General features: G+C 46.7%; 2 protein-coding genes and 1 long non-coding RNA gene across 7 annotated transcripts; all 3 read right to left on the reverse strand.

Annotated features, from left to right (window-relative positions):
* Positions 1-9,198: 9,198 nt before the first annotated feature.
* LOC136524400 (BTB/POZ and MATH domain-containing protein 2-like) lies at positions 9,199-10,197 on the reverse strand. Its single transcript, XM_066517796.1, has one exon. It carries the CDS (start codon positions 10,195-10,197, stop codon positions 9,199-9,201), a length of 999 nt encoding a protein of 332 aa, XP_066373893.1.
* Positions 10,198-11,440: 1,243 nt separating this feature from the next.
* LOC136521932 (uncharacterized) lies at positions 11,441-14,331 on the reverse strand. Of its 5 annotated transcripts, none has more exons than XR_010775715.1 (4): positions 13,709-14,331; positions 13,138-13,636; positions 12,371-12,556; positions 11,441-11,865 (listed from the first exon to the last, which is right to left on the reverse strand). It is a non-coding gene; the product is annotated as an uncharacterized lncRNA (long non-coding RNA). The 5 variants fall into 5 exon arrangements; XR_010775716.1 differs by having other exon boundaries at positions 12,371-12,653; XR_010775718.1 differs by having other exon boundaries at positions 12,371-12,487; positions 12,609-13,636.
* A 32,483-nt stretch (positions 14,332-46,814) lies between these two features.
* On the reverse strand, positions 46,815-58,274 carry LOC136521622 (GDSL esterase/lipase At1g28600-like). Its single transcript, XM_066515374.1, has 5 exons — positions 57,906-58,274; positions 57,577-57,798; positions 48,470-48,618; positions 48,110-48,386; positions 46,815-47,340 (listed from the first exon to the last, which is right to left on the reverse strand). Exons 1-5 carry the CDS (start codon positions 58,177-58,179, stop codon positions 47,030-47,032), a joined length of 1,233 nt encoding a protein of 410 aa, XP_066371471.1. The 5' UTR covers positions 58,180-58,274; the 3' UTR covers positions 46,815-47,029.
* Positions 58,275-66,381: the final 8,107 nt, after the last annotated feature.

The following is a 66,381-nucleotide window of genomic DNA, read 5'->3' on the forward strand; positions in this document are numbered from 1 at the left end:
ACCGCCACCTTGATCGACTTCTCTGATAGGACATCACATCCAACCAACATGTCCAACCACTCCCGCGACGTCAGCCAAACGACGGCATGATACAGCGGAGTGGCCGACCAGACAGGAGTCACATCGACGCCATGCTGTCCGGGATAGGATGGGGCAGGGGTTACCGGCCGCTGTGCTCGGCACTATGCCCACGGCTGACACCTGTGTTGCACTGTGCTGCCTAGACCCTGCTCAAGGACAGCGCGGCATGGAAAGTTAAGTCCGGGTCCCTATAGCCTCGGAATCAACGTAGAAGACCAACTGCACCCTCTGAGCCTCGGCTATCCGCTTCTGGGCTCCTGTAGCCTCAGGACTCATACCCACCGAGCCCCCCATAATGGTTTGACCTCAACACCGACTGGGCCTTAGCTCTCTACGTTGTCAGCACTCTAGGACCGGCATGTCATCTGCAGTACGCGCTATGCCCTGCGTCAAGCTGCAGGAGCCCCCACGTCATGCATAGGACCAAGCTCCTATAGCCTCAGAATCAGCGCACCCACGCCGTCGCATCTACCTAGCCTCGGCTCTCTACACCGGTCAAACATACAGTGACCAGCACGCCTCCAATAGAAGAAGGCGCGCATGCCACCACAGGAGCTCCCACATCGCACAGGATCAGGCGTGACTGGCGCGTCGCTCCAGTGCACCGAGGATAAGGCCGCTCCATCGACCATGCCGCCATAGTGACGAGCTGTAGGGCTTGGACATACCACCTCTGCTCACAACATGCCACGTAGCATATACATGTACCGCCCCTGTGCTTCCCTTCGACTATAAAAGGGAGTGACCAGGGCCGCTTCTAAAGAGGAGACACACACATGCAAGCAACGCACAACGCTCTATAACACACACGCTTCCTCACTGCAAGAGATCAACATCTCAAGCAACCCACGCCACTCCACGCAGAGACCTAGGACTAGCTCCCTCTCTCGCTCGGCTTGTAAGCCCCTACTACAAGCACCTCAGTGCAAGGAATGCAAGATCACTCTCTTAGACTGGACGTAGGGCACCTATTGCCTGAACCAGTATAAACCTTATGTCTCTTTGCATCACCATCCTGGATTAGGGGCACATAGTACACTTTCACTAGTCGGTTGAGGACCCGCTGGACCAAAACACCGACAGTATACCTGGGTTCTTTTATCCGAAAAGAACTTAGATATAGGTTCTTGGCATGTTCTCTAGTAGTCTGCTGTTGTCAGATGTAGTTGTATAGTGGTGGTTGATAGTAAATGTTGTTTGTTCACGAGTTGTATAGTGTTGGTATATTCTTCCGAATATGCTCGTTCTTGAGTACTGCTCCTTCACGCTTGAGTCCTCTTTCATTGAATTCTGTCTTTTCACTATTTCCTTTGTTAGGTTTGTTCCATTGGTGCTCCCGGTCCATGTGCACCGCTTCTTTGGCCTATAAATATCCTCCTTGTGTGCTGTTTTGATTCATCGAACATTTTGTTGCGTGGTCTAAAATCTCCGTAGTCATGATTATGGTAGTTTGTGAAGTAGAGCAGCCTCCTGGTGTATTTTGCAGTTCTTGTGTATCTTGTTCGTAGCTAGAGGAAGTCTTGTGATAGGGATTAGAGGTAGGCTAATCCCATAGTAGCATTGTACTTGGAAGTACGTGGCGGTAGTCGGAGGGAGTCTTGTGATGTGGGATACGTTCCTTCATCTAGCAGTTCTGGGTTGATCCTCATCGTCTGCCCTGAGACTGTCCAGTGCAGATCAACACCATATCTAACATAACATCGGACTTGGGTAGACAGATGCCTGCCGGCCTTCTCTGCTCCATGTTGTCCCACCGTGCTGCTAATTTCCGCCTTGGATACACTGCGTCCGTCCTTTGAAGAAAACAGTGTAGCCGAGTGCGGTTTGTTCTACCGAGTAGCAATTTGGAACACATAGTCGTTCCAGAGCCTAGCTATGTCTGGGTTCCTCTTTGCTACCTTGCTTGTCGTAGTACCGAGTTCGTTGGGTCTTGTAAGATGTGTAATCTTCTATTTTTGGAACCATTTATAATTGAAAGAATCTTGTCTTCTAAGTTGTCATTCTTTATTCTCCTGATGTCCCAGTTGTTGATGAGATTCCCGAGTTCTTTCTGTAAGGACCGGGTTGTTGTGTTCCTTGTGAGGTAACCCTTCTTTGCTTCATTGTTGATGAGTTATTTTTGTAGTAATATGATAACTCCGCCGTGGTGCTGGATGGATAAGTCTAAAATCTGCCCGTTGAACTGTACCATTGTGTGGATTTGTGTTGTCCGTCATTTTAGCTGTGTCAGTAAATGGACCATTGCGTCCTCATGCCGTGTTAAAACGGGCCTGGTGGGCCGCATTTTTACTGGTGTAAGATCTATTTAAGGGTGTTTCCTCTTCTTTTTCTTTACTGCTCTGATTTTCCCTTGAAACCCTAGTCTTCAAACTTCTGCCGCTGCCATTGTTGCCGTCATCTGAGTGCCGCCGTCCAAATAATCATTGCCTCCTAGTTCCTTATTGCTCCCGCTAGTATATGGGTAGGAAGAAATTAGGGAGCAAGTCCCTAGCGGCCTTTGTAGACGAGGAGGCATCACTTTCCGTGATTGAGAATCAAGAGTTTATGGCCATGAGGGTTGCTTAGAAGATTTGGTCGGCTCCAACAACGACTGAAGATCAGCTTCACGAGCTTGTTAGCGATGGTCTGATTTAGAGCAAGGATATTGCTGATTGGAGAGCTCTATGCGAGCATCGGGTCCCTACTCTAGGTCCTAGTGAGATTATTCTTTTTGTCTCCTTTATCCGTGTCGGACTCTGCCTTCCTGCTTCTGCTTTTCTTCACCGATTTCTTAGCTATTTTGGGATTAGCCTTAACCATCTTGCTCCCAATGTTGTCCTTCATCTTTCTATTTTCATTCATCTTTGTGAAACTTTCCTTGGAATTCCTCCTTCGCTTTCTCTCTTTCGTTACTTCTTTCGTCTGAAGCCACAACCCCGCCGCGATGACACCAATGTTCTCGGTGGCTGTGGGATTTAGTTTCGCCAGGGTCTTAAGAGCAAATTCTTTGACTATGACCTGGTTGATTCTGTGAGGGATTGGCATGCCGACTGGTTTTATGCCACCAATTTGATTCCTCCTCTTTCCGTTCATTCTGGATCTAGTCCCTTGGTTAATGACCGATGGGAAAAGAATCCTATGACAACGGCTGAAGTCTAGGCGATCAAGCCGTTTCTTGAGAGGATTTGTACTCTAAAACAGCAAGGCTTGACTGGCTTCGGGATTATTTCTAGTTTTCTTCGTCGCCAAGTTCAACCTCTGAAGGAGCGAGAAAATTATGGCTTTGAGTACTCTGGGGCGGAGGACCCTTCTCGTATGGTCCCTGCCCTTGAGTTGACTGATGAGGAGGTGCTCGAGCGTCTTTAGAAGATGCTGAAAGGAGTAAGCGTCGTCCCGCTTGCTGTCCTTGAGTACAGTGCTAACAACCCGCCCCCTGCTGTGAGTTGTTCTTTTCTTATGCGGGTACTTTTGTGTGTCTTTTGTTGTATCCACTTTTTGCTTAATCTTCCTTGTCTTGTTGTTTTACTCTTTTATAGGAATTGGGGCGTAATTTCACTGATCCAATTCCCCTTGATGATTTCCCTACAAATATGGAGGCTGGGGGTAGTCTTGTTGGGGCATCCTTGACCAGTAAGTTTCAGACCACCACAATATTTCCTGGCATTTCTTCCGCAAACCTTGATGTATACGTAGAGTATGTTCCTCATCTAGTTCCTCGAGCTCCTCATACTTTCAGAAAGAGGGGGCGAGCGGATAGTTCCTCTTTTGCTCTTGCTGCCAAGAAGTCTCGCCAGTCGAGTACTCGTCCAGGTACTCCAGTTGTAGCTAGCATGCTCCTAGGTGAGCAAATTAATACGCTCTGTCCTTTTGTTGTTTGTTTTTATCTTTGGCCGAGTACTTTTGTCCTTTTTCAGCTGGTGCTATGGTGGTCTTGGTCGAGAGTGAGGAGGAAGAGGATGACGATGCCGCCCTTGTTACTCGTCAGTGAGTTGTTTTCTTGTTTTCTTGTTGTTGAAACCCTCTCTTTGTTTTGACTTTGGTCTTGTTCTCTTATAGTAAGCGGTCATCAGGTTTGAGTTCTTCTAGGGCTCCAATACCTGCCGTGCCACTCTTGTCACAGGGTGGTGGTGATGTCTTTGCCGCTATAGTTCCCCCTCTTAGGTCCTCTGTTGGTTTTCTGAAGAAGAGGGTAGCTGAGTGAGTGATTCCTTGTGATGCTTCTTTGCTTATGTTTTCTTTTTCCTGACTCATATTCTTATCGTTTAGTTTTCTTATCATCTTGTAGACCCTCGCCATCTTTTATTCCTCAGTCGCCCTCTTGTCAGCCCTCTGGTGCGCCCCCGCATACTGAGTCAAAGGACTCGGAAAGTATGGTCGGTGAGGTGGCTGTGAGGGAGACGGGGCCCCCTAGTGATCATGCTGCTTTGGATCTGCTAACTCCGGGGGTGACCGTGGCCATGGGAGTGGATCCATCTGAGGAGGTAGTCGAGGCTTCCCAGGATATGGCCCTGGTTTTGCCTTCTTTGCCTGCGTCGGCTTCTCCTTCTACCTCTCTTGGTACCGGTGCTCCGCATTTGGATGATGATGTGTTGCATCAATTTGATGCTACTCATCGGTTGTCAGAGCTGACCGCCGCCTGGGGAAACTTGTCGACCTTTGCGACTTCTTTTGGGGAAAAGCTCCAGGTAAGTTTTTCTGAAGTTCTTCCTTTGGATGTTCGTCTTTCTTCTATCCTTATGTCTTGTTTTTTTTCTCTCTCTCTCTCTCTCTCTTTTTGCTCAGTCTTTTTCTCATGATCATACCGACTTCTTTTTCTTGTCTGAAACCAAGAAAAGTTGTCTTCTGAGGTGAGTACCCTAAAGGCAGAGCTTGACCTCTATCGGACCGAGTTGGAGACCGAGCGTCAGACGCATCAGAATGAGGAGAAAGCTCTCCGTGCCCGGGTGGTTGAGGCAGAAAAGCATAGGGATGCAGCTGCCCAGGAGGCCTTGAAAAATGTGGAGGCCATGAAGAAAGAGTGCCATGGTATTGCGAGTTCTTTTTTGTTTCCTTTTGTATTCAAATTTGCCTTTTGCTGACTTGTTTTTTGTTGACTGGTCTAGCTCTCCGAGTTGAAAAGCAGAAGCTCTCAGAGGGTATCGAGGAGATGAAGACACTTGTTTGTACTAACCACAATAAGGCTGAGGAGGTAATTACTCAAGCTGAAGAAGAACTCGCGCTTGCTAAGTTGATTAGGCATGGAGCTAATAGGGATCTTGTGCAGGCCCAAAAAACTGTCGAAGTCTTGACTAGCAAGTTGGCGACGGCTACTGAGAACTGGAATGCTTTGTGGAAATCCTTTCGGTCAGTAGCCGGTCTTCTCCGAACTTCAGTGGATGATGGTCAATCTTGGGCTCAGTTTATTCCCCAAGTGCCGACCCATTTCTAGGAGTTCGTGAAGAGGTGCGCCCAACTATGTACCAGAAATGTTCTTGCCCAGGTCTGGGTTCTTTCTCCAAAGTTTCCTTTGTCCAAGGTTGCTGATGAAGCTGAGAGTCAAGAATATCTGGATGCTATTGAGAAGGTGGAGCCTGAGGTTGAAGATTTAGCTAGGAGGATCGTTGATAATCTTAACATTGATATTTCTTCTCCTGATGACAATGCTTGATGTAATTGTCCTTTGTGTTCCAGCTTCTGTAATAGAACACTAAACTTCTTTTTGAATGAAGATTCTATATTTTTTGTTGATGTATTCTTTGCCTGTATTTCTTCGTCTTGTAAACAACCCGGTTTAGGTAGATCGTTGTCTTGACAAACTTTCTTGATCTGTCGAGTGCTTTTCTGGCTTTTGTTTGTGTCATGTAAACAACTCGGTATATGTAGATCGTTGTTTTGACAGACTTTCTGTTCTTGCTAGTACTGAAAAGACTTAGGACTGGCGATCTCAAGTATCTTTAGCTTCTTCTTTTTGGCTTAACTCGGGAGTGGTCAGCATCTGGTCCTTTCCCTGGTTGCAAAAACATCCTAGGATCGACAAGCCCCCGAGCACTTCATGGTTGAGTTCTAGAAGCCTTGTCTTGTTCCTTCAGGTCCTGCCGAGTAGGTAGTGTAGCCCTCGAGCCTCTTGCTTTTTGGAACAAGGAGCTGGAGGGTCTTGTCTTGAAATCGCTCTGATTTATGCCCAGGCTTAGTTTCAGTCGTTTTACTTTTTGGTTCGGGTGTTAGCTTATTAGCTACCCTTATCGGCGGGCTCAAGCACATTTTTAGCTCTTTTGCTCTTGGCCGGTATGCTCAGGCGTGTTTTCAGTCATTTTGCTTTTTGTCTCGGGTGTTAGCTTATTAGCTACCCTCATCGGCGGGCTCAAGCATATTTTCAGCTCTTTTGCTCTCGGCCGGTATGCTCAGGCGTATTTTTAGCCATTTTGCTTTTTGTTTTGGGTGTTAGCTTATTAGCTGTAGCACCTGGTTTTAAAGACAAAACCAGATACACATTATATGTGAGCCCAGGAAGTCAAATCTCACATATAGCCACAAATCAGGGTAATATCAAGAGACAATACTTATTACATAACATGTTAGTAAAAGAAAAGTACCCTCAAAGTATAGACAACGGAAAGTCGACTCTGATCTTCTGGTGAGACTCTAAATCCACAGGGACGACTGACTGGTTGACCACAAGCCAAACTCCTCCAAACCAGCAATCTGGTACCCATCCGGGATTTTTATCCAAGTATAGAAAAGTAAAACAAGTGTAAGTACATGTCATACTTAACAATTATATCATGGGGTTCATGAGGCTCAAAAGGCTGACACTGGTTTACTGCGATTAGCTTTAATAGGTCACCTTTTTAAGCAATTGAGTGGCAAAGAATTTATCATTCCCATAAACACATGATCAGGTAAACATGATTAATGTATAGCATAAATAGTTGATTATTAGTACCATTATCCATTAGTGATCATCTCTATTCCATAAGGGTCCAAGGCCGCTCGTGACCGAGAGCACGGCTGTTATAACAGTTTTACACTCTTCAGAGATTGTACACGTTCACTATGAGTCGTGATTTACCCTTTCGCCCGAGGTGATCAGCCTCTTGACCCACTACCAAGGAAGGTTAGCAGGGTTCACTATGAAGCCTTTTAAAAGATTCGTCTAACAGGTTAGGGCCGCTAGGCGTATGTGGCCCATCTCTAGGAGTGGCACACGTGGGCATCGCATCACGGTACACACTTCCCAGCAGCAAAGGAAACATACCCTACGCCTGAAAGGTAACCACTAACAAGCTAGAAAAGATCCTCATACTGAGCTAAAGCGAGAGCCATATGGCCCTCATAGCTGTACTGTAAGTCCCGGATGATCGCTTATAGATAAGTCCTTAGGGAGAGGAATCTGAAGCATATAAACACTCCACCCCCCTATTTCCATGTTACTAAAAACTCATGTTTTAATGTTTATTGCATATACCATTAGTCAAGTTACAAGATCATGGTTTAGTTAAGCACTAGCAAAAACTACCCAATGCAATATCCCAAAGGTATCAAGGTACAAGTTATCAAATATCTAGGATATCCTATTTGGCAACAAGGTAGACACATGCAATATAAATTAAGTGTTTAAATGTGAATAGGTAACAAGGATAGTCCCATGATATACTTGCCTTACACACCGATCCTTCGGTAAGCTTTAATCCTTAATGTCCTTCTTCTTCTTCTGGATCACCACGTGTATCTCACCGACTGGACAATCGTAGAACACCACACAAACATCCATAGCATACAATTGCATCTATATTAGAACAGTACACCAATCATAGAAAAATAAGTGAAAGAGATTGAATTACGATTCTACGCATCGATACGAACACACAGTCGCGAGAAACACGCTAATCGAAGCTACGGTTGAAAAGTTACAACTACCGAGAGATTCGCTTAATACGTGGAAAAGAAAACTATAGGCTTCATTTATGTTAACCATATGAATTCATATATATATAAGATATTTTATAAATAATGTAGATTAAATTAAGTCAATTCTTAGATTTGATTTATAAAGCAAAAGTAAAACAATTCATATTTCATTCATAAAATCCAGTTGCATAATCATTAATCAAGATATGATTTAAACTATGATTTTTATGAAATAATAACATAGTAAACATTATTACTAATGCGTAGATCTTGTCGCTATGAATCTAATGCAACTTGAACGGACTATTTCGGAGTTAGAATGAATAAGTTATGATTTAAACAAGTTTTACTTTAGTTAAATAATAGATTAAATCTACTCATGAATTTCAAGTGTTGAAAACATGTCTAACAGTTGTATAAACATGTAGATAACATAAATACGATCCTAACGCATGTTGAATGGGTCAAATCGGACTTAAAACGCAAAAGTTACGCATGAAATAAGATTCAGTGGCATTTCTGTAAATATTTGAACTCATTTTTGAATTAAAATAATTAAAATCTGAATTTAAACAAATTTTGGACTGCGCACACTAATTCTAGAAACTATAGGGTCTAAAGTGAATAAAAACAGGACTAATTTGTATTTATTTTGAACTAAACCGGACTGCGGGTTGATTCTAGAAAAACAGGAGGGCCTTTAACACCCTCTTCTTATTCCTACTCGTTTGTAATCTCACAGCAAACTTCGAGCACCTGGGCTCAGGAATAAATTCTCCGACCGGCTGAAACTGGACATAGGGCACGTTGCCTGAACCAGTATAAATCTTGTGTTATTGAGTGCTAGGCCACATTCGATCACAACACACGATAAAACTATAAATATTTACTTCACACCGACACGTAATACTATGCAGTCTTTCCTTATGGAGTGCAGGTTCATTTTATAAACTATGGAGGACTTTCGTGCAAATCAGTGGAGGCTACGCTTCCGCAGACAAGGACTTGGTGCAGGCACGGAAATCTACCGTGAGTTAAGACAGGAAAGGCGTTTTTCGGGAAAAAAAAACGGCTCAAATAGTTGCAGTAACGGAGGCACTTTCGGCAAAAACGCCTCCAATAGTCACATGTAATTAAGGCGTTTTTTAATTTTGCCTTTAAAAATATGCTTTCAGAGGCCTTTTGAGATAAATGCTTTTATGCAACTAGAAATTAAGGCACTTCGAAAAAAATGCCTTTAGCAAAACGCTATTAAGAGACATGTTGTAGTGCCGTGAGATGGTTGTAGCCGTCCGTCGCCATGACGGCCTCAAGGTTTGCCGCGATGAGCTCGACGCACTTAGCCTTGAGACGGTAACAGCCGTGCTGCTCCGCCAAGGCCAGAGTCGTCGCCACCGTGTCGACGCTGACGCCATCGTGGAGCCTGTCCTCGCAAGCCAGCTTGACCCTGTCGATCCCGTACCTGTCCGCCGCCGCAAGAAGGTGCTGCGCTGTGGCCACCCCGCCGTCGTCCTCCGGTTCCGGCGCCGAGTCGGTGTAGATGAAGTGGAGCATGGCTCCGAGGATCGCGGCATCCATGTCCTTGATCTCGACGCGCTGCGATCGCTTCTCCTTCATGTGGCCGAAGAACTCGGCCATGAAGACCGGGGACCTTGAGGCCAGTATGGCCTTGTGCGCCGCGAAGGACTCTCCGGCCGTGACGAGCGTCACGTCGGATCCCGTCCCCTTGTGCAGGAGCTCGCCGAGGTGGTGGTGCAAGCCGGAGGATGGGACTAGATCATCTGCTGGGTGTGGGCAATGAGTGGTTGCATTTTTGTCGAGTTCTCTGAGCACCGCGAGGGTGCACTCCACGACGAATGCATCGTCCTTGAGATAACCTGATGTTTGCAAAAGATCTCTTCTCATGAGGGCACCTCCATAATGAGAATCTCCTGAACGCTTGAAGTGATGTGACACGGAATACCCTTGAGATGGCTTCAGCTTCCCGCTTGGATCTATCAACCGATAGCCCGTCGCCTTCACATTACTAATGTCCCGGGGCATCTCACCACGGAAGTAGAGATTAAGTGTAATGCAATTGCCAAGGAACTCGAAATACTTTTTTGGAAGCACATGAACCTCCCACTTATAGCCGCCGGCGTTACATACCCTCGATCTGAGAACCTCGCCGTCGGACATGGAATATGTCAAAGAAAATCCTTGGATCTTGATCTGCTTCGACGAGCGAACAACCTCGGTAAGAGTTTCCATGGTTTGGAGGCGAGCTGGGATTTGGGAGTGTGAGAGCGGTGGAGGCGAGAGTCGTTTCGCTTCTGTGTTGACTGTTGAGAGAATGAAAAATGTAGTGAAGTTTTTCGGCTTCTCGTCTTAATGTATTACTTCTTCTCTTTTTTGGACCCGCCTCTCCTGCCAACATTGCTTGTGGTAGGCGCCGCCTTCGATCCATTCCCAGCAGCAGCGTCCATCCAATGACCTCCGCCATTGTCCTTCCTCGCTCGATACTGCCCATCGCCGATATACTACTACTACTAGGAACAGGAATTACCTTGAGGGCCTGAAACCACAAGGAAAATAGCTAAATTGCCAAGAAGGCTTAGTGGTGGCCAACCGTCAAGCACAACCCGTCAAGGGTAGAGGATAAGAAAAAATAGTTTCCTTGGTAGTTCTAGCGGTCAAGGATGGTCTACTTAATTGGAGGCAAGCCCTCAAGGATAATTGGGTGTGGACAAGGAAATTACTTCTGATGGTACAAGCACCAGGGATTTCATATTCTTGAGGGCCGACCGAGTTAATACTTAGGGCCTGTTTAGTTCTTAAAATTTTTTACGCAGTACCCATTACATCGAATCTTGCGGCACATGCATGAAGTACTAAATGTAGACGAAAAAAAAAACTAATTGCACAGTTGGGTGAGAAATCGCGAGACGAAACTTTCGAACCTAATTAATCCATAATTAGACATTAATTGCTAAATATAATCGAAAGTGCTACAGTAATCAGAACCAAAAAATTTCGCATCTAAATACGCCCTTACTAGCACGGTAGGCGCACTTACGCTGCGCCCGCCGTATTGTTGCGTGCAACGCAGGTACTGTAAGTGAGCAGTTGTTTGTCAGTAAAATCATTAGCCTGCGGTTGTTTGCTACATGCCAGAAGCTTAGTATCTTAACAGTGAGCACGGCAGGTTTGATCCCATGTAACTAAAGATACCGAGGTACCGTTTAGTTCCACTTTATTTTGCAAAAATTTTCAAGATTCCCTGTCACATCGAATCTTTAGACGCATGCATAAAGCATTAAATATAAATAAAAAATAAAACTAATTACACAGTTTAAATAAAATTCACGAGACGAATCTTTTAAGCCTAATTAGACTATGATTGGACACTAATTGTCAAATAACAACGAAAGTGCTACAGTACTATTTCCTAAAAAAATTCGTCAACTAAACAAGGCCTAATCCTTCATAGTTAGAATATATTGAGCCATGAAAATATGCATAAAGATCTATAAAATGTGGTGAAGCTGAACATAGCATAATATAGCGTGGAATAGTCGACATCACTATATAAGGTATACAAATAAAAATGAATATCTCATCTTGGTGAGGATTACAAATATGGGCAAAGGGAGCTTTGCTGCTAAATATCTATTTCTTTCACTGTTTCGCGTAGTCCCAAAATCTTGAAATGGTATATAAAAAGGGGAAACACAAGTTGAGCTGTAATATCAAAGAAACGCATGAATAATGATCATATAACCTTGTGAGTCAAGTCTCAAGACTCAAGTTGAGCTGTAATATCAAAGAACCGCATGAATAATGATATGAGATCATCAATTCTCGCGTCTCTCACCAAAGCAGCTAAGTTTTCATCTTGAAGAAATTAAATGATTTTGTGTCTGCATCCCAAAGGCACACCTGAAATACAATAGGTAGTTATTAATTTAGATCTTGTCCAAGCATGGTCAGAGAGGGAGTGAACATGCAAACAACAGCATCCTTAATTGTTCAGAAAACAGGGGCTAAACATAACTGTATGAAAAACAGGAGAAACAATGCATGTCTCTTGTCTGTGTTGCTCCATTATTATAGGAGTATAATTGTTGCAGGTTCAGCAACCACGTGAGGCATGCATCTATAATGCCAGGATACAGGAGGCTCCTGATCACCACTCTCCATGGCTGTAAATATTCACATTCACAGCTTCAACCTCACAATTCTATTGAGTATGACATGAGGAATTCATCTGCTAAAAACAGTGTTGCTGCACGGACACATACTGAAATTTCAGAATTGCCAATATGCATCCTTGTTAGGGTGCATCACTGTTTACATCCAGGACGAAGCTAGGAAAAAATTTAGGAGGGGCTAAACAACGGTAATTAGCAAGAAAAGAGGTTCAGCAAATCTCAGCCCCTCATACCTGTACATCTACAGCTGAAATTTCAGACGGCGGCTCTACGGAGCTTCGCTTGCTCTCGAGCGGTAGGGGGGGCTGGAGCCCCCCTAGCCCCACCGCTGGCTCCGTGTCTGTTTACATCTTAAGGTTGCAGAATAATCTTGTCATATGTAAGGTAGACCTCAAGTGGTAAAAGAATCTTATCATCATCTGTAAGCAGAAACAAATACGAAGGCTCTTAGAATTTACCACGTAATGATACCTGTTGTAGTTGGCAAAAAGGTAGGGACTTGATGGTACCACGTAACTGATTATGCATAAGACCGCATCCAGTGACAAAAATGTATGCATACAGCATCAGTACCAGATTAACCAAAATGCTGACATATTTATATGGTAGTACATAATAAGAGAGATATGTGGAAAGGGAACTCAAACTAAAACTAAAAGAAAAGAAGAAATGGCTAAAATAGGAGAAAAGGAAGGCAAAATTGGTGACGACTATTTAGGAGTGGTTAGGTATTCAGTATAAAAAATGTCGTAAAGCACATAATTTCTGAGCATGATAGATAAACATGATTCTGCTGCCTAGCTAATAAAGACATGATTTCACTGGGACTATATACATGTGCAGACAACAAAAAAATGGAATAGGTAAACTGGTTGTTAAGTAAAAAAATAGGCTTGGTAAGATATGTATTATGTGAGCCTCAAAAGATGGCATGATCAGAATCTACAGCACATTGATAGAATCGAAGCTGCACTTTGAAGCCTTTATGTAAATCACACACCTCTATTAGCAAATGCCAATACGCAATATGTGCCTCAAACTGAAGCAATAACCAGAACACTCCAACTGTCGGTATATGTATGAGGAATGAGGAATTGCAGGCCTGGTAACATCCAGAAGTGTATCAAGTACATCAAGGGGTAACACTAACAAATGACATTTCTTTGCGTGAAATGTGTTAGGCTAGAGCAAGGAAAACGGACAACAAAATTTACCTGTAGCATTGAGCGGAGGTTGAGCAAATTAGTAATTCATTGTTTCCTGCAGGCTGTATAGCGATGAGCATGAATATTGGGAATAAATGAGGAGGCAATAGGAGAAGCAACCTGGGACAAAATCACCGCTAAGCACCTCGCTGTTGTGCACCACCCGACCTCGTTCTGCAGGTCACTGCATCCACACTACACGGCAGCGTGCTTCTGCTGGCGATGTCTTCGCCGAGGTACCAGACGGCGGCCCCTACTTCTGAGCTTGCCACTGAGCCCGCCACGACTTGATTCCTGCTTGAGACGGTGAGGTCGAATCGGATCAATTCCATGTAGAGAGGCAAAGAGAGAGAAGGTTGGACTCACAATTCGTGGCCGACACCAACTGATCTGCTGCATGCGAGGTCATGTGCAGCAGATGGTGCTCCCGCCTCGGCTCCCCTGGCGTTGTTCATGAAGCTGGGGGTGGAGGACAGGGTCAAGGCCGATGGCGGCAGGTCGGAGGTGGAGGCCGAGGCCGCGACGGCGGGGGCGGAGGGCGAAGCCTCGGGGTTCCGCGTGCATCCGCCGGCAAGGCTGACCGCCGCACCTGCGCGCTGCCCGCCGGGACAGATGAAGATCCCGCCTCGGCTCCCCTAGCGTTGCTCTTGAAGCTGGGGCGGAAGCGGCTCTGGGCGGAGGACTGGTTCAAGGCCGAGGGCGTCAGGTCGGAGGTGGAGGCGAAGGCCGCGACGGCGGGCGAGCGAGGCCTCGGGGATTCCGCGTGCAGCCGCCGGCAAGGCTGGCCGCCGCACCTGCGCGCCGAACGCCAGGGAAGATGAAGAGGCAACCAAGCGCCCGGCGCGCGCAGCTGCCATCAGGGCTGAACGCGGCATCCGCGTGCGGTGCCGACGGGGAGACGAAGTTTCGCCAGTCGCCATTAGCGGAGGCAGCGAGGCGCGGTGACGTGGATTTTTTTTTTATTTACCTTGCCGTGGAGAAGGTAGGGAGCAGAGACGGGGTAATGAAAGAGAGTAGTCATACCTACCCAGCAGTCCTTCGGAGACGTGAGGCTGTTGGTTCGGTCGTTTTTCGGTCATAATAGTATTTTTTTTACATTAAATTAATTAATAGTAATAATCTATGATCATATATAATTATAGTTAATGAACTTTTTTTTATGTCTCTCATCTGGGTATGAACCTGTACGTGGAACTGTGAGCATAACCGTTTACGTAAACAGTGTTAGAGGCTCTCTCCGGCCTTCAATTTTCTTGTGGTTGAGAGAGTACTTATTTCTTTGGTGGGTGTGGACCATCAAGGTAATAGTATTTTCCTTGACAACAACACCGTCAAGTCAATTATTATTTCGTTGACTTTATATAACACTCAAGGTAATGGTCTTCTCCTTGGCAGCGGCAACATCAAGTTAATTGTCTTCCTTGACGGTAGATGGTAGTAACGCTCAAGGTAATTGATGTTTTCTTTGGCCGCCATTCCCACGAAGTTAAATGTTGTTTCCTTAGCGGTATAGCCCTTACGGTAATTGTTGTTTGCCTTGGCTATCATCCCCGCCAAGTTAATGCAACCAAGCACATGTAGTTTTCAATAACATATTTGCATATATAATCGGATGGAAACTACAATTATATTTGCATATACAACACAAACAGAAAACGATCTCAAAGACCAAACTGAAATCACATAGGTGGCGTTTGGATAATGGGATAGACAAGGTGGGATAGGGAAACGGAGGGTGGTGTAAATAATTTCCCATGTTTGGTTGGTGGGATGGGGAAATGAACTGGGTTGAGGAAAGGAAAATGTGGCACTCATTTCCCACCGTTTCTATCCCACCGAGAGGGGTGGGTTATGCGCGGGTTACGGCGTTGGCGACGAATCGGTCGGAGCCGTGGCCGCCAACTCGCGCGTCGCCACCGCGCGCCGGCCCCTAGGGGCCAGACTGAAGCTGGATTCACGCCTATCGCGGTGCCCGTTGCTCACCTCGCGCGGCTGCGCCCCCGGACCTGCACAGTTGCCGCTCGCGAAAAGCAGCTGCTTCACTCACGCGGCTGTCGTAACCGCTGCTGGCCTTGCACCTGAGCCACCGCCACCGCCTGAGCTCCTCACCTCGCTCCCGACGCGGAGCCACCCTCACTTCACGCTCAGGTCCCAGGAGTAGCCGTCAACTCGCGGCGGCGGGCACTCGATTTGCTTCTGTCGGGTAGAGAGATCAGCGACGTGGATGGGGATGGCCGGCGGCGTGCAAGTAGCGCCGAATTCGAGTCCTCTCAGCCCAGATCCGGTGTCACCCCGCCGCGGATGAGTGCGGGATTGTGGGAGCGGAGGCGCCTGCTAGTTGCTGGATTCTCCGAGCAGATGCGTGTCGTGCTTTCGCTTGGCGGCTTCCAGCGCCTACACGAGTACTAGTTCCGTCCGGTCCAGCAGGTCACGAGTAAGGAGGAAGATAGGCAAGAGAAATATGCTCGGTTTTTTTAATAATTGACCTATCCCAAACCAAGTATCCAAACTCCCGTATGGGATAAAACATCTATAACCCTAACCTAAACCTACCCCATCATAACCCATCTCATTTCCTCAACCCAAACCCACTAGCTATCCAAACGCCACCATAGGTCAATTGGTGACCAGATGACGACAAAGATCAGAGATAGCAGTGACACAACACGAAAGCAAGAACATCGGAAAACACGGCTGAAACAGAGATAACGCAGCGAGAACGCAAACTCCAGCAGCAAAATTAGCCTGGCCGGTTTGAAAACCGATCTAGCTGTTTTTTTTTGAGAAACCTGGCTTGGTCAGGTGAGGAAACCTAGCTTGGTCTCTTTCTAGATGAAGCCGGTTTGTCTAACCGGCCTAGCCAATTTTTTTGAACAGCAGCCCGAGCCTAAGATCATCGTCATCACCGCTTTCAGCCAGCTATGATCACCATCATCATCTTCTGAGTTAGCATTGTTGTGTGGGGTGACCTTTTTACCAAGAAGGCAAACAAGAATTCACGTAAGGCTAGCGAACACCTGAAGGAGACTGGCGCAAAAAAGGCAAGGCTGGCTTCTACCGAAGAGGCGGGTTCTGCTCACTCGGTCCCTAGTCCCATGGTGTCTCCTGACGTTTCGAGCGCTCAGCTGTAGGGTAAGTCTAGATTTTATGCGGAGTACATTCGCTTGAGCGATGATTTGGTCCGTGGGCAACTCTTCGACCATGAGGTGCTGCAGCTAAGTTCTCACCCTAAGGATTATGGCGAAATGCGAGTTTATTCAGGGTTGAGCTCTTTTGGACAAATGAATTCTGTATAGGAGGAGACTTACTAGAGTGCTCGTTCTTTAGGGGCCACATCTCCTGGGTCATTGCCCGCGTGGATTACCACACGATTGGCTTCTTGCCAAACCCGGGTGCAGTCAGCTTCGCTGATGTGTGCGCCGGTTCATTCTCAGCTCTAGAGTTGGAGAGGGACCTTTTGAAAGTTTGTAATTCATCCCTTCTAGATGGTGGAACTTTCATGCTGCTAGTGTGAGTGGTTTATGTATTTATCTGCATTAGCTTTTGCTGTTTGGTTTCCACCCTTTGGTAGTTTCGTGTGACATTTTCGACTTTCGTAGACCATGCTCCTGGCTCGAGGGCTTCATCATCATGGGCATGCTTTTTGCCAGGGCTAGGAGAGAGATCTTGCAGCCAAGGACGTAAAGATCCAAGCCCTCGAGAAGGAGCTAGAGGCGGCTAAGAAATTGGCCGAAGAGAATGCATCCGCCCTCAAGACTGCGGAGGAGCAAGTTGAAAAGATGCGCCAGGACTTCGAAGGGTGCCAGAAGAGGAAACTCAAAGAGTGGAGCAAGCTTGTCGCTAGCGGCCAGAGGGCGGTGAACATGTACAAGGATCTCATTGAGAGCGTGGGCTTAGAGTCAGAGGCTCCCCAAGATGCTCCTGTTGTTGATTTCATGGAGTGGCTGGCGAATGAGCTGGCCACCATGAGCGACTACAAGACCATCGAGTCGGAGTATGCCTCTTTTGTTTCGCTTCATGCCTTCACTCAAGCCTTGGAGGAGTGCGGGTGCGATCATCTCGAAAAACTTGAGATCAAGGACCTGCAGACTTACTAGAACGCTCCTAGTCGCTCTCATGAGGCAGGACAAAGGTTCTTCAAAGGGTTTTGGCATCCTAGAGGACATGATCTTGCTCTCTTTAAGGCTACCATGAGCCGTGGCAAGGTGACTTATTTCCTTTTTGCTTTGTTTGTTGTTCTGTAATGGGTTGCGAAAGGATGCTCATGTGCCTCTGAAACCTACCTTGCAGTCTATCGAGGAGTGTGCGACTATCAAGGACAAGGGGCAAGAGTACATCGCCAAGCGAAATGCCTGTGAGGGTGTAGCTGGTAGCGGCTTAGGTGAAGCGGCTGCACCATCGACCCCTATCACCTAGACCCGGTCGATGATGGCACTAGCACCCCTACCGAAGACGCTGCTAAGGATAGGGTAGAAAACTAGGATTTGTTTGTAGTTTTTGAGACATTGCATTTGTGTGGATGTTGGTTGTAAGACGGCTTAAACTCTTGTGGTTTTGGTGCATAGGTTCCAGACGCGAAGCCTACACAACCTATGGATATCTATCCGCTTATGATTAATTGCAATGGCTTTCATGTTGGAGGCGCGTCCTGGTCTTGCCACCAGGAGAAATTTCCAAGATCTAGTATGACTGGATTTTTGAGGTCACGCTTCCGACGCTTTCTTAGGAAAGAAGATTTCTTTGTAGGTTCTTATATTCGTAATTTAATGCGTCTATTTTGGAAGATCGAAAAACTCACCATGAACAGTCTAAGCGTGATCGCGGGCAGTCCTCGGCCTCCAACCTGAAAGATCCCAAGGGGGAGCTGGCCGAAGAGATGAGCATAGATTTGGAGAACCACTGATATAGTTTTTATCTTCATCCCAGAAGGGACAGAGTGTAGTTTTGTGTGTGAAGATGATGTATGATGCTTGCGTTCTCGCTTAGCGAGCTATTTGTGTACAGTTGATCATGTATATAGTGTGCTCGTTTTGCCATGTGCGCGCTCTTCATTGATCGGTTGTTTTTTAGAGTACTCTATTATTTTCTTATGTTTTGATTATGCCGCCCCCGGACCCTATGGAGGTGGTATTGCTCTGGCCTTTTGCTTGGGTGATAAAACAGGCATTCTCCAAGATGGTAGGGTGAAAGAAATGCCAAAGCACGAGCGTCTGATGCATCTTCTCTGCTAGCCCCTCATCATAATGTTTAGGCGAGATGGCACTTTCCCCATAACCTTTTTGGGTGGAAGATACATGAATGCGCGACCGTTTGAGGCAGCTTCTTTGCTAGCCCTTTGGCATATCATTTAGGCGAAAAGAGATGCCATCCCTGAAGGGTCGAGATGGCGACTAGAGGGGGGGTGAATAGTCTTTTCTAAAACTTAAACACGTCAGCTAACCGATACAAATGCGGAATTAAAACTATCGGTCTAGCCAAGACTATACCCCACTATATATGTTCACTAGCACCTTGCAAAGATAATAATTATGCAACAAAGGTGCCGGGCTAGTTAGAGATCTCCTAAATAATTCTAGGAGCACGGTTACACAAACCTATGCCACTAGTTCTTTAAGCAACAAGGGAGCTCCTACACATGCTAGTAAGCAAAAGCACAAAGCCAACTAAGCTCACTAGCAATGCTCAATAACAAGGCAACCAATGCCAAATTAGAGAGCGCAAATACTTAGCTACACAAACTAAGTAATGTGACTAACAAGGTTACATAAACCAAATTAGCCACGCAAGGGAGCTACTTCTATGCTACACAAGCAAGAAGGTAATTAGCAAGCTACACAAGCTATCTAATTACAAGAGCAACTACACAAGCTTAATATGTATAAAAGTAATTGCAAGCTTGTGTAATGGGGATGCAAACCAACGGGAAGAACAAGGTTGACACGATGATTTTTCTCCCAAGGTTCACGTGTTTGCCAACACGCTAGTCCCCGTTGTGTCGACCGCTCACTTGGTGGTTCGGCGGCTAATTAGCATCACCCGCTAAGCCCGCACGTCGGGCGCCGCAATAACCTACCCCTTGAGTGAGGGTAGCTCAATGACACACTTTACTAGAGTTGCTCTTTGCGGCTCCCGCGGGGCGAGCACAATGCCCCTCACAAGCACTTCTCCAAAGCGCCGCACAAGCTTCTTGCGCGCTTCGACGGAGACCACCACCAAGCCATCTAGGAGGTGGCAACCTCCAAGAGTAACAAGCACCACCGGCTTGCAACTCGATCACCTAGTGCCACTCGATGCAACCTCACGATGCAATCGCACTAGAATCGCTCACTCACACAATCGGATAATCGCTATCAAGTATGTGTGAGATGGAGGGCTCCTAAGCACTCTCAAGCATGGACACAAAGTCCCCTAAGGTGCTCAGCACCAGCCATGCCCGAAGGCCACTTCTATTTATAGCCCCAAGGGCTAAACTAGCCGTTACCCCTTCACTGGGCAATGGTCGGGCCGACCGGACGCTCCGGTCGTGTTGACCGGACGCTGGACCTCAGCGTCTGGTCGCCCGTAGACGGTCACGTGTCCCGGTTCCAACGGTCACTTGACTTGACCGGATGCAGCAGCTTTCAACTGACCGGACGCTGAACCCCCAGCGTCCGATCATTTCCAGTAAGGTACCGACCTCGACCGGACACGTCCGGTCACACTTGATCGGACGCAGCCAGCGTCCGGTCACACTCCAGCTTCTGCGTCATCGTACGTCAACCTGACCGGACGCAGCCTACCAGCGTCCGGTGCATTCAGATCCAGCGTTCGATCAGTTGACCGATGCCAGCATCTTCGCAATCAACTCGTTTTCACTTCTAACTTCTTCACCCTTGCTCCAATGTGCTAACCACCAAGAATTTGCATCCGGCGCAATAGAAAATAGGCATTCCATTTTCCCAAAAGCGCCGAATCCCGCCTCGCAAGCTCGGCGAGAGGGAGAGAGGGACCCAAACCCATCTCACCCCTGCAAACACCACCTCCTTTATAAATGTGCCAACACCACCAAATGTACACCACCATGTGTATGTGTGTTAGCTTTTCACAATCATTTCCCAAAGGATGTTAGCCACTCAACTTGCCACGCCACTCGATCCTAGCGACAATGCAAAGTTAGATCACTCGAGTGGCACTAGATGACCGATATGCAAACAAGTTTGCCCCTCTTGATAGTACGGCCATCTATCCTAAACTCGGTCATAAACTTCTCTACACACCTATGACCAGTGAAATGAAATGCCCTAGGTTATACCTTTGCCTTGCGCATTCCATTTCATCTCCTTCAATGTTGATGCAACACATGCACCAACATGATCAACAATGATATGATCCACTTCATATCATCATATGATCATATTGGTTCATCGATCTTGACTTCACTTGCTCTTCACAGTTGCCATCGTCCATCGGCGCCAAGTCTTGCTCAAGCTTCACCGCCACACGGTCCATCACTCCAAAGCCTTCGACTTGCCCTTCACGCTTGCAACCGGTCCATCAAGCCAAGTCTTGTCTTGATCTTCTCCACCTTGATCACATGACTCAATGTCATGTCTCATGTGCATTTAAGCTCCTTCATCATCACATGTGTGAGCTTTGCAACATTTCCAAGCCATCTTCACCTTCATGGCATATGTTGCTCACACACATGTACCTGTGGACTAATCACCTGTGTATCTCACATAAACACAATTAGTCCACCTAAGTTGTCACTCAATTACCAAAACCAAACAAGGACCTTTCAATCCCCCCCAACCTTTTGGGCAAGGGGATACATGAAGGCATGAATTCTTGAGATGGCTTCTTTGCTAGCCCCTCAGCATGTCATTTAGTTGAGAAGAGAAATGACATCCCCCAACCTTTAGGGCAAGGGGATAGGTAGTCCATTTGATTTGAGGGTAGGTGTATTGGCAGATATGTACAATCGATATCTTTCCTTCTACTTCTTGGTTCACGATATCTAGTTTGTTTGGTTATTTCGCCAGAATGAATCAGCACTATTGTTGGGCGAATTAGCTAAATTGGAGTGCGGTGTTGTGATGTCGTGCTTCCTAGCGTAGAGCTACAGCAAGAATCTCATCTCGTGTAGGTACATGGCCTTGCTTTGTGGTTTTGCCGTATGGGGGATGTTATGTTTTTTCTTGCAACATCCCTCCATGCATGCTTGTCATTGTGCCATGGCCACATCCTGTTGCCTCATCTTTTAGCTCCGTGCTAGGCGAATACATGGCGCATGCTCCTTTTGGACAGTATGCGCCCTTATCTTTACGTGCTTTCTCACAACATTTGACTCTCGCTACTGGTGGCCTTATGCTTGTACAACCTTCTATCCCACACATTTGACTCTTGCTACTTCGCTACTTTGGCTAATGCTGAAAACCCTAACACTCTCTCAAGCCCACTCATTTCTCTCTACTAGAAGAATCCTCATGCGCTCTCTCCTAGTCTTATTGACCAAGGTGGCTAATCCAATGCTTATGCTCTGGACCAATTCTTGATATCATTCCTAGAGAGCCCTGGTGTCTTATTTATAGGGTTCTAGGGGTTCGGAGTTGTTAATGTTGGTTGTTGTGGTCGGTGGCAGCATTCACTGCTGGTTGTTAAGTGTGCTTCCTAACTCTGATTGTCCTTTATGGTACATGCTTGTACGTGCGAATGCACTTCCTGGTAGTACTTCTGCTCTTTATCATGTTTTAGGTGGGTCTTTTTGCCCTTACATTTTTAAACCTCAGTGCCACGCATATTGTGGCTCTTTAAGCCTTTTTCGTTCATCACTGCTCCTTTTTGGCGGTGCGAATCAGTTTTAAGCTTTTTTGCTTTCTCCATTCGTCCACACTCCTTTTTGGTGCGACAAAACGCTGTTATGGCTTATCAGCCTTTCCTTTATGCTCACTCCTTTTTGGTAATGCGAAAGGTTTTTGTAGCCTCTAGGCTAGTTTTTGGGCCGTTGAGCCTTTGCTCGTGACGTTTCGCACGAGTGAAAAGGGATGCAACCTGTTCTGTTGTTCACCATCATCGATATCAATGACCTGCTGAGGTCTAGTTTTGTTTTGACGTGTTACTTTATGGATCTTGTGTTGGGAAAAGTTGAACTTGAATTAAAGGAGGTACAAAGGTTCACCTCATTAAAAAACCTCACACCTTTTTGTGAAGGTTTCCCCTATACGAAAAAGAGTGTAGATCCCATTTTTAATGTTTACAGAATTGCTGAAGAAGAAGGATAAAGATTACAACCCTCTAGGGGCGAAATGACTATGGGTAAAAGCGACGCAAGTTATTCGTGTTCCACGTGTGGCTTGTTTTGACTCCTTCCTCGTTGAGTAGCCTGTAAACTCCTGGCTTAACCATGTTCGCCACCACAAATGGCCTGTACCACTAGGACTATAGCTTGTCCTGCTTGTCAGGGTGGCGAATGAGCACCATGTCACCTGGATTGATGTTTTTTCACAGGATTTTCTTATCTCTCCAAGTCTTCATTTCTTGGTGATATTTGTCGAGGCTTGTTGCTGCATGCAATCTAGCGCTTTTTGCTACCTCGAGCTCCACATATCACCATATTGGGTGGTTGCTGCAATTTGAGTGTGGAAAGATCCTAGCTTGAGCTCCTCTGGCGTGATCGCTTCTTCGCTGTATAGTAGGCGAAAAGGGGTGAACCCCGTTGTCCTGGTGCATGAGATGTTGTGACCCCAGACAAAGGTGATGAATTCCTAGGCCCATTTCCCTTTGGGGAAATCGAACAGTGCCTTTGATATTGCATTGAAAATTAAGCCATTTGCCATTTCGACTACCTAGTTGCTCTCTGGGTGGTTCACCGAGGCAAATGCTAGTTTGATCCCTAGTTCACTACAAAAGTTTTTGAACTCCGTGTAATTGAACTGCTTCCCATTGTCGACTATGATGTAGGACGGGACCCCAAAATGATAAATGATCCTTTGCCACACAAAGCTAATTAGTGTGGCGGAAGTGCTTTCGCCAATGCCTTGGCCTCAATCCACTTGGTGAAATACTCCAGAGCTACTACTGCGAAACGCAAGTTCCCAGGCGCGGTTGGTAATGGCCCCACAATATCGACTCCCCATCTCTACAAAGGCCATGTTGGGATGATTGATGTGGTTGGGTTGGCTAGGGCTCTCTGCTTTTTAGCGAACATCTAGCAGGTTTCACAGCTACGGACTAGCTCCTTTGCATCTTCTGCTACTATTGGCTAATAGAATCCTTGCCTCATCACTCTATGAGTGATTTCATGCGGTCCTCTATGGGCTCCGCACATTCCAGCATGCATTTCGCTTTGCAATTCGATTCCTTGCTCTCTGCTTTTGCACATCAACATCGGCGTGACTACTCTGCTTTTGTACAGCTCTCCTGCTATGATAGAGTATTGCTTCATCCTGGACTTCATTCTATCTGTCTCATGCTTGCTCTATGGCTCATAGGTTCCATTGAGATAGGTGAATATGGGTGATCTCCAATCCTTGCTTGCGATAATGTGCACAGAATTGGGCTGTTCCTCTTCTTCTCATATTGCTTTGATTGTCAGCTCCTGATAAAAAATGTCTGCTCGCATCAGAGCTTTCTATGCAGCTGCTTTCGCTAGCTCATCAGCTTCAGCATTCTCGCTTCTTGGAATGTGGTGAAAAGTGAAACCAACAAAATGTTTTTCCATTGTTCTTATCGCTGCCAAGTATTTAATCAACTCGGGTTCTTTTGTGGTGAACTCTTTTTTGACATGTCCCACTATTACCTGAGAATCTAACCTGACTATACGCCTCCTGACTCCTAGAGCTCTGAGCTTTCGCAACCCCAGGAGCACTTCCTCGTATTTGTTTATATTGTCGGTTGTGAGGAATTCGAATCTCATTACATAGCGAAGTTTTGGGCCTTTTGGCAGTGTTAATATCGCTGCTATTCCTGCACCGTTCATTCCCCATGCTTCATCGCAATGCATAGTCCAAATTGGCTCTTCAAATTGTATTGTTGTGTCATAAGCTACTAGGGTCCAATCTACGAGTGCTTGAGACTTGATAGCGGATCTGTGTTCGAAATCCACTACAAATTCGTTTAACTCGGTGGCCCATTTTTTGATATAGCCGATGGCTTCGCTGTTATGAAATAGCACTTCCAGCGGTTGTGCTGAAAGGACTTTGATGCGATGAGCTTGGAAATAATGTTTCAACTTTCTTGATGCCATGACCATAGTGTACGTTATTTTTTCTAGTTCAGAATAGTTTTACTTTGCTCCTGATAGGGCCTCTGATACGAAGTATAACGGGAACTTCATCTTGTTTTCATGTTCCTTTTCTTCGACCAGTACTGCAGTGACAGTTGTTGGTGATGCTGCTAGATATAACGACAATGTTGCAGATGATGACTGTTTGGACAATGTTGTCAACTTGGTTAAGTATGTTTTGAGTTCATCAAAAGCTTGTTGCTGCTCATGCCCCCATTCAAAATGATCTGAGCTTTGAAGAGTTCTGAAAAAGGGTAAGCCCCTTTCGGCTGATCTTGAGATGAATCTATTCAATGCTGCTAGTCTTCCCGTAAGCTTCTGCACCTGCATTTTGCTTGCTGGCAGTTTCATGTTTACTATCGCTGCTATCTTTCAGGGTTTGCTTCGATGCCTCTTGCCGACACTAGACAGCCAAGCAACTTGCCTTTCTTGATGCCGAATATGCACTTGTCCAAGTTTAGCCTGAGGCTGACCTTTTTAGGTTTTCGAATGTTTCTTGTAGGTCCTGAATATGGGTGTCCCTCTTGTCGCTCTTGACCACGATGTCGTCGACATATGCTATTAGATTTTCACCTTTCTGCTTGTTGAAGACCCCATCTACCATTCTAGAAAAGGTGGGTCCTGCATTCCAGAGTCCCTCAGGCATTCGTTGGTAACAATAGGTTCCCCCTGGGGTGATGAAACTTGTTTTCTCTTCATCATCCGGGTCCATCTAGATTTGGTGATATCTGGAAAAACAGTTTAGTAGACTCATCACTTCGCATCTAGCAGCGATATCAACTAACTTGTCAATTCTTGGAACCAGATATGGATCTTTTGGGCAACACTTGTTTAGGTTAGTGAAATCAACACACATTCGCCATTTTCCGTTTTTCTTTCTGACCATTACAACATTGGCCAACCATTTTGGGTACTGAACAGGCCTAATGACGCTGGCATCAAGTAACCTCTGCACTTCTTCTTTTGCTGCTTTCGCTCTCTCTGCAGACATTTTCCTTAGTTTTTGCTTCCTAGGTTTCACCCCATTCGCTATATTCAAGTTGTGTTGCACGAGATAACGACTAACACCTTGCAGGTCTTTTGCCAACTAGGCGAATACGTCTTAATTATCCTAGAGGAAAACTAACAGTCTATCTTTTTCATCCTCTACCAGATCAGAGCCCGCATGCACGCATTTTTCTGGCGCTAGTTTTGATAGTGGGGCTTTCTGAGTGTCTTCTGCTGCTTCTGCCCTTGGTTTGACTTTGTTTTCACTGTCTTCCTCTTCGCTAGGTGGTTTCTTGGAAACTTCATTTATAAGGTTGTAACCTAGGATCAGTTTGCCCTCTATTCACCTAGATGTAGCTTGGTCTCCGTGTACTGCGATGATGCCAAAAGGGGATGACATCTTCATGCACAAGTAGCTTTGCTTTATCACGATTTTGAATTTGCTCAGAACTCCCCTCCCAAAGATTGTGGTGTATGGATAATCCATGTTGACTATGTTGAAAGTTATGGTTTATGTGTAGACCTTCTCGCCTTCTATGAAGGATACCAGGATTGCCTTTTTCCCCAACACGTCTATCTTTTTTCCTCCAAAACCGAACAATGAGTTCCCGGCTGGTTCCAACGTTCGCTTGTCAAGGTTCATCTGCTCGAAAGGCTTGATGAAAAAGATGTCGGCAGAGCTTCCATTGTCTATGAGGATGTTGTGTATAGTGAACCCAGCTACATTCGTTGTTGCTACAAAAGCGTCTATGTGTGGAAAATCCCGTACTTGAACTTCATTTTTGTCAAAGGTAATGGGCACCATGGACCAAGACGGCCTATTGAGTGGTACCCTTGGCGAGACGATGTGCACTCTTCTTTCATATTCGCTTCTGGCTCTCTTGTTTTTGTGCTCCTAGTTTGATCCACCAGTGATTGCGAATATATGGCCTTGCGATGATAAGATATTGTTTATGGTCTGGTGTTTTTGAGGATTTTCTTGCTTTGTGGGTGGAGGCTGGCTTGAATGTTGCTGCTCTTGTTGGACTGGCAAGGATGCAATGGCCAACTGCCTTGGGTGGTGGGCAAAATGCTGGTATACTAGAAACGGTGGCTGCTGCCAGATGTATGGATTTTCTTGCTTTGTGGGCGGAGGCTGGCTTGAAAAGCTAGGGTGTTGGAAAGCGCTGCTGCCTGCCAACAAATACCGGCTGCCGTAACCCTGATTGTTTACTATTTCACGACCTATGTTGTGGAACACATGGTTAGATGTTTCACTACTTTTTGTGGCCTCATCTTTCTCCTTAAGTTCTCTGGCCATTTTGTTGTATTTGTCGTCTTTTGTAAAATATCCTATGTTTTCGCCACAAACGGCGCAATAGGGTATTCTTTGGGCTCGTCCTCTTCCTCGGCCTTCGCGTTCGCCGTAGGGAGTTCATCCCCCTCGCCCACAACGTGGAGACTAATCAAAACTTCTGTACTGTTGGTTAGGCGGTGGCCCTTGGAGACCTTGTTCCGCTGAGTTGTGCTCTGGCTGTTCTTTCAGATTGTTGATTGCGTGGAATGGCCTCATATTTCATTGGCTTGGGGTTGGTGGTGGCCTAGGGGCCTTGCCTGCTTGTCTCCATGAATTCCTTGTCGCTTTTTGCTTGTTCAAGTCATCGTCTCATCTTGTGTATTGTCTCATCACCTAGAACAGCTCCCTTACGGAGGTAGGATAATTCCTAGCGAAATGAGCTCCACACTGGCCTAGGGCAACCCTTCGATGGTTGCTGCTATAACCATCTCCTTTAGCGCATTTGGCACATGCGCTTTGGTCTGAATGAATCTTTCCAAGAACTCGGACAGGGATTCATTGTCTCGCTGAATGCAGTTTAATAAGTCTCTTGTTGTTTTCGTTCCTGGGTGATATCCTTGGAAATTGGACACTAGCTTTGCTCTGACTTAGCCCCAGGACCTGATGGATAAGGGCTTGAGCTAGGTACACCAATCATGCATGATGTCTTCAACCACCATGATGAGTGACTTTGCGAGGATTCGAGTGTCTCCCCTGGTTGACGTTACCACGGTTTCATAACTCGCAAGGAACTTCCTCGGGTTTGTCTTTCCGTCGAATACCAGGATGCGAGGCTTCTAGCCGGCTAGACAAGGATACAGCTAAAGTTCTTTAGATAGAGGTGAAGTGGAGACAAATGCACTTTCGTCTTCTTCCAGGAGGTTATCACCTGGTATTACAACATTTCTACCAGCGCGAGCGGCACCTCCTGCTCCTGCTCCCTACAGTCCTTGAATCTCTATCACAAATCTGTCCCTCTAAATTTTGGCTTCTCTAATTGCCCTCTGTGTCTATTCGGCTCTGTTATGAGCAGCAGCTTACCTGAGTAGCTGCTCCTTCTCGTTCTATAGTCTAACTATGTCTTGCTGGTACTGACTCAGCGTCTTTAGGTTTCTTTCTTGCTCAGTGATCTCACCATCTTCGTCTTCTTCAACCTCATCGTCGTTTTGGTCGATCTCAACTTCTTCGACGTTGCCATTTTGGTGTTTGCTCTCGCCCTCCTAGCGCTACGGTATTATTATGGTAGAACCGCCTAATCTAATGCCTCCTAGGAGTACTCATCTTCCATATGACAACATATTATAAAACTTTCCTTTATAAAATATTTGGTGGGAGTTATAAATAAAAACTATGATCACAGCGTAAAGGAAATCCTCTTTGAGCCCACTAGGAGGAATCCACACACAAGAGTCAGCTCTAGCATCCACCTGTCACCTGCAATAGGGAAAATAAAACCCTGAGTACTCAATTGTACTCAGCAAGACTTACCCGATAGGAGGAAAGAAAAGACTCCAAGGATATGCAAGGCTATTTGGCTTGTGGGTTTATTGCATTTGCAGGAAGCATTACTAAGCGTGCGTTCTTATATTTAATTTTTATTAATAGCTACATTGGTTCATTAACTAACCATTCTATGTAAGCACATGTGCTACTTTCAAGTAGGCGGTAAGCAATCATATTTCCTTTTTCCATTCCATCTTTCATCTTTCATCTTTCAGTTCTACGGTGCTCATACCGACTTAGCGGCAATTCGCGAACCAATGTGCCCAGCTGGGTGCCTCGAAAACACATGCCCTGCTTGTACCCAAGGCACAAGCAAGACCAACCCATCACCCTTTTGTCCTAGGGTCCTAGATCCCTGTCCAAACTGGGACTCCAAGCCCCCGCCCCTAAGTCCTAGACTCAGTGCGGTGCAAGGACCTCCTCCACTAAAAAATAACCCTGACAGTCGGTCCGAAAAGAGCCAGAACCCACGACAAGAGAGCAACAAGTCTTCCAAGCACCCATACCCAAGTATGTGCTCAGGACAATAGATCTATGACTTGCCTCGATGGCTTATGCAACGACCGGTCCTTAACCGACACAGACAGGGAAAGCAGTGTAACCAAGCCATGCCCCGCATCCATGGCGACACAACCTCTTACACCCACAAATACCCAAACCATATCCCTACCCGGTCACCATTTTCCTTTTCACCATTTATATATTCCAAGTGATAATAATACAGTAATATATTTCCCTATATCTCACGAGTGACAGCCATCACCCGACTTCTACCGAAGTCCTGTAGCATAGTAATCTACACGATCCTGTCATACTAGTAAGACTCATAGGATAAATATATATATATATATATATATATATATATATATATATATATATATATATATATATATATGCAAGTGAGTTTCATTCAACTCCTTAAAACTTAATGCACAAATATAATTTAAACTGCAGAAAAGTAGGGGTTATGCACCGGAGCTTGCCTGGGTAAGATATATACTAAAAAGTTAGTATTTGCATCTTCAGATCATCCACCATCAACTGAATAGGAAGCCCATTGCATCATCTCCTAGAGAGAATACCATTACACCATCTTCGGATTCCCAATCATCTTTCAATTGATCCGTTGATCCATCATCGTGCCTATATGCGATGCAATGCGAAGACATAATTAATCGATTGCAACCGTGACTCGAAAAATATGATTTACGCCTATCACGATAACGAGCTAGTCCTAACGATGATCATACTTAGGCTACATATCCATGTTGTCAAATAAGGCGTTATTTCCCAACAAATATTTTAGTTATACAAACTCAAGTTGTTTATTTATTCCATTCTATCGATTTAATCATTATTCGAAATAAGGCATCATTATCTATCTAGCAAATTAATTATTCTGGAGCTACAAAAATTATAGTGAGCAACTAATAATATTAGTAGTTTACTATCAAATTTTTAGAGTCAACACTATCACCGATTTATTCCGAAAATTCCTACAGGTTCTCATTTTAACAATATTAAGCAAGTTAAAATAATTAGAGAAATCCTAAAAACACACCGAACCTATGCGAACAAAATACACTATTAGATAGATCATGATTTTAGAAACTCAACAAAATGGACTTGGCATTTTTATGATTTTTTGTGATTTTCTATGAATTTTACAAGTTACTTCAGCTTTAAATTAGAAAACACCTTAAACATGAAAAAGGGGCCGGCGGCCACTAACTGGCCCAGCAGCCTACTCAGCCAGGACAAGCGACAAGCAGGCCCAGACGGGGACGCATGGACAGCGTCCTAGGCGGGGCACAGGGTGCGCGCGGCCAGAGGCCCAGCGAGGCACGTGACCAGCGGCCCACAGGCGCTCGCGGCAACAGGCCGGCCCAAGCGGCGTAGGTGTCGGCCCAACGTGGGTAGAGGCGCGGATGTCCTAGCAAGAAGGCAGTGGCCCGGTGCGGCAGCGAGCAAGCCGGCCCACGCGCGGACGAGAGTGGCCAGAGGCCCAGGCAGTGGCCAACTTGTAGGAAAACCCCTAAACTCCTTCTAAATCAACTAAGCCTTTACGCGTAAACTGATGAGTCTAGCGCTTTTGCAAAATGAACCCGGTATATAACCCTATTTGCGTTTCCTCACCTTCTCACTTTCTCAAAATAGAGCATGGAGCAGAGCAGAGCGTCGGCCGATGGCGGGAACAGTGTGACAGGGCCGGGGAAGGCATGGAGGTGGCTGACCGCGGCAAGAGCCGAGCTAGGCCCCGGAAGCCTGTCCGCGCGATCCATGGAGGCGGCACGTCTACCGCGGCAGGGGAGGCGGCAACGGCGGCGCTGGAGGCGGTGAGGAAGAAGACGGGGACGTCGGTGGAACACGCGGGTGCTCGCGAAGGAGAGCCAGGCGATGAACTGCGGAGTGGCCACGGTAGTGGTGCAGCGCGCCTGGGAGGGCAGCGCTGCAGCGGTGGAAGGCGCAGCCATGGTAGGCGCATGCGTAAGACAGCAGCGCGGGCCAGGGGCTCGGTTGCACCCGCGCGTGCGGTGGCCGAGCAGTGGGAAAGGAAGGGACGGCAGCGCGTGTGCTAGCGCGGGGGAAGGACCGGCTCCGGCGTAGACGGGATGCGGGGAGCAGGCCAAGGTGACTCGGCCGCTGCAGGTGCGGCCCTAACGGGTTGCTCGGCCGGGCGGTTCAGGAGCGCTGGCGCTGTGGGTACGGGCGCGAGGCCACGACAGTGCTGCGGTAGGGAAGCGCGGCGTGGGACAGCGCGGTCAGCAGCGGGGAAAGGAGGGGCGGCGCTCGCGCGCGGCCACGCGGGGAGGACCGGCGACGGGCGGGCGAGTGGAGCAGCGACGGTGGCCTCAGCCAAGGCGGGAGCTCACGCGAGACAAAGTAGAGGAGGGGGGCGGCGCCGTGGAGCAGTAGGGACGGCGCGGCAGTGGCAGCCCGGTCTTCGGCAGCGGGCACTTCGGAGTGCGGCAGTAGCAGCTAATCCTCAGCGGCAGAGGAAAAGGGAGGGAGGGAGAAGCAGGGATGGCGCTCCTGGGCTGGGGCGCCTCCTCCTCGGCATAGCAGGAAGGGAGAGGGAGGGGAAAAAGGCCAACACGCTACGGACGAACTGGAGATGGGACGCCACCTCTCGGCTGCAGAAAAAGAAAGGGAGAGAGAGGGGGGAGTAACGCTGCCGACACGGAGGTGACCCGGCCTGACTTGCCTTGGCGTGACGGGACTTGAAGTTTTGCTTGTCAGCCACGGCAGACAACAGAGAGCAGAGAACATGCCAAGAGGAACAAGCAAGGAGACGCGCGCGGCTTGGTTACTTCCTAAACACGACGGCAAGGGCCCAACATGGTCGACAGGGCGTGCCGGTTGGCACGGACAAGACCGCGGCCGCAGAGATAGGCAAGGCAGACAGCGGCATTCATGGCAGCAGAGATGACGTGATGAAATGGACAGTCGAACTGTGGCGCTTAGTGGGGCGTGGGCCAGTGACGCAGGCAAAACGATGCACAGGGGATGCAGAGCCACGACGGGAATGAGACAGTGAATAATTGCCCTACAACGAATACGCTGTATGAAACTGCTGCGCTCTTTCTCTCGTCAGTTCGTGCTTATCAAAATAAACCCATGAGTGTGTGTGTGTGTATATATATATATATATATATATATATATATATATATATATATATATATATATATATATATATCGTTTGATTTATTAATTGATTTTATTTTATTTATAACAGTCGTTTTTCATGCTTAATCTAATAGAAAAACCGTTCGCTATTTATTTACCAGAATTATCGTTCGATATTCCTAAATATTTTTACGCACTGAATAATTTAACCTGGATGTTTATTTGAGTCCACAAAACTGAGTCACATGATTCACTTAGCACTTCAAGTAAATTTTAAATAAAAAATTCCGATAAACTCGTTTCGAAAATTTGACTTAGGCCTAAAACGCGGTGCTAAACGAGCTCGTAACACCAGGGGTGTTACAATAATCCATCTGTGGCTGCGGCACAGGTGGTTCCATAGCTGTTGCTACATCGTCTTGCGCGGCTGCTTCCGCTGCCGCCGCAACGGCTGCAGCCGCGGATGGTGCTGCTTTATCCGTCGGTAACTTTGGTTTCTTTGGTGCCATGATAAGCTCAAGCAACAAACACAGTGGGCGTTAATGTTGTTCTAGGCCAAGGTTGTCGAACACTGGTTGCCGCACAAGCGAAATCAAGCACGAGAAGTGGGTAAAACGAGACTCGGGCGAAACAAAATGAACGATTTCATTAACTTGTTTCCCCCTCCTTTACATCCCCTCAATGGGGGCTATTTATATATGCCTGTAGGCTTTTCATAGGACGTAAATGCCCACTCAACTACTACAAATTTGAGGAATATTCCCTGCAGCTTTGGGCTTGTTCACCATTCGGAGTACCCGACTTCCTCAAATAACGCCAGCTAGGTGAGGTCTGACCGGCTCCGTCTTATGTTGCCTGTCCAACCGACCGTGGGCCCCTGGTGATAGAAGTTGTCGTCCATGTGAAGGCGGGCGGCTCCTTCTTTGGCAAAACCTACAGAAACCGCCGACCAAACCTGTTAACAGCTATTCGCCCGCGCAAATAGACAAGACCAACTGCGCGCCCTCCTTTGGCGAAACCTATAGAAACGATCGACCAAACCATTAACAGCTATTCGCCCTAGCGAATAACAGCTATTCGCCCTAGCGAATAGCCGAGGCCGACTAAGCGCCCTCCATTGGCGAAACCTGCAGAAACGATAGATCAAACCGTTAACAGCTATTCACCAGAGCAAATAACTGAGACTATCAGCGAGCCCGTCGTCCGGGCGAAAGGAAAAGAACTCGGCATGACCTGTTCTCGGCCGCAGAGCCCACCCTTTCGCCATAGCGAAAAGGGAATTCTAAGAACGGGATGGCAAGCGCCGCCCTTACTTCGCTGCGGCGAGGAGGGAGCTCGGCTCATCCTTCTCTTCAGACGTGTCCAGCCCTCTTGCCTTTTATTATAGCGAAATGTTGAGTGCGTTAGGGCCCAACAACCATTATTTCGCTTTCACATGAAACCGGGGCGACGATCGACCCACACAGGGTGCCCATAGGCGGGGCATGCCCCCAACACCTTGGGTCACCCACTTAATTTCTCCTCTCTATTTCCAATAAGGTTTCTGCTGCTTCAGCAGGTTTTGAAACTCAAGGTCTAGGAGGTGTCTGAAATTCCATTCTGGAATTGATAGATCCCTGAACTCCTCAATTATTTGCAAAAAAGCTATCACAAGTTTCACATTGCCAATGGCAGTTTTCAGGTTAGAGATAGATGACTTCCAAGTTTTGAGAGCAGCCCTGAGGTTCTTAAATTTAGCAGTCAAAACTTTGGCTGAATCAGTGATATGAGCAGGTGCAGTCCAGTGCTGCTGAACAATAGAAAGGAAATCAGGATGCTGAAGCTAGTAATTCTCAAACCAAAAAATAGCCCCTTTAGGGATTTTGGTGAAGATGAAAATAGCACAGGGGACATGATCTGAGGTCTCCATTGTAAGAGGGTAAGCATAGGTATTAGGATATGACAGAGTCCAGGAATTGGAAGTAAAAACCAATCAAGACTCTTAAGCAAAGGGGAAGTCTGCTTATTAGACCATGTATATCTCCTACCTTTCAGAGGTATGCCAACAAGTCCAAGAAAGTTGATAGCATCATTAAAGAGGTACATGTCTAAGTGATCACCCTAGGTTGATTCCTATCATCTGGTGAACGACAAAGACTAAGTCTCCAACAATAATCCAGTCTACTGAGTCTGGCATATTGATATTTTTAAACCACTGAATGAATTCTCTTTTTGCAGGGTGAGAACAAGGAGCATAAATATTGGTCAGAACCCAATGAGCATTATCATGAAGAGAGAGAAAATCAACAGATTGTGCATAAGAGTTGTCAAAAACTAAGTTTCCCTAAAAATGAATGGATTTCCACACAATTACGGAACCACCAGATGCACCAATAGAAGGAAGATAAACATACTTATCAAAAGAAGGTGGGCAAATATTTCTCATAAATTGATCATCAAAGTGTTCTCTCTTTGTTTCTTGGAGACACACTACATCACAGTGGCTATCCAAAATTCTATCTCGAATTGCATTCTATTTTTTTGTCTAAGTTTACACCTCGAACATTTCAACATAAAATAATCTAGTTCCTATTATTCATAGCTAAACAAAAGATTTAAAAGGAAACATGCCCTGAGATTAACAGAGGACACAAGAGAGCACTATTGGGCCCCATCCTTCTTTGAGGACTTGCTAGGCTTCTTTTTGCCATTTTCCTTGGCCATTGGCTTGGTTCTGGGTGGCTTGGCATGGAGCTTGGCATCAGTCAACTCTTCAGGATTGATGTTGCAGAATGTGGCTCCAAGATCCCTAATGATGGAGGGTGAAATCACAGGAGGAGTGGAGGTACAGCCAAGGCAGCTCTTGTCTTTACAACCTGAATTCTTGAATCCTTTATGGAGCTTCTTGATTCTCAGACTACGCCTGACCTCAGATTCAGACAAAATTGGAGCATTTCCTTTTTTAGCTCGAGGTGTCTTGGAAGCTTGCTTGGAGGAGGATGGGGCATCAATGTTTCCATCAGAGGGAAGCTCTTCAATAACAACATAAGAGGATTCAGATGAGGTATAGACTGAAAGATTAACATCAGGGCATTAATTAGGGAGACAAAAGACAAAGGAATTACCCTTGGATGAAGCAGTAAAGTAATCCCAAGCAGGGGATTGAAGAAAATCCTTAGCCCAATCAAAAGAGGGTGATTACAAAAGAAGAATGATGAAGAAATTCATCCAAGTATCAGGGATGGTAACAGTTGGCATAGAGTTGGAACCCTAAGAAAAATGTCTTACCCATTGCCTAATAGCTTCAGGGCTGGGTTTGTATAAAGGAGCCCAAGAGTTGAAGACAGGATCAACAGCAGGCTGAATGATATGAGCAAAGCCAATTTGCAGGTTCTCTTGCTGAATTTGCTCAAGCTCCCTTTTTAGGACCATGGAAATAATCCAGAAGATCCTCAATCTACACTTCTTCTAGCATAAGAGGTTCCAAATTATCAAAGTTGGGGAGAGGAACAATCTCCACTAGATCAATTGGAAGGAGTGGAGGCTCAGGTTCATTGTCTGAAGCATCTGTCAAATCATCCATAGCAAGCACCTGACCATCTTCATTAAGGTTATTCTGATTAACCTGAACATCCACAACTGGTCCATCTACATTGATCACAATGTCTTGGGCAATCTCAGGCTGTATGTCCTGACCCTCTGGCTGTATGTTCTGAACATTCTAGGGCCGGAGAGGAATGAGCAAGGGTACTGGCTTTTCAGGCTCTAACTGCTGTTGGGCTGGCTCCGCAACACCTTGATTGGGCCAAAAATCCCAGCCCATAGCTTGAAGATGCTGATTGTTAGGATTGGGTGCAGCTAAAGGATTGAAAGGATTGAAAGGTTGTGGCATTGGAGGCCCTTGTCCCGATTGCCCAAATCCAAAGAAAACAAAATTATTGGGCTGAAAAGCATCATCATCGTCATCTAGCCTGGGGGATATCTTCATCTTGAGCACCTCCAAGGAGGGTTGTTTGAAAACTCTCGCACTGCACAGTCCAACTATCAGAGGTTGGGTCTAGGCCTTCTGTGAAGGTAAAAAACCAAGGTATTGAATCTAACCCACTCACTCTGGCCTGACATAAACTCTAGACATATTTTGGTAATCCTCTTCCCAGACTATCAGCTTACCAAACTCAGACACCGCTTTATCCACCAAAGCATGTCCAAAGATCAAGGTTGAGGTCAATCAAACCAAGCCAAACATCATGTGCCATAACTGCAGTTCTATTGTTCCAAGCTTTATCATGGGGAATGAAAGAAATAGTACCATTGCCATAAGGAATTGGACTATTCTGAATCAATAGATCTCGCTGATGCATGTAAGTGAACTTGACATATGCTTGTGCAAAAGGACAGGGTTGGATGGCTTCATAGGGAAAAGCATGCTGAACTGTCAGAAAATCAACAAGTACCTCTCTGATGGTGTTGAAGTCAATCTGATGCTGAGGCAGAGGATTAAAAGTAGCAATAGCTAAATCATTATGCTGCCTCTGAATGCGTCTAGTGACAACCCGCTGCATCAGAGGTCGTCCCTCAACCATGATCCTCTGTGCACCCTGAGGCAAGAAAGGCTGCGGATCAACAAAACGGAAAGCCATCTTCTCCTGAAGATCAGAAAGAGAAGAAGAAGCTACAGTAAATTGGGTTTTCGCAGACCACGCCACATGAACAGTAGCAGGAGGATGATCAATATTGAGCTTGGCACACGCGAACTCACCAAAAGAGGAGAAGATAGGAGGTTGTGGGAGGGACACCGTTACCCGCTCCGACGGCGATGGCAGATCGTCGTCAAACTCCGGCGTCGTGATTTTCCAGGTGCGGCACCAGGGGACAATGCGAGAAGTTGGAGGGGAGAGACGAAGGTGATTTTTAGAGTAGTGAGTGAAGGAGAAGCGTGGAACTTCGTAGCCGGTTGTAGGCCCAGCGGGCAACGAGTGAATGACCAGGCGATCACCGGAAGCTGGAGCGGCATTAGAGCCGCTAATAATACAGCCGGCTGGTTGGCTGTAAGGTTCTTTGTAGCCTTCTCTTAGCTCACTCATATAGTAGTTAGATTTTTACAGTTAATACATGGCCTACTTGTCTTTCTCACAGACTTTCTTGATTCTTGTGCCCAAACCGGTTGTAAGCTTACAGTCCGCTTCTCCTCTCTCTCCTCCTCTCTCTCCTCTACCTCAGCATTTAGTCGACTTACAGCCTGCTATTATACATGCTCTTACCAGTGAGGCACGACGATCAAGGCGGGAAGCTGCACCTTCCCGATTGATGACCACGACGCCCACAAGACTGACAAGGGGGCCTCTCACTACGGGTGGATTCGTGGGCTGGGCCTTGAAAGCTATCCAGGTGCATCCGCGAGGATTGAGGATGCGGGCCAAGAATGCCCGTTAAGGCTGGATTGAAAGAACTAGTAACAGCAGGCTTAATGCGAGTAAAGACTGATTGATGGGCCTGTTTAAAATATTTTTGAATTTGAAAATTCGGAGGGCGAAGAACATGGCGGGTTCCATGCCTCTCCAAATTGGCACCAGAGAGCGGATTTGATTTAGACGATTTCTTACCAACATCCACCCATTCAGCGGCCTGCTCTTTCTGCCAGAGATTAAACTCATATCCAAAATTTGGTCCTGTTAGTTGATCTCCACCGGCCTATTGGGCTCTTGTCTCTGCTCTCTGATCGGGGGAGCCCAACCCTAATATGGTTGGTAGGCCCCTGTCGCATAGCACATATAAAAGAGAGGTGGGGATCACGGCTCTGACTACGAGGTTCAACAGAGCAGCCGCCATCCCACCCACAGTAAACCTAAACTGATCTAAAGCGTGCTGCCAGCGACGAGATGCCCCACCACCGCTGTCGCCTCTGCAGGCCACGGGAACACCACTGGATCGCCACCTCGTCTCCTCACCGGCTGCGCCGAGCACCGGCGTCCACGAGGACTACACCGAGTCGGAGCTGTCTCTACACTGGACGCCTACTACGCCGCAGCACCGGCGTCTACGCTGCTGCTGCGTCGCAACAGAGAAAGGCGAGGAGGCTTACCGAATCCACGGTTACACACAGAGGTACACACCAACGATTCTAACAATGGTACCAGAGCAAGGTTGCCAGTGTGTAACCCTAACCCTAACCGGGTAAAAGAAAAGAGAAGTAAGACCGGGGTGGCGGACGTCACTGACTACCGGTCACCACTGCCACCGCGCGGGGAAAAGTGCCACACCGCCGTCCTCACCGGCGTGTGGCAAGAAAACAAGAGAAGAACATCCGTGTTCGGATCAGAGAAGAGAAAGGGGAAAGGATCTCAAGAACCCTAACCCTAACCCGCGCAAACAGCTCGGGGAAGAAGAAAAAGAAGGGCCCTCGGCACTTGAACCCTAACCCTAACTGGGTTAAAGAAAGGAGGAAAAGAAAAGGTTTCGGCCTTAAGATGAATAGAGCTGAACCCTAAATTAGAAAAGAAATCAAAGAAAAGAAAAGAAATCAAAAGAAATCCAAATCGGACTCAACCGAAAAGAGAAACAAGATCCAAAAGAAAAGAAGAGGGTTTTCGGCCCAGAAAAGAGTCAAATCCTGAAACCCTAACCCAAATTTTTAACCCCATCCCAAATCGGGTTAATCCCAAAAGAAGAAGGGAAAGGGGAAGAAGGGGAAGGGAACCGATTCGGATAAACTCCGAAAAGAAAAAGAAATCAAAAGAAAATGAAACCCTAACCCTAGATCTCCTTTTCGGGTGAACAAGCGAAAAGAAAAGAAAGCAGATACAACTCAAATCGAAGAAGGGGGAAAAGAGGAATGGACCTACCTCGCCATGCGTCGGGATAGCCCTTCGCCGACGCGAGAGAAGAAGAGCCGAGCCGGGGGCAGTTGCTCGCCGGGCTCGGCCAAGGGGGCGCCGCGGCCAGGCCGCTCGACGACAGCGTGCTCACCTGTTGGGGAGCACGTGCGCCGGCGAGGGGGTCGGCGACGGCGCCATGGATTGCCTCGCTCCACCGCCGTAGATGCTCGGTCGCCGCTCGGTGCTCGCTGCGCTGAGAGAGGAGACAGCGGCGAAGAGAAGGCGAAGAGAGAGAGAGAGAGCAATGAAAGGAATGAAGCTAGGGTTTTCAACCGACGCGGCCGGTCGGTCCTTTTGTTCGGGCGAGACAGTTGGGCGACCGTCGGATGCGATCCGATGGTGGATCGCGATCGGGCCGACCCGCGGCCCAGGCGGGCGAGCGCACTGGCGCGGCTTTGCCAGCCTAGGCCCAGGTTGCGGCCTGGGTGCGGCAGCGCGCGTGGAGAGTAGCTGGGCCAGGCTATTTTGCTGGTCGGGCCGAAAGAACAGTGTTCATTTGAGTAATTTTTTCGTTTTTCTTTTTCCAGTAAATGTTTATTTTCTGGAAATTGATTAATAGCTTAAAGAAAATAGAAAAAATAATTTTTGCCTGTGGGTAAAATTCAAGAAATTGAGTGAAAGTTTTTCCGCTGCTAAAGAAGTTGTTTATTCTCCAGTTATTTTGAATCAATGTGATATTTAATTGGAGAAAAAGAGAGTTTTTTCCGCTGCTAAAAAAATAGTTGATCCTCCAGTTATTTTGAACCAATGTGGTATTTAACTGGAGAAAAAGAGTTTTGACATAGATTATGATGTTGTTATTTTCTGACCAACGTTGTTAATAACAATATCATAATTTTAATGATATATGCATTAACTTTACTTCTGCCCAACGGTGATATAGAATTAGTGTATAAGAACAGATATAAATTTTAATGATTTATGCATTAATTCTATTTCTGCCCAACGGTGATGTAGAATTAGTGTATGAGAACAGTTGTATAATTTTAATGATTTATGCATTAATTTTACTTCTGCCCAACGGTGATGTAGAATTAGTGTATGAGAACATATGTAAAAATTAATGATTTATGCATTAATTCTATTTCTGTCCAACGGTGATGTAGAATTAGTGTATACGAACAGTTATATGTTTTGATTTTGACCAACGTTGAAATCAAGGCACGCAAATGGTGTTATTTTTATGTTAAGAAAAGGTTTGACCTGGTTTTTATCTTAGCTGAGATGGACTGAGTAATCACCTCACCGTGTTCCACTGATTCTGTGGCACCGGTGAGGGAGACAAAAGAGAATGATGTCGTTTGGGCAACTAAAGAAAGGGATTTTGAATCCCAAAAGATGTCCTATGACTTTGAGCATAGGAAGTGGGTCACTGCCAACATGAAATATTTGGCTGTGATAAAGAACACGATTGAGCCTGTAATTGTGGGCTCAATCCCAGAGTGTGACACGGTCACCGAATACCTCGATAGAATAAAGAGTCAGTTCACTGGCTCTTCAAAGACATATGCTACCCAGCTGATAAAGCAGCTGGTGACAGAGAGTCACTCTAGAAATGGTGGCATAAGAGAGCTCACGATGCGTTGTTGAAATTATGGCACTGTCGTTTAGGCCATATTTCGAGGGGGAGAATAGAAAGATAAGTTAAGAATGATATTCTTCCTCCATTAGAGCTCTCAGATTTAAAACAATGCAGAGAATGCATAAAAGGAAATTATATAAAGAAAAGTAAGAAAGATGACAAACGAAGCGCATGAATTTTATAGATTATTCACACAGACATCTATGGTCAGTTTCCTGTAAAGAGTGTGGATGGTAATGATTCATTCATAACATCCACAGATGATTACTCCTATTATGGCTATATTTATCCAATTAAAGAAAGAACAGAATCATTGGATAAATTTAAGATATTAAAGATAAAGATAGTCAGGTCTAACCGTGGGGGAGTACTACACCCGGCATACCCCATATGACCAAGTTCTTGGACCTTATGCAGGGTTCTTACAGGAGAATGGCAAAGTAGCCCAATATTCTATACCGGGCGAACCTCAGCAGAATGGAGTAGCCGAAAGACGCGATCGTACAATGAATATATATGGTGCGCAGTATGATAAGTTACTCCACCTTACAGTTGAGCCTCTGAATAGAGGCGTTAAAACCACCATTCATATTCTCAATAGAGTATCAAGAAAGTCGGTGCCCAAAACACCGTATGAGTTGTGGACAGAAAGAGTACCCTCACTAAACCACTTGCGTGTGGGGGGGGAGCCCTGCTGAGGCTAAAGTATTTAACCCAAACATTGGGAAGTTAGATCCCAAAACAGTAAGTTGCCATTTGTTTGGCTACCCAGAAAAGTTAAAAGGTTTTCGTTTTCCACTGTCTAGAGAGACATACAAAGTTTGTGGAAATGAGACACGCTGTCTTTCTAGAGGACGAATTGATGAGGGGGAGCATGGTAGCTCGAGAAATTAACCTTGAAGTGAAGCGGGCGTAAGCGCCCACTCCAATGATTCATGAGCCATTTTTCTCACTACCTGCTGTAGCTGCACCGATAGTGCTAGATACTGTTGTACCAGCACCTGTTGTTATCCCACCTGTGGCAACAATGAATGACGATGAGGAACATGTTCTTCAGAATCATATAGAACCTATTGCCGCACATGAGGGGGAGCAACAGCAGCCTTAAACAGAAGATGTGACAAATGTGAAGGCCTCTAAAAGGTCTCAAAGAGTTAGAAAATCAGCTATTCATGCTGATTATGAAGTGTACAACACTAAGGAATTTCAAATAGAGAATGATCCCATCTCATCTGAAGAAGCCATGAGTAGTGATCATTCATCAAAGCGGCTTGAGGCCATGGAAGATGAAATAAAATCAATGAATGTCAATAAAGTTTGGGATTTGAATATAATTCCTAAAAAAGCCAAAACAGTAGGCTGTAAATGGGTCTACAAGACAAAACTTGACTCTCAAGGGAATATAGAAAGATATAAAGCGCGACTTATGGCAAAAGGCTTTATGCAAAGAGAATGGATTGATTACAATGGAACCTTTTCTCCAGTCTCATGTAAAGATTTCTTCAGAATCATAATAGCATTAGTGGCACATTACGATTTAGAATTACATCAGATGTATGTAAAGACAACATTTCTCAATGGAAACTTGGAGGAAAATATTTACGTGGCACAACCGAAAGGTTTTGTCATGGAAGGAAAAGAACGAATGGGATGCCGCCTAAAGAAATTCATTTATGGATTAAAACAAGCTTCAAGACAGTGGTACTTGAAGTTTGACCAGCAAATAAAGAATTTTGGTTTTAAAGAGAATGTAGAGGACAATTGTGTCTATGCAAAGTTTAAGAATGGGAAGTTTATCTTCCTTGTCCTGTATATGGATAATATCTTACTTGCTAGTAGTGATGTCAGTCTACTACAGGAGATAAAAAAGTTTTGTCCTCAAAACTTGATATGAAAGATCTTGGTGAAGTCTCGTTCGTTCTAGGGATCAAGATTCACCGAGATAGAAGAAAAGGGGTATTAGAACTGTCACAAAAGGCATACATAAGAAAGAATCTCAAAGAAATTTAGTATGCACAAATGTAGTCCCTCACCTGCTCCTATAGTCAAGGGCGACAGATATGGGGATTTTTGATGCCCTAGGAACCAATATGAGCTCAAACAAATGAAAGTGGTTCCATATGCTTCAGCTGTCGGAAGCTTGCAACATGCTCAAGTATGTACGCGCCTTGACTTGGCATTTGTTACCGGGTTACTTGGCAGATTTCAGAGCAATTCTGGAACAGAACAATAAAATTAGTAAAGAAAGTCTTGCATTATTTGCAAGGAACGAAAAGCCTCATGATGACGTATAGAAGATCTGATTCACTCCATATAGTGTGATATTCAGATTCTGATTATACGGGAGATGATAGAAAATCCACGTCGGGATATGTATTCACTCTCGCAAAGGAGAGCTATTTCATGGAAAAGCTCAAAGCAAACCGTCACTACATCGTCCACAATGTATGACATTTTGTAGCGTGTTATGAGGCAACGGACAGGTGAACTGACTAAAGAAGTTCATACCCGGTTTGAAGGTGGTTGACGACATCTATAGATCACTTAAGTGATACTACGATAATAATCAGGCAGTACAGTATACTCACAACATAAGTCAAATGATGCTGCCAAACACATTGACATAGAGTATTATGTTGTGAAAGATAAAGTCTAGGATGAAGTCATAAGTCTTGAGCATATAAATACAGAAAAGATGCTTGTGGATCCGCTTACAAAAGGCTTACCACCCAATATGTTCAGAGAACATGGTGTTCAGATAATATGTAGCTAGCATGGGTTTAAGGGAAAGCCTAAAATTCCTGGACAAAAGAAGGCCCAAAGATAAGTATCTATTTCAGAACAGAGTAGTGTGTTGTAGCTGTTAAGTCTATCGACAATGGACCGTGATGATGAGACATGCTCTATGCGCTGATCTGTAATGGAATGAACAAAAGTAAATGAAATTGAAAGATGGTAGTGAGATCAAGGGGGAGAATGTTAGTTGATCTCCACCAATAGGCCCAACGACCTATTGGGCCCTTGTCTCTGCTCCCTGATCGGGGGAGCCCAACCCTAATATGGTTGGTGGGCCCCTGTCGCACAACACATATAAAAGAGAGGTGGGGATCACGGCTCTGACTACGAGGTTCAACGGAGCAGCCGCCATCCCACCCACAGTAAACCTAAACCGATCTAAAGCGTGCTGCCAGCGACGGGATGCCCCACCACCGCCGTCGCCTCTGCAGGCCACGGGAACACCACTGGATCGCCACCTCGTCTCCTCACCGGCCGCACCGAGCACCGGCGTCCACGAGGACTACACCGAGCCGGAGCTGTCTCTACATTGGATGCCTACTACGCCGCGGCACCGGCATCTACGCTGCTGCTGCGTCGCAACAGAGAAAGGCGAGGAGGCTTACCGAATCCACGGTTACACACAGAGGTACACACCAACGATTCTAACAGGTGCTCCACCATGCCAAAGGTGAAAGAAAATCTTAAAATTGGCACATTCAAAAGACTTAAGCCGATAAATATGAAAGCCAACTTCTTGAGAATGAACGGAGAAACGAAAAACCCGTTCACCCAGAGACAAGATTCTGAAGCCATTGGGTTGACCTCCAATCACAGATTGAAGAATGAGGGCAACCGAGTGTTCAGTGAGGCAGTATTTGCATCGCCCCACCGAGAGAACGACAAAGAACTGTCAAGAAGAAAGATGTGGATCGAAACTGACCGGAGAGTTAAAACGTCGTTGAATCTCAGCTTCCACAACCCGCCCAGGGCGGCGATCAAGACCAGGGACATCCATGGAGCAGGTCAGATGAGGTGGCCATGATCACCGGAGACGACGAGGGCAGGAGGGAGAGGAGACATGGCTCTCTTGTAATAGGAGCTTGCATTCATAAAGAAAGGGGAGTTGAGTTTGTCTTTAAAAAATCCTTTTCTTTAGGTAATGACTGAGGTGGCATTATTGTGTTTCACCGTCAAGGTCATCATTGACGTCTGGTGGTTCCACGGTCTCAACGGTGACGGCAGTAGTGCCAAAATTCAACCATGTCGCCTTGAGGGATGTGGGATGCCAAAGCCGTTGCACCAATTTCATATGCTAAATAGTTTGGACTTCACGTAGCTAGCCACTACTCTCCGATGTCCGATGCTATCCGCATAAAATTATTTATGATTGGAGCAGAGATCTCCGCAAGCTGAACGGCAATGGGGGTTTGCTTGAGAAGCTGAACGGCAATGGGGGTTTGCTTGAGAAATGGCGGAATTCATAATACTGGATTTTCCCATCAGCACTGTTTCGGTGATTCACAATCAAATGTTTCATCTATAAAAAAAACAAAAATGCCGGCCAAGGCATTCACGCCGCGTGGGCTGCTGCTGTACCACCAAGCAGCACACAGCTTTCTGTCGCAATGGCTTGTAGCCAGCTTTGCTCTGCTCGGTCCGGCTCGAACCGGCTTGTTAGGCTAACGCGGCTCAGCTCGTTAATATTACGAGTTAGAGAGGTAGCTCAGCTCGGCTCGTTTAGCTCATGAGCTACTATAAAAAAAAATAGGATACACATGTTTATAATATTTATGCTACATTAATTTTAGAAGGTCAAGTTCACTATTATGCAACCATAAATGATTAATACACATCAGGTTCATCAAAAGTATCAACCATGCAACATAGTTGTCTATCCAAGATCCATGCAGTTCTAGCATACTTACTAGTTGATTGCCACCACAGACTTAGAAAAGTCCACAAATTCAATATCAGCATCATCATTTTCTCCCTGAAAAATAATCCATAAATCAATATTTAAGGACCACGACAATTATAAAATTAAAATCCATATGAAACAACTGAAAATAAGGATTGCATACCAATAGAATAGGTTGACATTTCTAGGTCAGCATCATCATCTTTTGGATTCATGGTCGTGGGCTGATAGGCCTCAGCTCATGAGCAGCTCGCGAGCTGGCTCGTTAAAACAGCGAGCTAGACTTTCAGCTCAGCTAGTGAAAAAGTTAAAATGAGCAGAGCCGAGTCGAGCCTGCCACGAGTCGAGCAAGTTTGGCACGCCGCGAGTATTTTGTCCAGCCCTAGTTGTAGCAGCAATAGTACTCAAGTCTCATTGGACACTAGTGGGCCTCCCGAGTGCCTTGGTCTCATATTGCGGTGCTCGACTACGCCCGCATGCGGCTGCGCGTGGCCACGTGCCCAGGCTTGCGCAGGCGGCTCGGCCGCGTTAGGCGTTTAGCCGCTATGAGCATGACATATGCAACATCCGCGTTATAGGCGTTAGCCGCTACTTGGCGTGCCACCATCACTTCCCACGTCTCTTGACTCTTCCAACAACATGAAACACTTGCAACATATGTGTGAAAACATATGCAAAATCTAGATAAAACACTTGTAACTTGCAACATGAAAACACTTACTGCAATGTAATACTGAAACAACTGAAATATTTAGAACATATTGTTGCAACATATGTGTGAAACATATGCAACATCCAGATTAAAACGCTTGCAACATACGTATGTAACAGATGAAACATTTCGAACAAATATTTGAAACACTTATAACATGCCTCTGAAACACTTAGAACATATGCAGCATATGCAACATCCCGATCTATTTTTTCAATATTCATATGAAACACTTACAATATACATCTAAAAGTCTAAAAAACTAAAACATACACTTACAACATACGTTTTCATCGCAATATCTCCTTGTTGAGGTCATGTGTCACAGCGACCACAGCGTCGACAGCGGCCACGACCTTCTGGTGAGGAACGATGGCGTTGGCAACACCTCGTTGGGCGCGGGGGACAGGGCACGGCGCGCGGCGAGCTAGAGCGGGCGCAGCGGGGGATGGAGCGTGGCGCGGCAATGGAGGGGCGTAGCACGGGATGGGGGCGTGGCGTGGGATGGTGTGCACAACGGGGAAGACGGTAGCAGCAAGCGCACGGTGCAGCAGCACGCGATGGACCAGCACGGGAGTGAGAAATATTTTTGAGAGAGACGGAGAGACGCAAGCATGTTTGTTGGGCTGGTAGCACAGGCCCAGAAAACGATGTCCGGACGGACGGACACCTGCTCCTGAGCATACGTATGGAAACATGTATGCAGGCAGAGGGCTGATCAAGATATAACTTCATGAAATTTGGTGCAAGTGACAACCGAGAGATTGCAAATTTCAAAGAGTAGCGTTCAAGCAAACTTAACTATTTAAGGAACTCTTCGGAACGTACGAATTTCATAAAATTTTTATAGAAATCAGTTTATTTTCAAAGAAAGAACTTAGGAAAAACAAAAAAAAGTGTCGCATTCCAAATTAAGGAGCCTCATTGGAGCATCAAGAAATCATATAATTTCTATTTTAGTTCTATATATAGTCGGCATATACATGCATGAATGCTTAAAATACGAAATGTATATACAAACCACAGTGCACACACACGTACGTATGTATATGTATTTGTTATGTTTCACTTTCCTTTGGCACACTTGTTACACCTTTCATCGGTGAGGATACAAATATTTAATCTTTATTTTGTAGGAAGAATATAATTAACTAATGGCATGTAGTTGTACATTGACATCGCCTGAAAGGGACTTGTATTCATCACTAGATAAGCTGAGTTCACTAAGCTTTATGCATGAACTGGCGATGGTAGCAAGCGGTGGCTGTGTGTGAGAGCCTCGTAGAAGGCTCGTCGCAATCGCCCTGTATACAGTTTCTGGAGGATGCAGGCCATCCCACGATCCATACGTTTCTGGGTTATGACATAATTTGTATTTTCCGCGTCCACATGTTACACCTTGGGATACACCATAGCGTCCTTCTCCGCCACAGCAAACCACAAAGGGATATTTGATTCCTGAACCTCAGTGTAAACAATAAAACAAATTTGTAGCTAGGTAACGTGTGCAATTATCTTAATTTCTATCTAAGGTTCTGAACACAGTAGCCATTGACACCGACTAATTTATTCAACCTTGAGCTTAATGCAAGTGGTATGATGCTATTACTATACATATCATACATAATTGCATCAAGGATGCTATAAGATAAAACTTTCAGATTACTTTGGTCTTTTTTTTTATCCATGAGCACTAAAAATTAGCGAGTAAAATTATTATTAGTGGATCCAAACAGACCTGCTAATAAACCTGCTAATTATTAGCTAGAGAGCTGCTAACTATTAGTTCCATTAATAGAATTGGACTTGCTAATAGGTGCTAATAGTTCATACGTGTCTTCTACTCACTATCCAACCACCTATTAGCAGGTGGATCCAAACAGGCCCCGCTAAAAATTAGCTATCTATTGATCTCTTCGCTTTATTTCTACTATGAAAGATTAGAGCAAGAACATCACTTATCAGTGTAGTAGCACGTTGTGAGGTGAGTGTACCATCTCTAATTTCACTCTATGACATGATGAGAATAATAAATGCATGCATCTACAAAGATATGATGAGATCAATGTATGTATTTTAAAATCATCTACTGTTTCTCAGTTGGTTGCACTACTTAAAACATTTGTAGAGGCAGTTAATCATTTTAGAGGCCAAACACCGCGTGTGTGAGTATCTGTACTATATGTTCTTCAAAAAATGTAAATAAAATATATAAGTTAGAACTCACCATGTTCTTGCGGGGAAACAAAAATGTCCATAGCGGCTCCGTAGTAATCAGCATAGATGATGGTCACGCTGGGATGGAGCTTACGCAACTTCTCCAATTCCTCGATGAGAAGCTTGTTGTGGTACCGTGCAAACTCATTCAGCCGTTTAATGCAACCTGTCTTTGGCTCGTAATCTTCTTCCTTGTCTCCCTGGAATGCCAACAGATACTTTGGGAGGCACCCAATAGGGAAATTCCCTGGAACAACTAGAGTCTTGGCTCCTAGCCCGATCAACTCCTGCAAAAATTGGATGCATTTGCACTGCCATATCTATACAATCTTAGTGTTAATTAATGACGGATACATGGGAACATACTCACTGTGATAGCTGAAGAGATTTTGGCGATAACAGACGGAGCGAAAGTGACAACAGTCTCAAGAGGAATTCTTCCGAAAAGAGGGGTGTTGTAGTCATTGCCTCCAATTTCTCCAACTATGAAAAGGGATTGGTTCATCATGTCCGAGCAGCCTGTGCAATATCAACGTAGCGTTGTTTTCTGAATTAGCACCGAAGAGGAACTATGATTGTTTGATGGTGAGATACTGAGGGCAGTCGCAGAGCTAACAGTTTCGTGAGCAAGAAACTAGGTATGGAAACCAAAACACACAATGCTATAGTGCTCTTGCTGACTCTAGAACAACCTTAGATGTGTGGTGACCGGTCCTTTCCGGAAGGTGTTCGTAGATCTTTAGGACGGATAGTTCGGCGCTCACGCAAGCCCCGTTGGCGGACAGTCCCATGCCTATGTACGCACGCGGACCGAGCAGCCTAATTTTTTATAATTTGATCTTTTTTTTTTAAAGAAAATTTACGTTTAGCCATCTGAGAGATGTAAACTCATCTTTGAATCTTAGAGGTCGGCGCCAGAACTCATGGCTTCGAGGTAACACGTCTCGGCGCCACAGATCTTGGCTCCGAGGTGCTGGGTCGTACACAGCAGAGCATCTTAAATGGCGTTGACGTGGCTCCGAGCTCGGAGCCACAGATCTTGGCTCCGAGCTCGGTGCCAAGATCTATAGCTCTGACCTCAGAGCTATGGATCCTGGCGCCGAGCATGAATTCAAAACTCACGGCCAAGTTTTTCTTATCGAGGCTGCTTTCATTTTTTTTCCTCCACCCTCTTGTGTAATAATTAACAACCCAAGATGGTGAGAAATCGTTAGCACAAGCGTAGTACGTAATGGAGCCAGTCATGAGCAAAGCGGCCACAACAAGGCAGCTTGAGCTGGCAACGCGACGGGTGCAGTGTCACCAGTCACGCCCAGACAACCTGGACCGGCGCACGGTGGCCCCACCATACAGACCTAGGCCACCACGGTGCACAAGCGAAAATAAAAGAAAACACGTAAAGAAAACAGACAAGCGATACGGAAAAGAAAAGAACAACAGATCAACAACAAAAAAAAAACAGAAAAAAAACAGAAACATAGAAAGAAAAGGAACCGGAGAACACCTGCAAAACAGAAACACGGATGAAAAAGGAAATAAAAAGGATAGGTAGAAAAGAAAAAAAAAGAAATTAAAAAAGATCAAAACAAAGTAAAGAATTTTACGTGTCCATGTTAGAACTTAAAATATTATAGAAATACTTGTGCTTTGGGGAGTATTTGATTTCATATAAATACATGGCAGAATCGAATCTTAATAGGATTAGAATTAGGCTCACCCACAAATACGACATATAGAAAAGAGAAAAACAAACGACGTACACATCGGCACCTCCCCGTAGGGTCCGGCACTACCGTTTGGAATTGGGTTCGGGCCCGAACTCTGGAGGCGACGATCTCGGTTGTGATCGGTGTGGATGGTGGACATTTACAGGGAAGGCCAGATCAAAATAATAGGACAAAAAAGAGGACTAGCAAACATATTCGTGTGTTGTAACTAGAGAAAAATATTCATAGAACGACAATAGAAATGGTATATATATTATTTATGTTTCATCATTTATAAAATTTTTCACCATCTCGTTAATTATTACACAACATCAATTTCTCACTATCTTGTTAATTATTACACAACATCAATTTCTCACCATCTTGTTAATTAAAAACCCACGGCCAAAATAATTATTACACAACATCAATTTCTCATCATCTTGTTAATGCGCCTCTGACGAAGTATAGGCTCAAACGCAAAATTAGCACACAACCAATACCTCTATCTATACATGTCCGAGAGGGAGGAGGAAGAAATGAAAGCAACCTTGGCAAGGGAAACTTGGCCGTGGGTTTTGAATCCATACTCGGCGTCAGGATCCATGGCTCCGAGCTCGGAGCCGAGGTCCACGGCTCCAAGGTCGAGCCCAGATCTGTGGCTCCAAGGTACCGGTCATGTCAACGTCACCTAGGATGCCCTGCTGTGCACGGCCAGGCACCTCGGAGCCAAGATCTGTGGCGCCGAGACGTGTTACCTCAGAGCCATGAGTTCTGACGCCGACCCCCCAGGGTCCAAAGATGATTTTACATCTCCCAGGAGATCAAACGTAAATTTTCTTTAAAAAAAGAACCAAATTGTAAAAAAATTGGGACCAAGCAGCAAGCTTGATAGTAAGGTGCATGCCTTTTCGCCACCGCCGAACCGTCCAGTGTTCGCATTTTGGCAATATGCTATCCGTGCATCCTAGTGCTGCGATGTGTGATCATCTTTTAAAGCAACGCTAATAATATAGTCGGTTGTTGGCTGTAATGTTTCTTTGTAGCCTTTTCTCAACCCACTCATATATTAGTTAGTTCATCACTATTAATACATGGTCCATTGTTTCTCTCATAAATTTTCTTAGTTCTTATGTCTAAACCGACTGTAAGCTTACAGTTGGCTTCTGCTCTCTCTCTCCTCTTCTCTCTCTTCCACCTCATCATTTGACCAGTTTAAAGGCTGCTATTATAATTGCTCTTATGCCGACATGAAGAAACTACGCCCTCCCAGCATGGCTTCGTCGGTTTCTTCGAGTCCCGGTGCTGGAGCTTAAACTGTTTTCTCCACACAGAACGATTTCCTTCTATCTGATCATAACTTTCTTGTCACGTCATCGTTTTGCTTAAGTGATAGGCTAATTAATAGCAAGATTTCTCCCGTCCCAAAACAAATGCAACTCGTTTTAGAGAAGTCAAACTTTTTTTAAAGATTGACCAGATATGTTATATAAAATATTACTAATACTAGTGAAAATGCACTTGCTTATAATTGTGATAGGTTACGTCCTATATAAAATATTACAAAAATATGAAGGTGACGTCTTATAATTGTATAAAAAAATTTAAAACCGTTAAAAGTACTTGTACACAAGAGTGTAAGAAACTTAGGCCTCTTCTCTGCGGAATACCATACACTTTTTTGAAACATGATTAATTTTAACAACATGACCGCCCGGAATTGCTACTTGCTCGAAATGGGATTTGGGAAGCAAAGCCCGGAATTGCTACTTGCTCGAAATGGGATTTGGGAAGCAAAGCCTTCCAACCGCAGGCTTATGCACATCCAGACCCGATCTACAGAGAGAGAATGGATCTCACATAGTCACATACGCCATGGATCAAGGAAGAGAGATGCAGATCCAAAGAGGTACGTACAGAGTGGATCTCAAAGCCGGAGAGAGACTGCAGACCAGCCTTTGCCACAGCACCCATCGATCCGGACCAGCCACCGCACGCCATGGGTGGAGGGGGGCGCGGCGCAAGCGTCAAAGTGGGGGTGGGGGCGCCGTTGAGGAAGCCGCGCCCGAGAAGGGAGCGGGCGCTGAGGGGCCGCTGCTGGCCGTCGCCCTCCACGACTCCGGCCTCGTCGCGCCCTCCGCCTCCGCGAGCAGCATCGTCGGGGTCTGGACTCTTGGTCGGGGATGGAGAAGGTCTGGAACCGCCCAGGTGTGGCTACGCGGAGCAGTTGGCGATATCGAGAGGACGCGGGTACGCGGGCGGGTTTCAAAGTTTTTCGGTGAAAAAACTCGGATCGGAGGTGCTCCTTTGTCCACCGAAAACACGCGTTTCACATGTCAGGACGTCAGGAAACCCTTCGGGCCCATTTTTCTGTTTTCCCTGTTTTTTTAATTATTTAATGATTTCATCGATTCTAAAGTCAAAGGCTAAATACGAGTAAGACTGTAAGAGTTAACGGAGTACCACAGCAAAATCCTATATAACATACTAGTTTTGTGTTCACATGCTCACGGCAAGAAAAGTAATAACATTACCAATTTACCTTTGACTTCTAATCCCACTAAAATAAGAGTTTACCATACACTACAAAAATATTTCTAGCAAGTTCGAACAAACCCTTAATGGTTTCTTCTCACGAACTGAAGTAGAAATAATTCTTTTTTTTCGCATTGCATGACACGCTCTCCTAGCCGAAGGGGGCAATGCATTAAGATTATTATTGAATGCATAAAAAAAATAAAAATAAGTTAAGAGTGAACTATAATTCTAATTTTATCTGTTTTCACCCCTAAAATGTAATATTTTTTAGTTTACTTCCAAGCATAAACGTTCTTAACAAGTTATCATCAATTGTGCCTGCTCAGAAAAAAGTAGAAGGCCAACAAATAAAAAAAATTATTATGGAATGATTAGGTTGACCCATCTTACCTATTAGTAGGTCAATAGGGTTCATACTCTATCGATGTAATATTTTTTTTATCTTGAGGGTAGTCCCTATGACTATCTGGCTTTGCTTTCGTGGGTTGGGCCGACTACCCAATGGATCGACCTGGAGATTTCGCATCTCTAATTTTAGCGTGGGTTCGGCATAGAGACAACGTAGATGGGTGGTTCTATCTGTTGTTTGGGTGGGATTATCCCATTCTAATGTTTGGTTGCAGGGATAGGTTTGGCCTTGTCTTTTGTTTGCTCGTGGGTGTCCGATGCCCGGGCATGATCGTGATAGCACCAAGCTGTTAGCAATGTACTCTCTCCGTCCACAAAAGAATATAGTTCTTATGTTTTTAAGAAGTCAAACAGTTTAAACTTTGACTAAAACTATATGAAAAAGTATAAACACTCATGAGATAAAATAACTACCATGAGATTAGTTATAGAATATATTTTATAATAAATTTATTTAGAGACATAAATATTAATACATAATTGCATTTTTTTTTACGGAGTGAGTGCTATCTCAATCCATTTTGGAGCGTCTTACATTGCCACAATAGGTTATTGTTACAAAGATAGCTAGCTAGCATGGGGTGTCTAGACTTTGTTTTTTTTTTCGTTTTTATAAAGCACAATGGAAGAAGAAATGACAAAAAACAAGTGACAACTAACTAAACCAACCGCCAGCCTCAAAGCTGACGTGAGGTCTAGTTGGTTGCGGTCGGTTCGATCGATATGCCCTAGGACGTGGCTAGCGCCCGGATGTTCGGACGCTAGCCCCCCGTCTGGCTAGATGCCCGCGCCGATGCCCCCCGTCCCACTCTCGCGCATGCCCACCCATGTCTCGCCTGCTGCGCCCGCCCGCAAGCACGTGGGGCCCGCCTGCGCCAGTGGGGACCGCCTCCGCCTACGCTCGTTTTTCGCGCCTGACACTGAGGCGAGACAGCAGAAAGACGAGGAGGGAGTTGCAACACCCGATCTAGTTTTGAAACATCCAGATGCAACAATTGCAACATATGTCTAAAAACAAATGAAATATTTAAAACAAGCGTCTGAAACACTTGCAAAAACTCCTGAAAAACACTTGAAACCATTGTAAACATACACAACATTCATATAAAACACTTGCATCATGTGTGTGAAAACATATGCAGCATCCAGATAAACACGCTTGCAACATACGTCGAGATAAAACATTGAGAACAAGAGCTTGCAACATACGTGTACAACCATTGCAACATATGCAACATCCTATCTACTTTCGCAACATCCGTATAAAACACTTGCAACATACCTATGAAACATTTAAAACACTTGAAATATATGTTTGCAACATGGGGAAGGCCAGGGCCGATCGATTCCAGCCATCAGCGAGCCGCGGCGCACGAGCATCACCAGCACGCAGCACCAGTGGCGCGCACGAGCACTAACACTAGCCAGCGCCACTTGCACCGGGCTTGGCTCAGCTGGGCGGGCGGCACGTGCGACGGGCGAAGCGAGCACCACCAGCACCAGGGCGACCAATGCGAGGGAGCAGGAGGCGCATGCGACGGTGGGGGGGGGGGGGGACGGGCGGCACGCGTAACAGGAGAGGGCTAGAGGTGCGCGTGACGGGGGGGGGGGGGGGGCGAGGAGCACGCGGTGCAGGATGGGCGTGCGGCAGAGTAGCAGCTGCGATGGACGGACGACATGGTGGAGGCAGTCGCTACACAGACATCGATGGAAGTGGACGATACTTTAGGAGTGGTGAAACACTCTGGACTACGCGTAGATGTTGGAGAGGCTGCCTGGGCTGGTCCGCTGGCCCGTTAAGCAAGTGCCCGGGTGGACAGACGCCCGGGTGTAAGCATTTCCATATGCCCTATGGTGACTATAGTCTACGCTCTGGCCTTTGGGGGCTGAGTGGTTTGTAAGCGATTACGACGGCATGGCTATGGCTTGTACCAACTTTAGCATGGTGACGATGGTAGTGGCCAGTGGTGCTACGACATCATTTTAGTGGTCATGTGTGCAGTGTGTGATATTTTTTTCAAAGAGTCGTTAAAGTTAGATTATTAGATTACTTTCTAATTCATCTCCGTTCCTAGAACCCAAACACCGCCTTAAGATGTCCTACAAATTTCTTGCTGGTGGTTCTCTTCTGAACGGGCGACCTTAACCAACCCCACCCAACCCTAGCCCCTGGCGGCGCTGCCACCCCCGCCTGCGGCACTGGCTCCGGCGGCCTCCCCGGCGCTGGCGCCTGCCGCCACCTCCCCTCCCCCACCCCATCCTCCTCTCCCCTCGTGAGCCTCTATCTCCTCTTGGAACCACAACTCCCCAACCTCTCTGATCTCCCCAATCCCCTCCTCCCCCGACCTCGCCGGGGCCAGCGCCGGCGCAAGCCACCGTCGGCCACGGCAGCCGACTCCCCTCCCCCACCTCCTCCTCCTCCCATCCCTCCCGCAAGCCGCCATCTCATAGCCATGTGGCTCCTCCCCGACGTCACCAGCGTCGGCGCTGTCGCAGGCGGCCGCCTCTGCCCATCCCTCCCCTCTTCCCCCCCGCACTACACCTCCTCCGCTGCTGAAGCTAGGCGTCGCAGTAACCATGGCCTCCCAGCTCAAGGGAACCACGCCCCTGCTCACGGAGGTGGCCGGATCCCATGCGAGCGGGTCCCGAGCGGTCGGATCCACGACTACCGGCGGTGGGGAGGCCACTGCACGGCAACAGCCGCCACCACCCACGTCTCCGCGACGCGGCCGGGATGCTACCTCCACTGCTGGCGCCCCCTGCTCACCCACCCTCTCTCCGGTGGCTCCGTTCTACCCGGACAGCACCACGGGAGGCTGCACGAAGCGCCGTCGTTGGGCGGACACCGACGGTGAGGAGTCCGATGATGAACACCCCACCAGCTACCTGGACACCGCTCATCGCCTGGCAGAGCCGGTCGCGGTGTCCCCGCCATGCACCCAGACTCGTCCAATCATGATATTGGGCCGTGGCGAAGCGGAGGCGGGCCGACAGGGTCTTGGGCGAAGGCGGGGGAAATGCAAATGGCCACGCCCATAGCTGGTGCACGACCTACCTGCTCGGCTAGTGGATGGCCGCACCCCGACACGCCAGCGTCTCGGCCACCATGGATGGGTCTCCGCCCCCAACGCCGATGGATGGCAGGAGATCCTCCCTCGGCAGGAGGCGCAACCTGTGATCGCTTCGGCTGAGCCTCGTTGCAAGGCAAAGCAACCTCTGCAGACCCAGAAGGTACCCGTGGAGCTTCACGGCAGATGCTTCAATTGTTTTTCCTACTCGCATCGGGTAGCAACTTGTCATTTGCCATAGCGTTGCCTATGCTGCCATGGCATTCGCCACCTCGCCAGGGATTGCAAGTGGCCCAGGCATACGACAGCGAAGGGTGGTGATGGACCACGGCACCCGACTCGTGGCAGCAATGCGCCGGCCTCCCAGCACGTGCTCCACACAATTGGAGCTGTGCAAAATGTGGCTGGGCGCGATGGTGGAGGGCGTCGACTTTGGAGATGCCGGAGACATTGGCGACGGCCGAGGGGGACAACACCGCTGCGGCAACGGCCTCCACTACCGTCGCCAACAGTGTAACCTGGGAAGGTCACGATGAGCCGACCAGTGAGACGCGCCATATATGGGTCCTCTCCGAGCTCGATCTGTTGCTGCTCTCTCCATACCCGGACGCCATGCACGCCACACGTGAAGTCTTGGAGGACCTGATGCTGGAGGAGGTTGCAGCCTCGGTCGCAACCACCAGTACGTGCACCTGCGCCACTTCGATGAGGGTCTACTACCCCGCTCAGTTGACAGCGGACTTGGTTCCACCGCCACTCGAGCACGATCAATCTCAGGTCACGCCGCCTCTGGCCGCGCAGACCACCTCAGGAGTTGATGTGCCTACGCAAGATGAGGTGGGCGGTCCGCCTGGCTTCGAGCCGGCCGAGCCCATGGCGGTTGTAGACATGTTCACTACGCCGCCTCGGGAGGTCCGCATGGTCAACGTCAGCGATAGCTCTGTCGCATGCCGCCTCAAGAGCTTCACCAAGCGCGTGCTGAAGAAGGTCGACTCTTCGCTTATTCGTTAGCCTCCCAAGCAGCCTTCTGCTAAGGCAGTGCTGCCGCTGCGAAGTAGGCGGTTGGCGGCTCAGAGCCTCTCGCGAGTACCTGCTTCCAAGCGAGGCGAAGTGCTGATCATGCAGCGTATTGGCTACACCAAGGGTCCATCAACGCCATCTGCGTCAAAGCTGAAGGCCTTTGACAACATCTTCGATGGCAACCTGACTGCGTCTAACGTCGAAGCGTTGGACGCACTCTTTCTGGCCGGTGGAAAAGGCTCGTCCAGGCAGCCGTAAAGAGGCAAGGCCACCTCCTAGGTCACACCGCGGCGTTGGTTTTGGTTGTTTTCCATTTATGTAATATCAAAAGTGCTGGTCTTTTACTAGGATGGTCCAGCTACGGCTGTTTTAGGTCGACCTCCTTCGACGCTCGATAGAGGCGCGTTGTCTATATGTTTATAAACTCTTCTTCTTAATACAATGATATACAAATCTTTTGTGTATTCGAGAAAAAAACATAGCATTGGAAAGAACATACCAAATTAAGGGCTTATTTGGATGAGCTAAAGTTAGTTACTAGTTGGGCTAAAAATTAGCTCAAATTAAAGATTGGCTAGCTAGTTATCTAACAACATTAAAGACTTATTAAAAAAAATAGTGTCTATTAGTCCTGCTTAGATGTACTAGAGCTAAACTGGGCTAATTTTCAGTAGTTATTAGCCCTTCTATCCGACAGCCCCAAGAGAAGGCGCAGTAGATATAGAAACATCACGTACCTGCTGCGAGGTCACCGGGGCAGAGGAGGTTGAGCATGTCCCGGAACCACTTCATCTCCATGTCGAGGTGCACCACGTCGCCCAAGTCGATACCCCTGTCCAGGAAGAAGTCTGGGCCGAGCGCCGTGGCGCCGCCCACCGCGAAGTTGGCCCCATGAAAGAAGTCCTCGGCGCACCGCCCGCTCAGGTAAGGCGGCACGAACGGAAGCCCCAACGCATCAGCTGCAGGTTTTGATCCTCACGAATTAGAACCACTACTCCAAAATTGGTCGGTGGATGGACAGCACAGCAGGGGCATTGTGCCCTGCGTGGCTGGCTGGCGTACGTACCGATGAAATCGAGGACGACGCGGCCATCGCTAAAGCGGCCGGTGGCGCGGTGGAAGAAGGTCTCGCCGTAGGGGAACCGCAGCGCGTGACTGGAGTCGTTGCCGTAGACGAAGCGGTAGTTGCCCGTGTCCGCCAACGAGTCGCCAAAGCTGAACACGCGCGTGTAGCACGCGAACGCCGGCGCCGCCCTAACTAGCACAGCCACCGCCACCACCACCGCCACCATTGGGAACAGGAGACGTCTTCCTCCTCTCTGTGAAAGAGAGGAAGCCATGGTTTCCTTCTATCTCGGCGATCGGTTTGGTGTCGCTGGAGACCGGCCGGCTCGGAATGATGAAACTGAACAAAGCGCGATGGTGGTTGTCGATTGTCGTGTCGTAGGTAATTAAACCTGAAAGGGCCGCGCGGAGCTTTAGGGCGGCAGCGACATGGCAACAACCAAATTATAACCAAACCGGGTGATCTCCTTCACTATTATATTTGGTCACGTTTTTAATTTAGTGTATTGTTAATTCTACGATGGTTTTATAGTTTTAACCATGGGTTTATCCATGGTTGGTTTAATTTATCTGAAATCTGGATTAACTGTGTCTTTTATAACTAGATGATACAACGTCATGGATTAAGAAATACGGAAATAGTAAAGCCATAATACGCACATGTTGATTTGAATTAATCTTCGAGGGAACATAATGAACTTTACGATAAAAAAAGTTTGAAAAATAGTGTAGATTTTGGAGTTGTATGAAGCTGGTCTATGCCAAAGTAATTTACTGGCAAAATCTATATTCTACTTAAAGAATAGTAGTTGGTGCTACTGATGGATGTTACATATATACCGCTACAAGCTCTTAATTCTAATGTTACTACGGAAATTACTGTAACAGTATGAAATATGAATAATTAAATATAATGCATATACACATCTGACATGAGTCGATCCTTCTATGATTGCATTGATATAAAAAGGTAGCCTTTGTGTCCACATTAATCAGTGTTCCAGTCGTAGTCATGATTAGGTCCAAGGAGATAACTTGTCAATTGTTTACTGCTCATGCTGATAGTGAGCCGAAATAAAAAAAAATAGTGCCATGATGCAGTCCAATCACTTTTTATATATATGGACTGAAAAGGAAATTTGAATAATCAGGTAAACACTATTGAAAGCTTTCCTAGCAAGTTAGGAGTTGCTCACTATCAGATCGATGGACGTCATTTAGTATTTTTGGATAAAACTGAATAATGATTACATAAGTGAATAATTGAAGAAACAGGTAAAACCTACTCCTCTTAGAAACTCACCTAGCAAGTCAGAAGTTTATTGCCAGCTGGTTGGAGGTGGAAGTGTTCCAGTCGTAGTCATGATTAGGTCCAAGGAGATAACTTGTCAATTGTTTACTGCTCATGCTGATAGTGAGCCGAAAAAAAAATAGTGTCATGATGCAGTCCAATCACTTTATATATATATGGACTGAAAAAGGAAATTTGAATAAACAGGTAAACACTATTGAAAGCTTTCCTAGCAAGTTAGGAGTTGCTCACTATCAGATCGATGGACGTCATTTAATATTTTTGGATAAAACTGAATAATGATTACATGGGTGAATAATTGAAGAAACCTACTCCTCTTAGAAACTCACCTAGCAATTCAGAAGTTTATTGCCAGTTGGTTGGAGGTGGCAGTGTTCCAGTCGTAGTCATGATTAGGTCCAAAGAGATAACTTGTCAATTGTTTACTGCTCATGCTGATAGTGAGCCGAAAAAAAAAGTGCCATGATGCAGTCCAGTCACTTTATATATATATGGACTGAAAAAGGAAATTTGAATAAACAGGTAAACACTATTGAAAGCTTTCCTAGCAAGTTAGGAGTTGCTCACTATCAGATCGATGGACGTCATTTAGTATTTTTGGATAAAACTGAATAATGATTACATGAGTGAATAATTGAAGAAACAGGTAAAACCTACTCCTCTTAGAAACTCACCTAGCAAGTCAGAAGTTTATTGCTAGTTGGTTGGAGGTGGCAGTGTTCCAGTCGTAGTCATGATTAGGTCCAAGGAGACAACTTGTTGTTGTAGACGCCTTTGTAGGGTGCAGTATAGGCGCCGGCCCAGGCCCAGCCGTGGCTAAGGGGCTCGGCTGATTAAGTTAGGAGAGGAAAGGGAGGAAATTTAGAAAATCTATATTTAGGAAATCTATTTTGGGTTGTTAGTAGTGCACCTATTATATAAAGGGTACTTAGAGATTGTAATAGGACTTATCGAAGAAGGAATAAACCTCCCAAGGTGGGCGGGTTACCTTCGACGGTGGCTACGAGCGATTCTGCCGCTGCCACCGGCGAACCTCCCACTGCACCACTTCCTCGCTATCCCTTGCGCTCCAATTCTCAATCCAGCCTTCTACTCCACTCCCCCCTGCGATCTCCCCATTGTACCCGTCCACGCCATAACAATTTGGTACCAGAGACCTTCACGGGTGCCCACGATCCTGCGGCCATGGATGCCAAATTGGATCACATCTTGGGTCAGCTCACCACCATCACCAATCGCCTCAACTCCCATGACCACCGGCTGGCACGCATCGAGTCAGGCAAGGCCGATGCAGGCAAGGGCGGTGTCACGGATGATGCTGCGGGTGGCAGTGATGACATCCGCGCCGGCAGAGACAACACCCGCGACGGCGGTGATGCTCATGACGACGACATGGATCCAAACCACGCCTGGGAGGAGTTCCGTGCGTGGACTCGGTGTGAACGCGAGCGGTTCTTGGAGCCACGCGATCGTTTCGGTCATCACGAGTTGGGTCGCATCGATCGTGACTCTATGGCCGGCTACGGGCATGACTACGGGCGCGACGGGCGTGACAGGGACTTCGAGCGCGGCCCCTATGCACGTGATCATGGCGGCTATGACCGTGACCGTGGTCGTGATTTCATCCATGATTTTCTGCAGCTTCGACCGAGACAGGGGCGGCCAGGAGTTCGATAGCGGCTTTGACTGGGACAGGAGCGGCCGAGAGTTCACTCGCGGAGGCCGCGACTACCGTCTCTTGGACCGTGGCGACCGTCATCAAGGCAACGTCGAAGGCCGCCGGGAGCCTCATCGCCCACCCAAAATTCTGTTTCCCAGCTTCAATGGAGAGGCGGATCCGTTGAATTGGCTCAATAAGTGTGACAACTACTTCCGCGGGCATCGTGTGCTAGAAGACGAGAAGGTGTGGATGGCGTTATTGCATCTGGATGGCATCGTAGCCGAGTGGTACTATCAGATGGAGCGCGACTTTGGGATGGTCTCTTGGCCATGCTTCGTCGAGTTCATCAACCTTCGCTTGGGGCCACCCATCCACACCAACTCTGTTATCGAAATCAAGGCTCTGGTCCGCACAGGCACCTCGCACTGCTCTCGTGCTGTGACAACCTCTCCACGCGGACGACCATTGATCTCTACACTGGTGGCTTGGGACAGCCGCTCGCTACTGATGTGGAGCTGCAACACCCAGTCAATCTGTAGCAGGCCATGAGCTTAGCGTGGGCCTATGAACAGCAGCAAGAGCAGGCCTCCACCGTTAATGGCTTGGCACCACCAAAGTCATCCACTCACCGCGCCTTGGCTTGGACCAGCGCTACAGGCTCTGCTACTGGTCTACAGGACAGCAAGATAGAAGGGACATGTTCTCGCTTTCGCCGTCTGACACTGGCCGAGATGCAAGAGAAGCGGCAGAACGGGCAGTGCTATTTCTGCCTGGAACCGTACTCCAAGGATCACAAGTGTGCGGCGAAGGGCGTCTTCCTCATGGAGCTTGAGGAAGGCGAGGAGGACCCGCTCGGCGATGACATCTCTAACTTGGAGATCTCCCTGCACGCATTGACTGGCCTCGGCCATGCTATTTCTATGATGTTACAGGTGACGATCGTGGGTGTTCCACTCAAAGCGTTGGTTGATACCAACAGCACGCACACCTTCATCCATACGGAGGTGGCCGCTTGCCTAGGCTTGCTAGTCTCATCACATGATGGACTATCTGTGTTGGTCGCGAATGGTGATCGTGTCTGCAACCCCGGCGTGTGCCTTGCCACGAAGGTTCTCATCTATGAGGAACCCTTCTCCATCGACTGTGTCGCCCTCGACTTGGGCGGCTTTGACTTGGTTCTCGGTGTTCAGTGGCTGCGCTCTTTGGGGCCCGTCGTTTGGGACTTCGACGCCCTCTCAATGGCCTTTTGGTATCGAGGGCGTGCTCACAGCTAGACTGGCCTGGGCAGTAAGGCATTGGCTGCCCATGCTATCGCCGATCCCCAAACTATATTGGAGGAGTTGCGGCTGTCCTATGTAGACATCTTCAAGGAGCCGCGTGGGCTGCCTCCAAGCCGACACCATGATCACCGTATCCACTTTGTCCCTGGCTCCCCACCGGTGGCTGTGTGGCCCTACCGCTACCCACAGCTCCTCAAGGACGAGATTGAGAGGCAGTGCGATGATATGTTGCAGCAAGGGATCATCCGGGAGTCGACTTCACCGTTCTCCTCCCCGATGCTCCTCATCCGCAAGCAAGATGGCAGTTGGCGCTTCTACGTCAACTTTCGCGCTCTTAACGACAGCACCATCAAGGACAAGTTTCCTATTCTGGTGGTTGATGAACTCCTTGACGAGTTGAAGGGTGCTCATTTCTTCACCAAGATCGATCTTCGTAGCGGGTATCACCAGGTGCGCATGCCCCCGGACAACATTGCCAAGACCATGTTTCAGACGCATCGCGGTCATTTCAAGTCCTCGTCATGCCCTTCGGTCTCACCAACGCGCCTGCCACCTTCCAAGCACTTATGAATGATATTTTGAAGTCATATATCTGTTGTTTCATGCTTGTATTTTTATGACATTTTGATCTTTAGTTCGACATGGGTAGAGCACTTGCAGCATGTGCGGACCGTGCTGCAATAGATGCGCATGCACCATCTCTTCACCAAGCGCTCCAAATGTTTCTTTGGCAAACTCTCGGTAAGCTACCTTGGCCACATCATTTCGACCGTGGGAGTTGCTATGGATCTAGCGAAGGTCGAGGCGGTGGAAGCTTGGCCGCGGCCGACTACAGCTCGTGCCCTCCGCGGGTTTCTCGGCATCACAGGATATTATTGGAAGTTCATCACCGGCTATGGTGGTGTGGCTGCGCCGCTCACAACACTTCTCAATCGTGAGGCGTTTTCCTAGACACCGGCAGCAGAGGAGGCCTTCCTGGTGCTCAAGAGGGCGTTGAAGTCCGCCCCTCTACTACAACTGCCTGACTTCGACAAGCACTTCATTGTTGACTGTGACGCATCCAGGGCTGGTTTTGGTGCAGTCCTCCACCAAGGAGATGGTGTAGTGGCCTTTTTCGGCCACGTTGTGGCACCCCACCATGCCAAACTTCTGGCCTATGAGTAGGAGTTGATTGGTCTCGTCAAGGCAGTTCGTCATTGGTGGCCCTATCTCTGGGGCCGTCCCTTTACTGTGCGGACGGATCATTGGAGCCTGAAGTTTATTCTCAACCAACGCCTAATGATGATACCGCAGCACACTTGGGTCACCAAGTTATTCGGATATGACCTCTTAGTTGAGTACAGACCAGGGAACACTATGGGATACAGTAGCTTTGCCGAGTAATAGCGGCACTCGACAAAGGCCCAAAAACACTCGGCAAATGCTTTGCAGAGTGTAACACTCGACATACAACACTCGGCATTGATTTGTCGGCAAATAATAGTTTGCCGAGTGTTTTTTTATCGCGCACTCGGCAACTAGTTTGCCGAGTGTCAGTAAACACTTGGTAAAAATAAACTCTCGGCAAAAAAATGTTAACGGGATGGCACGGTGACATTGATTTTGCCGAGTGCATGACGGAAAAACACTCGGCAAAGTTTCTCAAGTTTGCCGAGTGTCAAGCCGAAAACACTCGGCAAAGTTCTCAACTTTGCCGAGTGTCAAGCCTAAAACACTTGGCAAAGTTTAGACACTTTGCCGAGTGTCATGCTCAAAACACTCGGCAAACAAGCGCGCAACGACTAGATTTTATGGTCACTTTGCCGAGTGTCCATTATAATACACTTGGCAAAACAAAAAACACTCGACAAAGAAGGGTCCCAGAATAACAGAAAATGGCCTCTTTGCCGAGTGTTTTGCCTTGACACTCGACAACTCCTCTCTTTGCCGAGTGACCCCCCTTTTTTACTAATCTGTCACATATAACGAACCCCTCTCAATTTACAATAAACCATCACAATTCACAATAAAACATTATCATCGGCATAATTATATGTCACAGGCATAATAAACCATCATCATAATTCACAATAAACCATCATCACAAGTCACAATAAACCATCATCACAATTCATAATAAATCATCATCACAAGTCACAACTAAGTCACAATAAGCCACAAATACAAAAGCAATCACTACGAAAGCCCTTGGAACCGCTGCAACAAATCCGGGTCTTGAGACTGATTATTTGATGCTGCCGATTGATTCTGCACAAAAGAGAAGTATTCGAAACAGTGTTAGCTTCCTTTTTAAGTTGGAGGAAAATGATATATAGGTTAGTACTAACAACTCTAGCAATGTTTACTGACAATAAAACATACAAGCACTATCGTATTGCTGGAATATAGTAGTTGGCGTACAACCTACAAGCATTAGAAGTAGCAGGAAATGAAAATCATAGTACCTTTCTGCATATATGAAACAGATTGCAAATCACAATCAACATAGGGAAGATAGCATATAGTAGTTGGCATCCCAATACTAATGAGCTATATCAGCAGTAAAGTACTAATGGCTATAGTATGAAAAGCTAGCATTGACTCTTACATCATGACTCATGAGCTATATCAGCATAGCTAGCTAGCTGGTCCAGTTTCTAGCAAAGCTAGCATGCATTCCATTTGGATCATGCTTTTGTGTGATGATGAGCAAGCATGCAGCACCCCAATTCTCTAAGTCCGGGTCTTGAGGCTAACATCTAAAGTTCTCTAAGTCAAAGTATTCAATCTGTTGTATAAGGTGTCAAGTGACTCATAGGAGTAGTTGTGGGTGGCTGAGGTGGAGGGAATAGCACCGGTGGCGGTGGCAAAGCTTGACCCATACTCGATGCAAAATTCTACATGTATTGGAACAGTTGATCCATCTTCAACCGACTTTCTTCCTCTATCCTCTACATCGTCTGCCGTTGTTCTTCCTCCATGTTCTGCCGCTCGGCCCCCACCCTCTGCTGAATCATCTCCTCCATCCTCGCCTCCATCTCCTCCTGTTGCTTCGTTTCTGCTTCCACCCGGGCCTATAACATTTCTTTCCAATGTTACAATGCAAAGCTAAAGTACGTAACAATCAACAAATGATGAATAAAATAGAAATAACCTGGAGAGCCTCCATCTAGAACTATGTAGCGGTTGGCTGTGGGCGTATCACCGGGCTCGAGCTTTTGCTCCTTGCTCGGATCTAGGAGAGAGTGGGAGTAGAGGCCGTGTTGATTGTACTATCACCAATCTAGTACCGGCCATGCTTCTTGCCTCCTCCCACCCTCATCACGATTTCTCCATCAAGATCTTGAGTGCTCGGATCGAACTATGGCCCATGAACCTGCGTTGCCATCGCTGTGTGCTCATTGATGTGGCTGTGGATGTTGGAATCGCTGTACACCTCAGGTGGGTCCTCCGGGTTGAAGTCGATGTTTATTGTCGCCTTGCCCCTTTTTGGACAGAACCCATGCCTTGAACTGGGAGCAAGGCTGGCCATCATGTGAGGACGTCTGCGGCAAAAATGCAAAATGATTAGAAATTATGTAGAATTGAGTGTTAGAATAAAGAAATGAATTCATGTACCCATTTTCCCTGTATTCATCAAGGCTCAGGCTGCCTTGATGGTGTGATGCACGTGGCATCAGCAAACACCGGTCCCGGCAAGCGATGTGCGTCTCCACCCACTCCGGCTCCAACCACTTGTCCACCATGTATTCCCAGCACTGGGTATGCTGGGTGCACCAGTACGGAGGCACCTACGTGATCAAGTGTATGACATATGAAAAAAATGAAATTAAGCGTAATTAATCTCATAAAAAAGTAAGTACTAATGTTCTATATTTACCTGCAAGAATTGTTCCCGGGTCAGGTTCATTGTTCTTGCCTCTTCTTTTTTAACCTTCATCCCTCTGTGTTGAGCATAGTAGTCGATGATGGCCTGGACGCACGCCTCGTAGTGCATTTTCTTCATGAGCTTCTTGGTGGCTTCTTTAGAGATGGAGGCCGCCTTGGCCTTGTACCCCTCCTAGCATTTGTAGAAGTCCTGCATATAGACACAATGTATACAATCATTACTTCAAGATTGTCTAGTGAATGTGATGTATTGAGCAATGTAGTGCGAGGAATACTTACCCATAGCTCACCCTTCACCCGCTCCGCCTTATTGGGGAATACCCTACTGTCACGATCAGTGGCGTCAAGGGCGGTGACA

Source organism: Miscanthus floridulus, chromosome 18 (assembly GCF_019320115.1).
Source record: "Miscanthus floridulus cultivar M001 chromosome 18, ASM1932011v1, whole genome shotgun sequence".
Classification (NCBI taxonomy): domain Eukaryota; kingdom Viridiplantae; phylum Streptophyta; class Magnoliopsida; order Poales; family Poaceae; genus Miscanthus; species Miscanthus floridulus.

Bases quoted from the DNA above. Each gene is read 5' to 3' on its own strand.
- LOC136524400 (XM_066517796.1), bottom strand. From the start codon at position 10,197: ATGGAAACTCTTACCGAGGTTGTTCGCTCGTCGAAGCAGATCAAGATC.
- LOC136521622 (XM_066515374.1), bottom strand. From the start codon at position 58,179: ATGGCTTCCTCTCTTTCACAGAGAGGAGGAAGACGTCTCCTGTTCCCA. The intron at 57,799-57,905 runs GTACGTACGCCA...CAAAACCTGCAG, and splicing joins CGTCGTCCTCGATTTCATCG to CTGATGCGTTGGGGCTTCCG. The intron at 48,387-48,469 runs GTGAGTATGTTC...CAATTTTTGCAG, and splicing joins AAATCTCTTCAGCTATCACA to GAGTTGATCGGGCTAGGAGC.